The 72,089-nt window shown below is 41.1% G+C and overlaps 1 protein-coding gene across 1 annotated transcript; it reads right to left on the bottom strand.

Annotated features, from left to right (window-relative positions):
* Nucleotides 1–31,815: 31,815 nt before the first annotated feature.
* Nucleotides 31,816–69,613, bottom strand: LRRN1 (leucine rich repeat neuronal 1). The gene is made up of 2 exons (XM_024196137.3): nt 69,336–69,613; nt 31,816–36,056 (listed from the first exon to the last, which is right to left on the bottom strand). The coding sequence occupies exon 2, from the start codon at nt 35,819–35,821 to the stop codon at nt 33,671–33,673; it is 2,151 nt and encodes a 716-aa protein (XP_024051905.1). The 5' UTR covers nt 35,822–36,056; nt 69,336–69,613; the 3' UTR covers nt 31,816–33,670.
* Between the last annotated feature and the right edge of the window lie 2,476 nt (nt 69,614–72,089).

Here is a 72,089-nt window from a genome sequence, read left to right as displayed (position 1 = left end):
TCGCCACACCCTGTGTTCTTGCTCCGTGGCATCAGAGGATTGGAGCACCTCCCGAAACACGGCCTCTTTGCTCCTCCTGGGTTGCTTCCTTATCTGGAGGAGGCTCTCTGCTGGTGTATTGGAGTTCTCCTCAAGGGCACATCTGCAGAAGCACGAGAAACAATAAACAGAGGCATGACTGTTAGTGCACTCACAGCATTGAATCATAATAGTAAAATACATCTCTTTCTCACTGTCCCTTGGCAAGAACACAGCAAACGCCCTAAACATGGTGAGATCAGCCTGTGGGGTGGGGGATATTCAATTTGGGGCAAAGGGTCTAGGTGTTTTTTTTAAGGAGATCAGTGCAAGCGACAAGGGACAATATTGTAAATTCTGTCACCATTTTCCACAGGCGAGGGTCATTGAAGCTGATTGCTGATCGGTGTGGGAAAGTTTCCTATAGCAGGGGAAGGAACAAAGCAGCTCTGCCAAGGAACCTTCGGCAGAGGATTGGTGAGTACCTCCAGGGAAGAAACCTAGAGATCTCTCTGGAGGATTCTCATGAATCTTGGTGTGTGTTAACACACTGTTGTTCCTCCACACTGCTTAGCTGCACAGGGGAATGTGAAACAGACACAAACACAACTAGTCTTGCACACTTCTATCCCTTAACCCACTTCTAGCATATAATAAAGCAAAGGACAGCTCTACCTCATGTAACCGTGCAGCATCAATTCAAAATGAGCACTCACCAGAGCTCCCCTCTCCTGCATCATGTGCACCAGAGCCGGAGTGCTGGGACTGGCTTGAACGTTCCAGGATCGAGAAGAGGGCCTGACTTGCATGGTACTGGATGACCCTGTTGCCTGTCCCATCTCATCCTCCAATTCCACTTCTTTGTCCACCACTTCATCCTCAGGGTTGAGTCCTCTGGCCACTATCTCCAGTCCCTCCGAAGTATCCAGGGGGCTCTTGGCGGTGGAGGTGGGGTCACCACCGAGGGTGGTGTCCATCTCCTTATAGAAGCAGCAGGTCTTTGGCGCAGCAACAGTTTGATTCCCTTGCCTTCTGGTATGCCTACCTCAGCTCCTTGATCTTCTCATGGCACTGCTGTGAGTCTTGTTTGTAGACTTTATCCAACATACCATGAGAAATCTTCCATTAGATATCGACATTCCTTCAGCTGGAGTGGAGCTGAGACTGCACAGCTCTAAAATCCATATGGTTAACGGGATTGCCTTGAAATTTGGTGTACCTCATAGGGGTGTGGGGTACAGTCAGTGATCTAAATTTGGGGCTATTTGACCAATGAGTTGCTGAGATACAGCCCTTGGGATATTTTTCTGCTCACAGATAGAGATCAAACCAGGACTCAGATCATCACACCAGCTTCTCAAATGCTCAAAATTTTCCTCCAACAATTTGAGGGAAATCAAATGAAAGCATTATTTGAAATGGAGTTTGCTTCTCCTCTAAGGTACATTAAAGCCTTGTCTATATTACACAGTTTTGTTGACAAAAGTCAGCTTTCATCGACAAACCCGGGGAGGTGTACACACTACAATGCTCCTCCTGCTGATTTAACTCTCCACGTATGCTGACAACATAAAACCACCTCAATGAGAGGTGTAGAGCTTTTTGTGGCAAAGTTAGATTGACTCAGTGTCAGTCAGTGTAGACACTGCAGTTATGTCGCCATAAACGGCCTCCAGGAGGTGTCCCACAATGCCCACCCTGACTGCTGTGGTCAGCAGTTCGAACTCCACTGCCCTGCACCCAGGTACACAGGTATTCCCTCCCCCTTTAAAGGAACAGGAATTTTTGAAATTCCACTTCTTGTTTGCTCTGCGTGAATTATGTACACCTCCATGGGTTTGGTGCGATGTGATGATCTGAGTCCTGGTTTGATCTCTATCTGTGAGCAAAAAAATATCCCAAGGGCTATATCTCAGCAACTCATTGGTCAAATAGCCCCAAATTTAGATCACTGACTGTACCCCACACCCCTATGAGGTACACCAAATTTCAAGGCAAACGCATTAACCATATGGATTTTAGAGCACTTACAACAATTGAGCTCTAAACAGAAAGCTGGTCTTAACCTTAACTATAGCAGATCTATTGCTCTGCTATAGAATTGTAGGATTGAAAGGGACCTCAAGAGGTCCTCTAGTCCAGTCCCTGTGCTCAAGACAGGTCTATGTATTATCTGGACCATCCCTGACAGGTGATTGTCTAACCTGCTCTTAAAAGCCTCCAATGACAGAGATTCCACAGCCTCCCTAGGCAATTTGTTCCAGTGCTTAACTACTCTGATAGTTAGGAAGTTTTTCCTAATGTCCAACTTAAACTTCTCTTGTTGCAATTTAAGCCCATTGCTTTTTGTCCCAGTCTCCAAGGTGAATGAGAACCATTTTTCTTCCTCCTCCTTTTAACCACCTTTTATGTACCTGAAAACTATAATCACTAGATACTTTTTATCTTGTTTTCGTAACTGGCATTCAAGCTTTTTGGTTCCTCATTTTTACAGAGTAACTCTAGTCAACTTTTAGCATACCGTAGACAGTGCAAATGAGTTAAAATCAAAACCCATTATAGTTGTAAGCATTTAAATGCTTAGTTTCATAGTTCACTGATCCCAGGCAACCAGCTGCTCATATTCATCTGACTTTTTCTTTGTTCTAGACTAATGGTGACTTTTGCATTGATTGTGTCAAATGGAGAGGAATTTTTCCTTCCAATAAAAAACTAACAACTTAAGATGACTTCACTGATTTTTATGCGATTCCTGTCAATTATATTGAATTATTTATACAGCAGTTCAGATTTCAAAATACAGAATTCCCTCTGGGGAGTCTCAATATGATCCTTTTCAAACTTGCTGTTTGTATAAACTGCAGACACAATGGAAAATAAACGCTTGCTGCTACATTTTTAGGAAGCTCTCATTCTTTTTACTGGGTTCTTATTAAATTTCACAATCCTGAGTCAGAATAGAGTGAAAGCCGATAGCAAACCCAGTGTAGTACTTTTTTCTCATTTAGGCCCTTGCTATCAATAATTACTAAGGGCCATATACAAATCTCATTTGAAATCTGTGGGAGTCCTTCCTGCTGTGGATCAAGGACAGAATGTGATCCTAAAGGTATATCTACACTGCATGCTTCTTACGGCAGCACACAGAGTACGTACATGGCTAGCCCTAGTAGCACAGGTATAAATATCAGTGTAGATCGTGAGGCACTGCTTAGGTGAGTAGAGTAAAGACACACTTGAAACCTGTGGGCATGTACTCAGGTATATACCCTACATGGATGTCTACATGCCTCATGGAAAGGCTCCAGCAGCAGCAAAAGGCTCTGTCAAGGGGGAGGCAGTGGGGAAAGGCTCCATCAAGGGAGAATTGCTGGAGCCTTTTCCCACTGCCTCTCCCTTGCCAGAGCCTTTCATTGACATGTGTAACTAGACGCTGCAGTGTGGATGCAGCCTGCTTTTCACTGCAGTATGTAGCTGCACCTACCCTACATGCTGCTGACACATGCCCTGTAGACATAGCCTAAGTATTAGCATGTTACAGAATGAGTGAAAAGGTCTGAAATAATAAATACTTAAATACTGTAATACTACCATTTTTGAGAACATGAAATGCTGAATATTCTAGCCAGCCAGTATACCGCAACGAGCACTTGGGGATGAAGACGCCAGTCTGCTGTTCGATCTCAAACATTACTGGAAAACTAACCTTTGCTCAAAATGGAGTTTTACTGCTACTCCCCAGTCTTAATCAATGATCTCTCCTCTGCCTTTCCTCTGAGGGCTGATTATTCCCTCCCACAAGCAAAGTTTCTTTAAACAAGCTCTCTCAAATCTCTGTAGGAGTCTTCTCCGTTTTCTGCCCCCTCCATCAGAATGTACCTTTTGTGGGTAACCCCCACATGTAAGTGTCTTCACACCATGGCCAACCTTTTACAGCATTGGACTTCTCCCCCCACCTTTGAAGTTCCACATCTACCATACCACCCAGGTTATCTGCCTTTCAATATGCTGTTGCTCTTGCTCTGGGTCTCTCTGGCCCTCAACCTTTTTGCCTTCCCTTTCACACTCTTTCTCTACCCCATCTTGTTATACTTCTACCCCATTTTCCTACTCTCTACCTTGGGACTCTCTCCAAGACTTTGTGTTCTTGGCTTGTCTCTTCTCTAATCCATTCTCGTTGTTCCTTTTCTAGCCCCCCCTTCCCCTTGACTTTCTGGCCTCTTTCTTATTCCCTAACCTGCTCTGAGCCTTCCCTCTCCAGCTTTTTGGTTCGCCAGGCATTTCTCCCCTTCACCAAAGCAAAAGGGCGCCAATCTGTTGCAATTACCACAGGATGGGGCAACATCCTGACCACACCAACCCCAATCCTAACCAAAACATTCCCTGAATCTCAAGAGGCACTTTGGCCACTGGACAGATTTTCCCTTCCCTGTGAATACACGTTAGCTTCAACTCCCCCCCCCCCCCCCGCCCCCCGCTTCTCCCTGCCTCTCCTAACCAATGAGCCCCCACTGCAGAATCTACCTATTCCTTGTCACTACCCAACTCTTACGGAGACTGTGGGTGTTCACTTTAACTGCTTCCACCCACCCACAGAACTTGGGAAGATTACAGTTCTTCCATATTGTCAAGTCCACCATACCTTCTCGTTGGCTTCCCTCTCTGGTCCTTTGCCTACACTATAGTGGGAAGTGCAAAGCCAATCCCCAAGTACCACAGGGCACTCCCTCACCCTGGGTTTCTCTTTGCAAGCAGTCCTCACACATTTGTAAGTTAACGACCGTGTACTTTACTTACAGTGTACTAGGCAGCTTCATGTCCCATCACCATAAGGCTTTTCCCAAGTGTTAATATACTCCCCTAGGCACAGGGTCAGAGGATGGGGAGAGAGGTCTCATCTCTCTCAGATCCTGGGCTTCTTTTGCCTTCCTTTCACCCCTCCTCTTTCCCTCCCTGTCTCCCATTTAACAGTCCCCAGCTGACAAGCTGAATTCCCCTGTTCATTGGTTAACCACCCAACCCTAATCAATCATCTCCCTGTTTGGCCCATGTGGGGACACTTTCAAGGTGCACAGGCTACTCCCACTGTCACACTGGCCTTTACCCAGGTCAATGTCTTCCAGCTATGGTTGGGCCTGATGATTTAAGGCTCCTGACAACCCTGTGACACAGTTGTTGTTGTCCTCATTTTATGGAAGGGAAAAGTAAGGCCCAGAGAGAGTAAGTGATAAGATTAAGGTCTGAGGCAGAAGAGGGAATAGAATCTGACTGAGTTCTGGTGGACATACTTAGAGCATAAATTCCAAACAAGGGGTCCCTGAGAGAACCCTGTCCAAGCTTTGTCCATGTAGACCCTTGAGAGTGACAGGGAGAGGAAACAGGACAATAGTGACAGCTGATTGCGAACAATGTTGGGGGAACATAATGTAGGGAAGGGGATAAGCACTTTAAGTGCTTTTTGGCCTAAGTGAAAAGAATCCTGAGCACCAATGCACATTCAGCAGTGTGTGTGAAATGTGGCAGTAAGGATAAGCTCTGCTCAATAAACAGAAGCTTTAGTTTGGTGTCATTGCAGAAATATGAAGGTCAAAGAAATTTTAAAATTGATTTTCCCATGAAAGAGCAGCAGAATTATGGGGGGGAGGGGGAATCCCTGCCTGAGTGAAATAGGCATGCCTTTTCCTATCAGATTTAATTTGTTGTAAGCAAAGTTTATTTAAAAAAAAAGAAAGTCCCCCAGGGCTAATAGTGTCCCTCTAATTACAGTAGTTTTGAGGTTTTAAAAAAAACAGGCCTATGGGGCTTGACAGCTTTCCTTTGAAATAGAGCAACAGCAGAATTATAAAATCACTTCAGTAATGAAATCTGCATGCCTTTACCTATCAGATTTTATTACTTTGAAGGTGTAAAAGAATGAGGCCTAAAGGGGTGTGTGTCCCCCTTTAATTAGAATGTGATCTGAGAGTCTGTTGTAGTGATATGCCAAACCCGACTCCCACACATTAGACAAACATTGATGTGAGCCTTACAATGCCTTTTTTCCTTTCCCTGTAGATCTTTTACAAGGGAAGTGTGTAGTGTGCTTGATTTGAAAGACAACAGGAAAACTTGCATGTACACATGACAGCAGATAGACTGGATGTGGTGGTCTGAGTGAAAATGTGGTGGTAGTACAGAAATAACACCAATTTCCATGGCAGGGTGCACTATTAAAATGCATGTGGACACATGACAGACAAAGGGTGAGTTCTAAAGTTCTGTATAAGCCTGCAAAATGGAGTGGACTAGCTTTACCTAATTTGGCTTATTATTATGTATCTCAGTGAAAAGATGTGATCAACTGGGTTAACAATAAACTCTGGGTAAAACTTGAACAAGAGTAGAACACGTTATTCATAGTAATTCTTGGGTTACAAAGAAATTTAGGTGACTAAAAATTGTCACCCATTCAGCCAGACCATCTTAGGAGCTTTGGCCACCTTTTCTAAATTCCTATCACCGAGGCCCTCTACCTTAGCCACTTTCATTAATAAGCATGAATGTATCCCTAGGAAATATCAAAGTGTCTATTTGTTGTGTAAAAGCTGAGATTACTCAGTACAAGCTGCTGTTCCTAGGCCCTGATTTGAAATCATTACAGAGATATGTAATAATATAAAGAATATAAAAATCCCACACTTTTAATATTTACAAGTCAAACATTTTATTGTGAAATGTAGACATGACCTGGCTTTATTTAGACCTTTAACCACATTTGAGGAGTTGACCCAGGAGCAAGCCTGAACAAGGTTTAATTTCTAAGATTTATACAATTTTGGTTGAAAAAGATATTGATAAGAAAACAACCCAGATGAAAAGATGGAATGGGGACTTGGAAGAATAAATTAGTCTGGATGAGTGGGCTTCTATATGGGAAAGATGATATACATCTTCAATTTATATAGCTCATATATATATATATATTATAAATTACTGTATAGGTAGAAACAACGAGGAGTCCTTGTGGCACTTTAGAGACTAACAAATATATTTGGGCATAAGCTTTCGTGGGCTAAAACCCACTTCAGTTAAGATCCATCACATTTTTGCTCCTAGGGAAGCCGTCTGTTGGAGGGGAAAGGGAACATACTTACACATGTGATGGTTGTGTCTGGGAATTAGACTGTTATTAGGAAATTATTAAAGAAATATGACAAAACGCCTGTTTCTGAGAGATCCCCTGGCCGGCTTACTTAATGCTCTATTAAAGGATCCACATTTTAAACAGAATGACAAATTAATTTCTTTTTTATTGTTAGCAGCTAGACTCTATATTGTCAAAAATGTGACTCCTCCTATGGAACTGTGGTATAGAAAAATATGGACTGTTCTTGTAATGGAAAAGGTTTCACACCAAGTTTAGACATAAGAGAAGCGCCAAAAAGAGAATAGGCATTCAGCAATTGGTCACCCTTTCTAGTGCACTCAGAGGAGGAGGGCTCCCCAGCCAGCAAGCCAGGATCTTTGAATTTTATCCTGATCCTGAATAAGTGATATACAATGTAGTATGTTAACATTTTATTGCAAGTTTGCCTTCATATAAATATATTTTTTAAAAAGTTAATATGCATTTAAGAGATTGATATTTAATTTCAGTAACTTTTCCTTTTATGGGTTTAAACGGTCATTTATAACTATTAAAATTTTATATTATTAAAATGGATGTTACAGCTTCTATTTCTAACCAAAGCCAGAATGCTTGTAAAAATGCAATAAAGATATTATAATATTTGTCTTTAAAAAATAAAATAAAATAACCCTTTTCTGCTCCTTCATATGCACTCAGACCTCCCGTCACAGTTGGTGTGAGGTCTGTGCATACCTGAGGTTAAAATTTCATCCCATATGATCAAGATTGGTCAATGGGCAACTCTGAGGTCAGAGGGTTGGGTTTCTTGCTGCTTACTTTGATCTCACAGGGGGTTGTCTCTTCTTCATTCTGCTTGTACACATGTTGAAAAGCTTAGGCAGGCAGTTAGTAATGGAGCTTCAGTATTTCCAACCCATTACAAATCATAAATTAGGCCCTCCTACTTCCCCATCTCCAAGTCATGAGATTTAAAAAACAAACAAACAAAACCCTCATGACTTTTAAGCCACAATCCATTTGTTTTGCCTTCTGTTTTTTGAGGTCACATGTCCAAGCTTTTCTCCGCCACTTTGAAGGCTAACGACTTACTTTTATTTTTTAAAGGGAATCAGAGATTCTTACATATTGATATGACTCCAGGAGCTGAAGCTTTAAGAAACACATCACATGTTGCAAGGCTCATCATAAAACAGTGAGAACTGGCAACATTTATGTGTGAAACTCAATAAAATTCAAAACTATTAAAACAAACAAACAAAACCACCTAGGTTTTATTTTCCACATCTTACCTAGGTGTAAGCGAGAACAGTCAGATCCATAATTCACTGGCATATTGTTGGGGTACTCACTGGAGATGGAGTGGTTATGTTGTTAATGATGGCATGGCATTAATGTAACGCACAATGTACATGTGTATCACTGCCCTCTGCTCTCCGGAATGCCACAGTCGGTCAAGTGTTTGTGATCGCGGGCCAGTGGGAGTCTTTGACAATGGACTTTGAGTCTGGTTCATTAGTAGCTGATCATCAAAGGATGTAAGCCCGGTTACTATTGTACTGTACAAATGGTGATTTTTCTTTTAGCTTGAATGATCAAACTCTTTGATTTTGGCATTACAGAGCCTGGGCTTTATATGTGCAGCACAGTGTCTGTGACAGATTGTTTATGATAGGGCAGACCGAGGTGTCATCTTTCTGCATTCATGTTGTACACACACATACTAAGGTGGTTAATACAAGTGATTCTTTAAACAAAAACAAAGTTCCATTTTGAGAGGACATGTGTTTAATAGATGTAGATGGAATGCTCCATTGTTTATATGTTCATGGGCAGTAATATGTGAAAGGGAGGGCCACTTTCATACAGTGAATGGGAGAGTCACCATATAGCCTCATGTCCCATATGTAAAGCATATGCTATCCATATAGCATTCACAATTACATATATATTTTTGTTCCATGTGAGTTTTTTATCTGGCATGGACCATGGGGCACTATGAACATTTTTTCTGTGCAGAGTCAGATATTTTGATTGGATATTGCAGGTAATAGCCATGTAAAGCTCATAATTGGGGTTTCGCTACAGAAACTTTCACTTAGGCATCCTCCTTGTTCCAATTTTTCTTTCAGTTTCTTTTAATGACTATCTGCATTGTTGTGTGCATTCAAGTGCATCTTAGTAGTTTGTTCAAGTCTTTTCTTTCACTCCCTTCTGAGCTGTGCACCGCTTGAGTATATTAAAGAGAGTGGTCAATAGCACACAGAGCAAAAGACCGAGGTTATGGAATTCAGGAACACATGCAAGGTTTTGTTGACAGCTGGGCAGCTATCCAAAGCACCAAATTTAGAGTCTTTCCCCCATCAACCACTTTTGTTAATGACTAGGAGACCTTTGGCAGGAAAAATATAGCAATAGTTGTTCCAAAAAACTGTCGCTTTATTTATCAGTTAAAAAAATAAGCAAGCTAGTCTAAAGCATAATAAAGGGTCTTGCTAAAATAAGATGATGATTGCCTCTCTATCTGTGTCAATAATTGAATTCAGGTCAAGGCCTCTCTCTCTCTTATCAGGCTGCTTCAGCTAACCCACTCTATTGTGAAGGGGAGATAATTTCAAACTGCTTTGGATAGAAATCGGAAAGTTCAAATGATGCTGACTGTATGTGCATGCTGAGAACTGCAGCATTTGGAGAAAAATGAGATTGAAAGTAAATCGGAAAGAAACTGAGGCCTTCAGGAGCTTGGGGCCTGCAGTGAGTGGGGGGGAAATAGAGACAAATGGGTTGCAAAGAGAGAAGTGTGCACACATGAGGAAGCAAACCTGGCAGCAGGGAAGGGAAATAGGCTTCAGTAAGCTTGGCAGCTCGCCCGGATGGTCAAGAGGTGGCAAGATAGTCCCCAGCAGTTGCTCAGTAAGTCAGCTTTTGTTCTCAGAAAAACTGCAATTAAGCCACAGATACACCTATAGTCATGTCTCTAGTAAATCTCTAGTGTTGCTACGAAAGGACTCTGTCTATGAGTCAGACATTGCTAGATAACAGTTCTGTTGTTTGGGGGCCCTTGCTCTAGGTGGAATTTTGCACTACATAAATATGGCTATTCCTCCCACCTGGATATTTTTGTGTGCAGTGGTGCTTGGGCGCCGTTCAGTGGGAAGGACAGCTTGAAGGAGAGATTGTGGTGTTTCTCCCCAGAGGAGCTGAAGTGAGGGAGGGTGCATGAAGCCTCATTGCACATGGCCAGCCACAGTTTAAGTCTTCAGGATCACTTGAGCAAAAGGACAAAGTAGCAAATATTCTAGCTGCCTCCTTTTACTTAAACTCATTTTAAAAATAATTCTAATCATGTCGAGAAAAGATGACCAGTGGTTAACAGCTATAATTCCATAGTTCATTCTAGATTCTTATTTGACATTTCATATGTGATGCCTAACCTCAATGCTGAACAGTATTTCAGTTCTGAACTGGGAAGTGAATTTAAGCTGGGGGAACCAAAGACTAATTAGGGGAAACTGGTCCAGGTTTTGGGTTGACCAGATCCTCAAAGGTTCTAGACTAGTGACAGGCGACCTGCAGCCCGCATGCGCCCACCACTGTTCTAGACTCATGTTGCTTACTGAAAGAAATGTAACTCAGTATCTTTTTATAAGCTTTATTAAAATGCTTAAGCAAAAATAAAGTGAAAGCTATTCCCAAAGCTAAGCCACTGTTTCCAATATTGAATGAAAATAAGAATAAAGCAGTATAATGATCGAATTAATATTAAACCAAGGTCACATCAACTTGTTAGCTTCAACATTGGATTAGAATTAAACCATTAAATGAACTAAATAATTAAATATTAAAAGTAATCAATCTTTATAAACTCTAGAGAGGATTCAGAGAAGGTGGCTGTCTGTGTGGCCATAAACACCAACCGAAGAATTCTACCAATGTCAATCAAGGCTATAACTTAGAGCTAGTTAAATATCCTACTACTGAAACCCAATTAGTATCTAATATCTGAACCACAACCTTAGAGCCAATTATAAAGCTTCCTACTTAGAATTCTCTTCTGGTGTGGTTGCTAATCCTTTCCTCCCCAACCCCTGACAGAGATATAAATAATGGAGACTTTTAAAAACATTATTGCTAGAGCAATTGGAGCTAGTGAGGGTATGTCTACCTGAGATGGAATTTACACCTGTAGCTCCAGTGTAGATAAAGCTTAAGTGTAAGACTGTAAACACAGGTAGATATAACAAATAGGCAGGGGGAACACAAGGAAACAACATGGTGAGCATGATAGGCAGAGGTCACAGCACACCAGCTTCCTAAGCATTGCGAGGTTTCTTGTGGGCAGCACCGCAGAAGAGAAAGCTAAAGATGGATTTAAAGAAGGACAATGAGATGGCTCTATGGATGTTGATGGAGAGCTCCAGGTGAGAACTTGAAGATGCTTTTTGGAAAATTAAATTAGAAGCACTCTCTTCCTACTGGAGGAGTGGAATTTGATTTTTCCTTCTTATTAAGGATTCCATCAGACTCTCTTTTTAACAAACTGCAGTTCAGGCAGACTTTCTGGCAGCTCTCCAAAATCCAAAGCATTAATCTAATACAGTGCTGCAGTATTGACCATTTGAGATCAAGGCGGCCTGGCTCTGGCAGGTTTCCCGTTCAGCCTATCGGAATGATAATTCTCGAGGATGTCAGTAGGCACCTTTTAATGATTTTTCTAAGCTTAATTTGTTTCCTGTTGTGCTTTCCTGAACCACCATGACTGTATTTCACCTACAATTGTCTATAAATTAATAATGCTGTTTTCTTTAGTACAAGTATGTCAATGAACTAATTATTCAAAACAAAATGTAATTCAGTATATTTTTCTGGGCAAAATATGTATTCTACAGGCTTGCAAGAAATATGATCTCCCAGTTTGATTGGCTGAATAGAGCTGATGGATGTTGCTGTCAGTGTCCATTGCCAATTTGGATGTTAAACCTTACAGAAACCTGACACCGTAGTGGAGCGATACATAATAATTATACTTGATGCCTGGACTTGGGTTTCAATGTTGGCATCTTAAACTTTTGATAAATGTGTGGGTAGACCATTTCTTGAAAATGTGTAAATGAAGTTTTAGACTATCTGGATGTTTCCATTCCAATTCTCCCTTCCCCTTCTAATAGGCAGAACATCTGAGTTAATTTGTGCTCATTCTGGCCAACCATGGATTCCCCTGTGCAAGTTATTCCTGCCAGGGAGCACAGTCATCTGAGTGCATGAGTGTGCATAGGGGCTGACAGTATATTGAAGAAGGGTCCATAACAAACATACACACCACTCATTTTGGCCCCTTAACTTTTGTTCTGAAACGCCTCCTTGATAGTGGAACAGCCCTGAAAGGCCTGAAAAATGTTAGCTGCATGGGCTCTGGTTTTGGTAGCAATTAAATTAAGGGTTACCTGGCCTTGTGAAGTTTTCAATGTGACTTTACTTTACTTTACTTCATTGTGCTGATAGATTAGGGCAGGATTTTTGGCCTGCCAGATGGAAGCTCATCATAGTCTCATGATTACACTTGTATTTTGTATTATAATACAAAGAAAAGTTGAAGCATAGAGCATCAAGTAATTGCAGGATCTCCAATGCATTTTGATTTGAGACATTAAAATCCAGTTGGATCTGGACCCATCTCTGCCAAACATCCTTGTGGTTAAGGGGTTCTGGAGTCTCCAGGAATTAGATTAATCTTTAATGAAATATTATGTCATGTGATGAAATGGCTGAGAATTCGTCCAACAAAAGTTGGCAACCCTAGTGGCGAAAGGTTGTCCAGTTTTGAAATGTTCCATGTGGCTTGTGTACAGTGGATTATATTTGAATCCCGGTCTTAGATTTGGTCCTGGTTCTTCTTATAGTCCTTGAGGAGTCCTTCCTCTCTAGAAATGATATATAATTTTTAGGATTTGTGAGTGCCTCTGCCCTTTCAATACAAAAGGCTTGATTTTTCTCATGTGTCTGGTTTAATGCTGGCATAAGTCAACTTGATTTTCGAGTCTCAACAATCTTAGAGAAGAACTGGGCCCTATGCATTCTCTTAGGGTTTGCATTTTTTTCCCCTTAGGTTGTTGTCTCACCGAACTAAGAAATTAGCACTATACACAAATAAATCTCATTCTGTCATCTAATAAATAATACGCAGGATAAGCCTGAAGTTTCTCAAAAGAGAAGGGAGAGGTGAAATGATGTAAATATCTCAGTTGTAGTTAAGTTTGTCCATGATTTATCACCACCGTTATTCAAACAAAACTTCAGCCTAAGCAGGAAACAAAAAGGGAGATAATTCTATATTAGTCACAAGACAAGAACAAAATACCTCTTCCCCCACGTTACATTTAAAAAGGACACTTCCAAGACATGTCTGCACTGCTTTTTTAGCATGCTAGCTTGAACCCCACTACCACAAGTCTGTCTACCTGAGCTGGGAGGTTTACTCCTAGCTGCAGTGTCAACATGCTCTTAGGTGCTACCATAATAGTAATAAGACTAGTCCAGACTAGACCATGATCTGTCAAGTCTTCCCTACTTCTCTGGAGGCAGTGGGTCTAAATTGCTTTTAATTATATTTTCTTTGTCTCTCTCCTCCCCCCTCTCCTACTGCTCTTAGAATAATAGAAATGTTGGGCTGGAGGGGAACTTGATAGATCATCTAGTCCAGTCCCCTGTGCTGAGGCAAGGCCCTGTATAGTTAGACCATCCCTGACAGGTGTTTGTCTCACCTGTTCTTAAAAACCTCCAGTGATAAAGATTCCACAACCTCCCTTGGAATTCTGTTCAGGAGCTTAACTACCCTTTCAGTTAGAAACCTTTTTTTCCTAATGTCTAACTTAAATCTTCCTTCCTGCAGATTAAGCCCATTACTTATCCTACCTTCAGTGGACCTGGAGGATAACTGATCACTGTCCTCTTTATAACAGCCTTTAACATATTTGAAGAGTGTTGTCAGTTTTGTTTTTTCTCAGGACTAAACATGCTCATTTTTTTTTTAACCTTTCCTTATAGGTCAGGTTTTCTAAACCTTTTATCGTTTTTGTTGTTCTCCTGTGGAATCTCTCCAATTTGTTCACATCTTTCTTATAATGGGGCAGCCAGAATTGGACACCGCATGCCAGCTGAGGCCTCGCCAGTGCCTAGTAGAGAGGGACAGTTACCTCCTGTGTCTTACATAGGACACTCCTGTTAATATACCCAGAATGATATTCGCCTTTTTTTCAACTTCATCACATTATTGACTCAAATTCAATTTGTGGCCAACTCTAACCCCCAGGTCCTTTTCAGCAGTACGACAGCCGAGCAAGTTATTCCCCATTTTGTAGTTGTGCATTTGATTTTTCCTTTCTAAGTGAAGGACTTTGCACTTCTCTTGTTGAATTCAGACCAATTCTCCAGTTTGTCAAGATCATCCTGAATTCTCATCCTGTCCTCCAAAGTGCTTTTTCTCTCTCCCTTGTTGCCTTCTTTCCTCTTTCTCTATTTTTAATTGCAGCTTGGGGAAAGAAAGACAAAGAAATGAATTTAACACTTCATTCTGAAAGCTGTAAGCTTTGTGGTCATTCTGATACCCTCTTGTGATGAGTTACTGAGCCTAGGCCCTGGTGCCAAAACAGCCCATTTTCTCATTCTCATGAGCTCCGCCCTTGAGGTTCTCAGTTGCATAGTCTGTGAGAAACCTAGGCTTTGATGGAGGTCTGCATTATGACTAGAGTTGTACCAATAATTTGGTTTGGTGACTGAACTGAAAAATTGCTTTTTTTTAAAAAAAAAAAAAGGGCGGGAAGGAAGTTAATTGTAGGTTGACCTGAAATGAAAATTGTTCAAATTTAATGGCAAAATACAAATCGAAATCCTTTTGTTTCAGGTAAAATGACTCAAAATTAAACATGGTTTTGTTTTTGAGAATTTTTTTTACCTTTTTAAAAATAAAATGGAAGTAGCATTCTAAATGAAAAGTAATTTCAGATTGACATTCAAACATGTTTAAAAATGTCAACTCTTTCAGAAATGTGTGTGGTTTTTCTTTTCTTTTTTTCAGCCGAAATTATTTTCCTTTTATTTTAGTCGACCTGGATATGGAAAAAAGCATTGTACAAAAATATTTGCCCAGATCTAGTTGTGACAGAAGATTGGTTTGTCTGAAGTATCTCGAGCTAATTTCAGGGGGGACCTTGAAGCTTAACACCAAAACCTTGAATCTGACCCATTTTTCTATGGGAAGCAAGTACAGTAAGTGGAGCACCAGGTGATATGCTATCAGAAGCTGCTGCTGTTGTGGGTTTAAATGTACTGTGCTCAGCTCTTCTATAGCTGCCTGACTTTCTGTTACTACGTGCATGATGATAAATGACACAGCCAATGCCAAAACTGCTTCTACACTTGAAATGCAGCAAAAGTCTATTTTATTGGTGATATTTTCTGCCATTTCAAGTGTTCTCGGTTATTAAAATGTTACACATGCCTGGTTTTGCATTTATATTAAGATTCCAATTAACTGGTAAAAAATCTTCTCTGTGCAATATACAATTTTGTCATAGTCTTTTTTTCTACGCATGAATGAGTATACATATTGTAGGTTTCATCCTGTAAAAAAATCTCTCAAAAGAGTCAGTATATGCATTAGGTTTAATGTGCACAAACATGAATACAACTAGAAATCCCAACTCTCCATGTATAAAAATGTTTAGAATAAGTTTTTGGACTTTATTGACGCACAGGACGGAAGAATGTGCCTTGGGCTCAGAAGTGCTGAATAGCTCAAAGGAGTAATGGCTCCTTAGTTACTCATCTGATGCTTATAGTTTTACAGCTTATTATTGTAACCCCTGTTTTTAGCCCCTTGCTGAGTACTTTATGGACACGTGTAAGGTGTGTAGAGAAGAGGACAGAGCTGAACAAAAAATGGCAACTACTTTATTTCGTGACTTGGCTTCTCTTTCTGTTTGCAGAATGTCCATGAACAAAGCATGAGCTCTTCGAATTCGTCCACTACTGGATTTTATTCAATGAAAATCTTTTAAAATTATTTTGCTCTGGATTGTTTGGAATTTGAGCTGTGTTGCTTAGTAGTGATTGATCAGACAAGTCACATGGTATCATTTCTATTCCCTGACAGAGTGAATGTGCAAGTGTAACCCACTGGTGATTGTGTTAAGGATCCCCCTCCATGCCTGATCTGCAGAGGAGGTGAATTGTTACAGCTAGAGAGCCATGATTCTTCGGCTCAAACTGAAGCAGCTTGTGCTTTTAGCTCTGGAGGTGTCTGGTCCAGCTCCCACTTGCTGGCCAAGCTGGTGGATGTCACACACACGCTTGTGGCAAACATATTTGTGTGGAAATTTTGGCTTTTACAAATTATGGTACATGGGTATAAATCCTCCCTTCCCATAGAAAACTACATGGGAAGGTAAAAGGAGGCCGCTGGAGGAGTTTTGTTGGTTTCTGCTTTGATCCAACCCGGAAATCACAGAGGGCTTCCACAGGGACGAGGGAACATGTATTGAAGCCTTGTTTCTCCATTCTCTCTGTTTTCCATTCCTTTGCTCTGCTCTGTGCCATGCAGTGGAGGGACCATCTTGCATACGGTCAACAACTGAAATATACACTGCTATTTGTACAAAGTGTTGCAATATTAGGAGCTTCCATGTTTGTTACATTCACACAAGGTTCAAAATAGTTGGCTCCAACCAGAAAGGCAACTCATCGTGTGCACTATTCTCTTCCTGAAATACAATATTTTGTGCTATTTTTCTTACCTTATGAAACATTCAGTCCTCCTTAAATGCAAAACAACCTTTACACATAGCAAGACAGTCTATAAGGCATCCAATAATTGTACAGTTAGAAGTTAAATTTACAATCCATGCTAATCAGTTGTATTAGCAGTAACTGCCAACCCCCTCCGTCCCTATTTATGGGCTGTTTGCTCAATGGTTGCTCAATGTGACCATGATATTGGCTTACTCACCTGTTTAGAATTTTGGAATATGAGGGGGCACATTGAATTATTTTATTAGCCTTTCTTCAGTGGACACCAGATTTTGCATCTTGTGTTTTGCAACTGAGTGTGAGTTTGGGGGGAGGCTTTGTGGTCTATCTTTCTTCTCAAGTCAATAAATGGACCAGTCTAGCTGGCAGCTTTCATTAAGGAAGCACAAAGGCTAGGAGTGTTGCAGATCAAGATTGAGAGCCATGGCTACAGTTGTGTGAGGAAGCATACGAAGTGCCTAAACCTTTTCCCATTAAAAAAACAACATAGTAGCTTACTATCCAATTTGCACTTTTCAAGAAGAATATCGTACTAAAGGGATATTTCCTATGACAGCCAGGAAAATTATTTTCCACTGAGAATGCCCATTGCAGGGAATGATGGAGGCAATTGGATTTATTGGCACCACAGAATTTTATTAAATAAATGTTAATTTGGAGAAGGGTCTGGAGGTTCCAATCTGGAAGTGAAGAAGGGAGAAATGACTGAAAACCATAGCCCAGTATTATCCAACAGTACAGTGAAACACCGCTATACCACGATGTTTGGGGTCCAAAAAATTACATCGCGCTAAATGCGGGGTCGCGGTATAGCGGGGTTTCAAGCCTGTCAGTGGTCCACAAGGCAGTGCATTGATGAGCACCGCCTAGTGCCCAGCAGGGGAGAGAAGCTGCGGCCCCGCGCCTGCCAGGGACAGAGAGCTCCAGGGCTGCAGGCGCCGGTGCTCTCTGTCCCCGGCAGGCGCGGGGCCGCGGCTCCTCTCCGGCTTGCAGAGAAGCCGCGGCCCCGCGCCTGCCTGGGACAGAGAGCTGCGGGCACCGGTGCTCTGTCCCCAGCAGGCACGGGGCCGCAGCTTCTCTCCCCTGCCTGGCACTAGGCGGGGGCACATCAATGTCCCGGCAGGCGTCATGGCATTCGGGACCACTGGTACATACTGTATTACTGTATGTCTTAAACTGGGGCCAAATTGTGATCGCGTTATATGCGATTTCGCGTTATGGCGGGGCGCCTTATTGCAGGGTTTGACTGTATTATTGGCCCCTATGTTACTCACATTTAAGTCCATAGGCGTTTTGGCAAAGACTTCAGTATTAGCCTGTTATCTATGTGCAGTAACTTATTTCATGTTGTTGACAGTCCAACTCATTCTCCAAGGTCCCATCCTTGGAATCATGAATGTTCTGAATTGGGATATGCATTTTACCAACACCGTCTTTTCTCCTCTTCCTTTTACATCAAGTGTGAATCTATAATTTATAGGAGCACCAATTGCTATCTCTGCAAGTTGCCTGCCTCCTGATTGTGGTGTATTCCATTATGCCATAGGATTGTAATAAAAACCCAGCCCCAGCTTAAATTGCAGTACTGGACCAACACATTTTACCTCTACATTCAGTCACGCTTTCACTCCCTATTGTGTACCTGGTTCAGTTGCATTAAAGCACTTGACTTCATGTCCAGAGGGCTGAAAATACTGTATGCAGTGTAGTTGTAGCCATGTCAGCCCCAGGATATTAGTGAAACAAGGTGGGTGAGGTAATATCTTTTATTGGACCAACTTCTGTTGGTGAGAGAGACAACCTTCTGAGCCACACAGAGCTCTCCTTCGGATTGTTTTCCCAGACCTGAAGAAGAGCTCTGTGTGGCTTGAAAACTTGTCTCTCTCACCAACAGAGGTTGGTCCAATAAAGATATTACCTCACCCACTTTGTTTCTAGTCTCCAGTACAGCAGCCAGAATTAGATGCCTTTGCAAACCAGTTGCTATGAAGAATGCATACCCATCCATTCTCTGGGGCTCAGGGAAATGCTTTCAGCACAGTTTAGGTATCAAAGTCTGATGGCTCTTGTCCAAAGTTCAAGGGCAATTAGTCTCTGCCTGAGTGATTTAGCTGGTGAAAATCTCTATTTGAGCTCACGCCATCTGACTATTTCTTGGTTTTGGGAATGAGTATTGATCTTAGAGCTCTCTCCTCCACTTTAGTGCAAATTATTAAATTGACAGTTATTATCTACCATGCAGTAAATAATTATAATTCAATTATTTCCACAACCAACTTAAAAAAAATTCTAGTCTGATGACTCTTCTATCATTTAAAAAATGAAAAAATTGCAAGCAGGGAGATGAGGATGCTGCTTAGGGAGATGGAATAGCAGAACCATTTGTCAAGGTAATTAACTGTACAGGGGCCACCTACCTTTGTTATTAGTAATTATTTGGCAGTTTATAACTTTCTTGGGTTTCCAAGATTAGAAATTTCATCACTGTTCTAGCTCTCTGTATGGCATGAAGATATACTGTAGTACAGCAGAGACCTGGGTGAGCCTGGATCTGTTCAATTTGCAGAAATTTGCTTGATATTTCTCAGCACAAGTTCCTCCTTTGCTTCTCTTGTTTTCCTTTTCCAGGATTGGCAAATTCCTTCAACACAAGTTTGTGAATCTGTGCCCACAGAATGAAGCCATCGATCACCTTTTAGAAGGTAATCAACTTTTGCAGGAGAACTTGGAGAAAGATGACCTGAAAAATAAGGCGGGAAAGAGCATTCTAAAAGAGCTTGTGTGATACATGAAGGGAGAGGGGAGTCGCTCCCTTTGATGGACACCCAGCCAGCCAGTTAGCTGTAAAATCCCCCTTGGTCTGTTCTCTGATTGCTTTACCTGTAAAGGGTTAACATGCCCACAGGTAAAAGAAAAGGAGTGGGCACCTGACCAAAAGAGCCAATGGGAAGGTAGAACTTTTTAAAATTGGGAAAGAAACTTCCCCTTGGTCTGTTGTTCTCCGGAGAAGGAGACAGAGCAGCAGTGTTGTGTAAGGCTTGAACCAGGTATGAAAATTCATCAGATCATACCTAGAATTACTTATTTGGAACCCCCCAAATATGTAAGTAAATTAGGAATGTTTAGCTAGACGTGATCAGGTCTATCTTCTTTATTTTGGCTTGTGTATCTTCTCTGTGCTAATCCCAGATGCTTTTGTTTGCTTGTAACCTTTAAGCTGAACCCCCAAGAAAGCTAGTTTGGGTGCTTAATTTTTGGAATTGTTTCTTTTAAGAGCTAGCAAAAAGCCTAAGTTCCAGATGTAATTTTTTCCTTTTTGTTTTTAATAAAATTTACCTTTTTTAGGAACAGGATTGGATTTTTGGTGTCCTAAGAGGTTTGTGCATGTTGTTTGATTAGCTGGTAGCCATAGCTAATTTCCTTTGTTTTCTTTCTCCGCCCTTCCCCGGAAGGGGGTGGGGTGAAAGGGCTTGAGAATACCCCACAGGGAGGAATTCCCAAGTGCTCCTTCCTGGGTTCAAAGGTTTTTGTTTTTTTGCATTTGGGTGGTGGCAGTTTTTACCAAGCCAAGGTCAGAGAAAAGTTGTAACTTGGGAGTGTAATACAAGCCTGGAGAGTCAAGTATTAATTTTTAAAATCCTTGCGGGACCCCACCTTCTGCACTCAGAGTGACAGAGTGGGGATTCAGCCTTGACAGCTTGTATCTCAATTTTTTGAACTCTTGGGAGTGGTGACAGACACAGATAATGGCCTAAATCTTGTTAATATTTTCAGATGTGCCAATATTCTGTATAACATCATTTTACACATGACAGTTTATGCCTACACTTCATGGCCATGGACACTGACAGTATGCTGGAACAATTGTTGAAAGCACTACTTTCTTATGTCTGGAGGACTATGGTCAAATCTAGTTTAGTCCACAAATTAAGCAAGTTTTCTGGCCTCAACATGAACCCGGGAGAATATTTCTCCATATCTCAGAAATGGCATTGTTTGCCAAAATTTATGATCTCTGATTGGTGTATGATCTTGACTGAAATAGCATTTTGCAGGTCAAGGTTCAAGAGCATTAACAGAACATCACATGCACTTGAATAATATTTATTTATTTATTTATTTAAACATCTATTTTATGGCAGTTCCTAAAGTCTACAAAACAGGTTGGACTCCATCATGCTTATATCTGGCTATCGCCAGAACTATTTTCTTGGTTTTATAAGTGCATAAAATTCACCAGTTGATGACCAATACGTGAAAAACAGAATCCCTGGATCACTTTTAAAAATCCTCTTGCGTCCATAAGTGATCAAAATACCTTTGTAATATGTTTGCTTATGTTTGATTTTTACATGACAAATGTGTCAAGTACTCTCACAATTTATATTTCTGAGGATCAAGACTTTTTTTTTTTGCTTTTTCTTCAGAATTACGTAATAATAATGGTGCCCATTGTGATGTACTGTACCTCAATTTTTGACTCTCTCTCTAATTATTTTAGGAAACATACCACTACAGTAGATGAAAATGTTCTGAATTTATTATGAGGTTAAATGTTGTAAGTGGCACAATGAAACTTTGACTCCCTTCTGCTGGGGGTTTATTGATCATTTGTCTCCAACGGATGTTAGTTGCTAATTGCTAACATAGATTTCAGTAAAGTGAGATACTGTCTGTAATGTGTCAGTTTGAGTGAAGGCTCAGTTCTGTTCCCTACATTTTTGTGATTAAAATTGATGTGTTTTTTAGTTTACTGAAAATCGTTTTGGATTTAAGATATTAAAGCTTGCATGAGTTAATATTTATACATTATAGCTCCTTAAAAACAACAATAAAATAAAACAGCCTATAATTTGGATGTGGTTAAAGGGAGAATGCCCTTTAACCTATCCCTCCCCCCAAAAACCCTCAGGAGTATTTTAGTTGTAAAATTCCAACAGCAGATTTTTTTTTTGTCAACAAATCCGGACACTTGACAATAGTGGAAGGTATTGGGTCTATTTCTGTAATGTTATCCCCACGAGATAAGAGACATTTTGCAAGGCCAGAAGACAGGGAGCAATGTAATAGCCACTAATTACATCATTTTCCACAAAAACAATTTTAATATGCTATTTAGAGTCTTCAGAATGGCCCCAAATAGTTCTTACAGTTTAAGATGCTCATTATAAATGCTATTCAGCTACTCACTTAAACATCTGCACCTCGGTTTAGGCGGCTTAATCACTCACCAAGCTCTGTCTAAGTCAGTCTGGAAAAGTTGCTATACTTCTTCCCCTTGCCCCGGTCTCATTCAGTGATAGAAATTGGGGAAGGGGGCGTCATAGTAGTGATACTCTTCCAAGCTCCACCAACAAACCAAGATTTGTCCACTAAAATGAGATGCCACTCCGTCAGATCTTATTCATGTGATCCTCCCTCTTCTTTCTTGTGTGCTTTGATGAGCAGTCTAATAGATAGGAATGCTAGCATTAAATCATAATAGAGTTTAGTATTGACCCTTCATTAAGATGAAAGGAATCAGTTTACTCCTCTCTGGGTTATTGTTTGAGTCTGATGGCAGACTCAGGCAAATCTTGCATTAGTTGACACTCAGTTCACATATTGAAAACTATCTCTGCAACTATAAGGGTTCGAGATTTCTTTTTTAAATGGTGGGTTAGATTCTGGAGCACAAAGTGACACAGTTGAAAAAAACAATATCAATCAATCACATTGCCTAGTTGCCATGAAACAATCCAACATAGATCATGCTCTCATTTTTGTCCCATTGTTGAAGCACAGCTCACGGCAACGTCCTTGCAGTGGAAGGAGTCCTAGTTAGGACTGAGTGCAGTTCCTTTATCAGGAGGAACATCTGCCATTCAGGAATGGAAAGAATTTGGTCAAATCTTCACACTGGCTAAGGCTTCTTTGCATTGTTTTGGCAGTGCAAAGAGTTACAACCCAATGGCCCCCTCCCTCAGGCGGTCCCCTGGGGAGGCAGATCAGCATTGTATGTTGCTAACGCTGTTGCAAGCATCACAAGGCATTTGGGGAAGGGTTAAAGGTGTGAGTGTGGAGTAGAAGATTCCTTTGCAGGTTGCGAGAGGCCAAAGGGGGGAGGAAGGGAGAAGAGAACGAATTAACTCCACGCTCCAGCTAGGCCCGAAGATAAGAAGCTGATTCCAGCCCAAGGCCGCAGCACACATCCGACTCTCGGCTGCCTGCCAAGAAAGACTGGGGGCCTATTCCACCCCGACCAGCCATGAGAAAGATAGATTCACCGGAACAGAACTGCAGGGGCGGCAAAAACAAGTGAGACAGCGAAGGCCAGCGTGGGGGAAAACAACCGTTTTCGCGTCCCTGCAGCCAGTGTGTTTTGGGAAAGCTGAGGAGGCCACAGAGAGCCGGTTTGGACTGGTACAAAGAGCACCAGGAACAGAGGTCCCTGAACGAAACGCCCCCAAAAGAACCCAGGACTTAAAAACCCTCCTGAGAGCCGAAGCAAGTTGGAGATTAACAGTGGACCCTGGACGACCTGTGCACGGAACAAGAACTCCCGTCCACCCTTCCCCCCTCTTCTTCTTACGTTACACCCAGGCTTAGCCAGCCTCGGGTAGGATCCCCAGCCTCAGGTAGAATCTCCACTGTTATTTTATTATTTTATTAATAAAGCTTTAAAATTTGGACACGTGGTGTGCTCTGTCATCTCCTCCCCTAATGATCCTGCGGCCTCAGCCTGATCACTTGATGCCTCAGGCAGATTGGTAACAGAAATCTGTCACAAAAGCAGCCAGAGAGGAGCCATATGGAGATGTTCCCCCATAAGGAAATCCATGAGTGGTGTAGGGAAGGAATAGTGGCTCCTACATCATCCCCCTTTGGTCCCTAGCAGAGGGGACATGGCCAGAAAAAAGGTTGCCTCTGTGCTCAGCTGATATTTGACTGGAGGAACAACCCCTTGAGGCTGTTGGTAGCTAAGCATAAGGTAGAGCAGCCTCAGGGCTGCTCTATATATTTTCCCAGGAGTGGAGGAGGAACTCCCCAAGATCAAAGACTTGCACAATTGGCTTAATGCTACCTTTGCTCTTCTTCCATCGACCTATGCCCAACACATCTTTGCCAGTTTGGAGTATCTGAGCCTCTGCCTCTGAGGAACAGCCACTACTGTCTCTACCACATTCATAATGCCTTTTTGGAGAGCTGGAACATAAGAGGGAGTCACTTAATAGCAGGCCGGGCAGGGCATTTCATCTAACCTACCCATCCAAGTATCAATGGTTACCTGAGGTTTATTGCATTGATTTCAGAAATTAAATTAATGAAATGATGGTCACTGATTCATGCTTCTTTAAGTATATTTCATTGGTTGCATATAAAATTAGCAGCATGTTTTATAGAGGCGACTGTAGTGTATATCCTAATATATTTCACTACTGATTCATAGGCCCTGTTGTGGATAATCATTAGGCCTGATTCTGTTCTTGCACTGATTTTACACTAATATAAAAAACACCATTGATTTCCATGGAATTATTCCTCATTCATTTCAGTGCTGGAGCAGAATTAGGCCCTTAAATGGGAAGGCAGCAGGGAAGCATGTTTTTAAGCTATTGGTGGTATTCTAGTTGGGGCTGATAGCAAGGCTGTTGGTAAATTTGCCCTTCACTTCTCACTATAAAACCCAATTTTCAGTTGCTTATAACTTAGCCAAACTTTAACTATTTGGATTGGAAATTTTCCATGCCAGAGAATGAGGCTGTGGAAGTGCACCTAATCTCACCCAGGTTATATATTCTGATGACCTTTTCTTTGCATAGCTATAGCATCTTCATGCTTTGGTAAAGGGACTTGAACTTTGGCAGGAGGGGTGACCTTTGTGTCCAGGATGTTCCTTATACTGTCCCTGTATGAATATGCCTACATTTGGCCAAGTTATAATCCTTTGAAAAATTATAATTTGCATGTGCTCTGTAGAGGCTTCTTGGATTTTAGAAGCTAACTGCCCTGAACTTCCCATCTGTGATGGGCAAGCTCCACCCCAGGGCTGACCAGGCCTTTCCCTACAATTGCAGCTCTGGGCTGCTGTGGGCTATGCTGGGTCCAGGCACCTGAACTAAGAGCAGGGGATCTCTCATTCCTTTGCTTTCAGTAACCACCAGCTGGGACCCTGGGGGAGGAAGCTGACTGATTCTGAGGCAGAGGGGAGAAGAGCCAGACCTATGGGGGGCATTAGGCCAAATAGATTGGGACAACAAGCCTGCGGGGTGATTAGGACAGGGAGTTGGGGTGGTGGGAGACTGTGACTGGCTGGGCAAGGAGACGGAATGAAAACCAGTGAGCAGGGAAAAGAAATGAGGGAGAGGGAAGACAGATTGGATTAGGAGTTGGGGTGTGGGGAGAGAACTGGGACTGATGGGGCAAAAAGTTTGGAACAAGGAGCTTGAAGAAGGAGACTGGGGAAGGCAATTGAGACTGGAAGCCATAGGGGTGGGAGGCATATGGAGGCCGGGGGCTTGGGGTGCGCAGGGAGAGAGCAAATATCTGTGAAACACTCTAGCAAAGTGTGTGTGTGTGTGTGTGTGTGTGTCATTCCCCTCTATTCCTGATTGAAATAGGAAGAGACGCTACTGTTTCGATCAGTTATTGCTGTTCGTTAGCTTAAGCGGTAGGGGTCTGTGCGGTGGATCTAAATGTTCCAGGTTAACCCTGCTGATGACCCATTTGGTGTCAGTATGATGGAATTTGTTTTCTCAGTTCGTTTTTTAAAACCCCTAGGAAGTTGCACACAAAAAACATTAAAATAACATTTTTATGGTTGCAATTCAAGCATTCAAAAGTTAAGAAATGCCAAAACATTGGCTGTGCAAATTAATTCAGCCCCCTGTGCATAGGCACTCGGAGACCATCTTTAATTACAGGATCACATATTTTTTCCACACAACTCCTGCCTCATTCAATGCACAGAATAGACCTACTCTGGGGATGAATCAGGATTGTATAGTGAAGAAGGCTGTTGTCCGTAGGATCCTTGCTTCATTTGTTGCTGAAGCTGAAAGGTGTGTAGTGAATGAGGTAGGCGATTACAGGAAGAGAAGGGAAGATGTGCTAGTTAAGGCAGTTGAATGCTGCCGTGGAGAACCAGATTCAATCCCCGCTTCTGCCACAGAGTTCCTGTGTGATGCCACTAAAGACACTTAATCCAACCTTTTCAGAGATGGTCACTAATTGGGTTTTCCTCATTTTCTTGGGGCCTGATTTGAGACCCTGAGGTCTGATTTATAGAAGTGCTGAGCCCTCAACTGCAACTGACGTCGGTAGGAGCTGTGCTTAGAATGTTAAGTGCAATCTGATACTACTCTGAAAAAATCAGACCTCAAATGGGGCACCCAAAAGTAGTGGGCACCTTTCTCTTTCTGTGCCTTAGCTCCTCATCTGTAAAGCTGGGTTGATAACCCCTCATTTCACTGGGGCTTTATGAACGTACATTCATTTCTATTGTGTGAAGCATTCAGATACTACAGTGATTAGCACCAGAGAAAAGCTCAGGAGGAAATTAATAATTCTGCCTTTGGAGCAGGGTTTGAATAGTGTGCAGTAAACAGGGCATGGGGCCACACACACACAGTGGGGAGAAACCAGGATACTGAACAGTTGGTCATTAAGTGAACACTGTGCATTTCATGCTCTGAATGAGGCAGGGGGCCCGTGGAAAAAAATAGTATGCGATCATAAAGACTGACTCAAAATGTACACACATAAGGGGCCCAAATTAAATTAGCACAAACTACCTTAATTCAGGCATTTCTTAACTTCTGAGTGCTTGGCTTTTCAACTTTAATGTTCTTTTAATGCAATGTTTTGTGTGTAATATTGACATGTTCTGATAGACATTTGGACACAGATCCACAATTGATGCACGCTGGCATAATTGCACTGATTTCAATGATGCTATGCCACTTGACACCAGCTGAAGATCTAGCCCTTGCTCTCTTTGGTCCAGATTGCAGTCCCTTTACCCATGTTAAGTACTATCATACATTCCTATGGGAGTACTCAAAGAGCAAGATACCACTTAATGTGACTAATGATACTATTTCATATGATCTACCCCTGTACAAACCATAGTGTTCAGTTGGTAGGCACAGCTAATAATCCCAGCCTTGTTAAATGATACAGCTTCACCATCAAACCAAAAGCACAGCTGATAGAAATGGCTGAAAGCCTGCGGCTAATAACATGGTTTAAAGCAAAAAGGATAATGTGCATGGTACCTATGTTACTATTGCTCATTGCCACATTTTACATAGTTTGACTCTTGGTGTGCAGGGCACATCACCCTACACATTTAACCATGTAAGAACTATTTAAACTCCAAATCAGATTGATGGGGTTGGCTTTCTTTCCCTAGTTTTAATGGAAACATTGATATAAGACAGTAATTCTTTTCTGTAAACCTGTTGTTTTCCACTGGGAGTGCCTTAAACTGCAGTGAAAGCAATAAAAGCCACTGAATAAAGTATATAGTACAGTTTTTGTCTGTGCATTGGGGAGTGCACTTCTTAAAATTAGAAATAAGATGTAAAATGATAGACTTGTGCCTGAAAACAAAGGAAGTATTAAATCTGCATACTTAGGGATTGTCCACACTGAGATTTAATGTGCAGGAAGTCAGGGTATGAATGTACAGCACTGTAGCCTGTCATACACTACCAGTTCTGTAGTGTGCTTTAACCTATTGCTGCTTGAAACAGCATAGCTTAAAGCACACTACAGTACTTTTGGTGTGTGGCAGCAGAGTCCATACTGACAGTGCATGGCAGGGAAGCGTGTGCTCCAGATTTAAATCTGTTTGCACTAAATCTTCATGTGGACATGGTCTTTCTATGGCTCAATTTGAAATGCCAGGATTGCAAATGTTGGATTCCATATAACGTTAAAATATATTGCAGACTTTGATTACTGTCCATTCAGGTCTTCATATAAATGCACATTTAAGATGCTTGTCCAAAACTGAAAATAATGCTCAGCCATAGCATATATTAAAAAGAACTGCAATTTTCAGTGTTGACCCCAACTATTCTCTCTTAGAATAAACCACACTCAGGTTCTAAGCCAATGGAAAAGGCCTTAGTAAAAAAACATTTATCATAAAAATCGACAAGAACTCTTATTCCAGTGTTATGCTTGTGGGCAGCAGAAATCTGCAGCTGAAGTTTTCAGAACCAGATGTAGATCTCATCTAGGTAAGTGAAAATCAAGTTTAACTCCAGTCAGGGCCGGCTCTAGCATTTATGCCGCCCAAAGCAAAAACAATTTTGGCCGCCCCCCCCATTTTTTAATTACCCCCCCCGGCCCCGCTTCAACTCCGCCCCTTCCCCAAATTCCCAGCCCTGCCTCCTCCCCCCAGGCTCTCAAGCCTAAGAGGGAGGGGGAGAAGTGGCGCCCGCACCGCGGCCACCTGGAGTCTCCCCCTCCCTCCCAGGTTTGAGAGCCTGGGAGGGAGGGGGAGCAGCGGCGCGCGAAACGGCTGTTTTGCGCGCCGCGGCGGCTCGGGGTCTCCCCCTCCCTCCCAGGTTTGAGAGCCTGGGAGGGAGGGGGAGACCCCGAGGGGCCGCGGCGCGCGAAACACCTGTTTCGCGCGCCAGCAGCAGCGGAGGTGAGCTAGGGCGGCTGGGGCACATTTTTAGGGGCGGCATTCTGGCGCCGGCCATGCCGCCCCTAAAAATGTGCCGCCCCAAGCACCAGCTTGTTTTGCTGGTGCCTAGAGCCGGCCCTGACTCCAGTGACTGAAAAGGAATTTTGTATTTTTCCCCCCCATGTAGCTGAGATTAATATCAGGTCCTCAATGGCTTTGAATATGGAATAATATAGAGTAGCACAGAAATGTTCAAACATTATAATTTTACAAAAGGTAACACTTTCAAAAGCACCCAAGCAAAATCCTAAAAAGACCTTCTAGTGTATTTGCAGTGTTGTAGCCATGTCAGTCCCAGGATATTAGAGACAAGCTAGGTGAGGTAATATTTTATTGGACCAGCTGCTGTTGGTGAGACAGACAAGCTTTTGATCTTACATTGACCTGAAGAAGAGCTCTGTGTTGCTTGAAAACTCGTCTCTCTCACCAACAAAAGCTGGTCCAACGAAAGATATGACCTCATCCACCTTGTCTTTATAACGTATTTAGCAGCCTGAATAAAGTCAATGGGTCTTCAGTGCCTAAATCATTTAGGTGCTTTTGAAAATTTTACCTGGAGTAACTGATGTATCTACCGGCTTTTGCCAATGTGTGTTTTAGTATTTCAAATGTCACTGTTGCAGCTGTATTGTTATAGCATGGGTGTCGGCTTTGTGTACATGGTATTTCAGTATGGAAACTCAAAATTAAGACTTTGTGGCAATTCTCCTCTACTTTACTGGAAAGAAAAATCAGCCTTTCCATTGTCTTCACAATAAAGTGGGGAAATTATCTAGAGTCTCATCTTGTTCAAGTATTTTCAGGATGGAAAAGCTGGCGCGGGGAGGAGGAGGGAAAGAACTGCTTTTTTTTTTTTGGCTAAGTGGAAGTGAAAGTTTTGTGGATTACGATACAGGGGGGAGGCTGAAGGTTAAAATTAAAATTCTGCATGCTGACTGGCTTGCTCTTGATCTGATTCTTACTGACATAATCAGCAGCGATCATGGTCTCCAAAGGGGAGACTTTGGAAAGAAGAAGAAAGTAGCACAAGGATCAGAATGGGTGAAAACAAGTCCAAAGCAAAATATAAACCAACAGCCCTTAACGGTAATCTTGTTACATCTCATTGCTACAAATGGATATAAAGGGTTTCATGGGTAGGGGGAAAGTGTTGTTCCTTCAACGCGTGTCGAGGGGGATGGTGGGACTGGGAAAGGGGAGACTATGGAAGAAACATGAAGGATTACAGGGAGGGCCCACAGTGAATTTCAAGTGTGAAAAATGACATGAGTGGGTGAAACAGGAAAGGAAGAATAGATTAAAGTGGAGGAAAAAACCAGGGGAGAGACAAAATGTCAGCTTCTTTTGTGTAACAGTAGGAGAGCTAATCAAGGCAGTTTTGGGGAGCAGCAGCTTCCCCCCTTTAAAGGAATGTGCTGTCAACGTTTTTAACAAAGCCCCACTCTCAAAAACATATGACATTCCTACGTAAAATACTCTTTGCTCCTCCAAAACAAAAAGCCCACCAGTTGTATGCTCTCCCCACTCCCACATTTCTTGGTAGCAGAGCAGCCAATGGGTGGTTACCGACTTTGCCTGGTGCATTCCCTATACGCATGTAGCGGCAGTGCTGGGGAATGCAGAGGGGAGTTCCCATTGCAGCAGCTGTGTGGTGACATCAGCACTGGGTGAATTCAGGGAGAGTTTACGATTTTAACAAGCGGATCCCCTCTTATTGCGGGTTGGGAAACAGTTTTTACTGAATTCATTCCTCCCCCCACACTTTCTGTCCAGCATGATCAGTTCTCTATGCACAGAGGGATGTGCTTTTAGCCCCCCTGCTGCTGCAGGAGTGGTGCTTAGCTGCATACTTACAATTGGCACTCTAATTGCATTGGGTTGTAGTGATTCATGTCCTCAAGATGATCTTCGCAAAGAGGGCTAGAGATTTAAAAAAGTTGAGTTCTCCTTTGTGGGGCTCAGTGGCCAGCTCTGTTAACAAGAGGTCTGCATAAGCCTGTCCATCTTGAAAGTGTTTGTACCATCCCCTACAACGGGGAAACTCCTTTTATCACTTATCAACCCTGATGAGAAACCTGGTTAGTCACGGTATGAGAGAGACGCCCATCTCTACTTTGTTGAACAGTTCACTTACAAATCTCTAGTCAATCAAAATGGGTATCAAACATTAAAAAGCATAAACTACAGCTGAGATCATTCAGATAGGAGGCTCAGGTACAATTCCATTGACTTTGTGGTCATCTTATACTTTGAGTATCATCATACAGCTATGCAGTGCTGCAGAAGTCTGAAGAGATGGTGAGGAGGCCTATGCTGCAGCATCTGACACCTGCTCAGTGAATTATTTTGTGAAGACTATTTGATGATGCCACGCAAGTGGGAAGCCATAATTTTCTGTCAACCTTGTCCTTATTGTGTCCTTTACATTGAAGAAACCAAGAGTGCATCTCCACTGCAAAGCAGATCCCAATTTTAATTAATATAGTCTGCTATCAGAGCAGTGGCAACTCTAGATTACAACTGCATGGATACAAGGTGGTACTTATTGCTCTGAAGCTGCCCATCAGAAAGAGGCAGAAATTGACATTAAAGAAGTAGATGTAGTAAAGTATGACAAAATTAACACGGTGCCCACCTCGTTTCCTCTCCACAAGTAAAAGAAACACTTAAAAATCCCATATACAGCAGCCATGTAGGTAAAGATTTGAGATTTCACAACTATAAAGAATTTTATATAAGTTCTTGATTTTTGACATGAAAAACCAATAGTTTTACCAAACTCTTTAATTAAAATATGAGATTGAGGAAGCTATACATTAGCTATATAAAATTATTATATTGAAGCTTTTGCAGCAGTGAAACTTATATGAAAGATTATCATAGAATTGTAGGCCTGGAAGGGACCTTGAGAGGTCATCTAGTTCAGTCCCCTGCACTCATAGCAGGACTAAAGTAGACCATCCCTGACAGGTGTTTGGAGATTTTTAAGAGGAGGTTAGACAATGATGGAGATTCCACAGCCTCCTTAGGCAATTTATTCCAGTGCTTAGGTTGATGTTGAGACTTTATTTCTCATATTCAGACATAACTGTCTGAAGAATTCTTTGAACTTGAGACAAGGGTGGATAGTTTCATACCAGAAAGTTTTGGGGAAATATCATTTTTGAGTTATTGAAGATTTAAAAAAAAAAAAATTAAAACTACGATTCCAGCATTCAGACAATTTATTTGTGCTCATCATTAACTCAAAAATAGCTCATCGGTATGCAAAAACATCCCACACATTGCATATAGTTAATGATCATTGCAGAGTTAGCACTTAGCCGCCTTTTGGCTAAGGAGAAGAGGGGTGGTAGAAAATTAACATACTACACAAAATTTTCAGCTTCCTCACTTGGCATCTGGCATGACCACAATTGATGCTTCATTAGAAACCCTGTCCCCTTTGTGACCTCACAATGAACAGTCCCTGTCAAGGATTTTAATGAGAGTAGAAAGGCCAAGGTTGAGTGCTTCTGAAAATCCAGCTCTAAATTATTCATGTATTCACACCACTGTTTTCTGTAATTTTGTACCATCTTAACCTATTCTGTAATTTGGTAAAATATTTTGAACTACAGATATGAAAGTCTATAAAATAGACATTGGCTGTTAAGCCCCCATTCCACATGAGATATTGTATCTGAGTTGTAAATACCCTAACTGATGCTTTAAAAGACAGTAATCCAAATAACATGGATTTTTTTTTTTAAACAGGTAAACATTTGTGGATTCAACTATAATTGACTTAGTGATGTTGAGTTGCCTTTCTTCTTTAATTGTCAGTGATAGCCAAACACTTGTTTCATGTATAACTTAGCTTATAATATAAACAAAAATGTGTACAGAAAGGAAAATGTGCTACGTTCAGTGAATTTTCTTGATGTGTACCTAAGTTGTATCATAGAACTATAGGGCTGGAAGAGACCACGAGAGGTCCTTTAGTCCAGTCCCTTGTGCTGAGGCAGTTTTGATTTTTCCATGTGATACAGTTACAGCCCTTACTCTACTTGAAATCTTTCTGATCAGGTATTCTGCAATACTTTGTTATTAATATTGAAAAACAGTGCAGAGAAAACATCCCAGTTAAAATAGATATTTCTTCTTTAGAGCAAAAACTGAAAATCTGTTGAAATTTGACTTTAAACCCCCCCCCCCCCCAGGTTACATAATAATTTGGATATATTTATATTAAAACATGATCACCATTTAGTGGCAACTAAAAACAATACATTATTGTGACTGTTTTAAAAAAAATCAGAACAAAACTGTAATTTATTATAGTTTTGCCTTCATTATACACCATGTGTTGGTGGATTAAGCACAACAAAACGCTAGTATTCTTTAAAAGTGTCTACTAAATATAATAAAAAGAATAAGATAATTAACATTTAGTTTGTTACATTTAAAAAAAAATCAGATGTACATATTTCTATTGCCTGTTAGGTTTACCTAAGCCTTTTCAACTATTACAAAAAAGAAAAAAGTCATTGTTTAAAGTCAAAAACATTCAAATCAGTTGATACAACATTACAGTACAGTCAACTAACATCACTGAAGATCTAGTCTTCTTTTCTCAGTTTGAGTCTTTAGACCAGAGTGTTATAAAACTGGTTCAATGCCATTTCAAAACTGTATGTTAGCTGTTGCAGGATACTGTACTCTCTACTGATGGCTTCAGAAGAAAGGGGCTGTGCTAGCTGTGAATCACAAGGTAACCCCAGCCTGTCATTAATTTTATTCAGTACTGTAGTTAGAACAGCATTAAGTTTAGCACAACTAGAAAAAAAAAAAAGAAATTGGAAGCTAGGTGAAGCTGCCATTTGTGTCAAACAATTGCGATACGCTATACTAAAAAATTCTGAAATATCCACCTGTCCTCACCACTCTGCCACAAACTAGCAAAGTCAAAAAAATACAAAAGTCTTCAACTTTTCATTTTTGCAGAATAAAGCAAAAAAGCCTTTGTGCTCCTTACTACCAGAAGCAGAATATCCTCTGAGTTACCACATGTAATAGCTTCTGGATGTGTCAACTTGGGTTGGCTTGGTCTCTGCAGAACCATCCTTGTCTTTTTCACTGTCACCTTCCCAGAGATTAATAAGTGGCGGATAGAGCTCATTCAGTGGGATTGAAGAGGTCTTTTGCATATACTTTTTCAATGAATGGTGGTAGTTTTTTCTCTTAAACCTTTTAGCAATATAAACAGAGATGGAGGCAAGGCTGATCACAGCAAACATTGAACCCATTACAGCTGCAAGGGCGGTACTGGTTTCTTGGTCGGAAATGTCAAGGGCAAAAGCTGCATTTTTTGTTGTAACGTTAACACAAGACTTTTGAGTTTGCTGATGGATATTTGATACAGTTAGACAGACCTCGTAATCTGTGGATGGCTGCAAATGAGTGAGGTTATATTCATGTACATCAACTGGGACCCTCGCGGTGTATGTAATGTGAGGGTTATCAATCTTCATAGTGGCTGAGGACCATTTTAAATTGGAGGTCATGACATTGGAGTTAACCTTCCAAGAAACTAATATCGAATGAGATTCAGCTTGCTTGACATATATTTTCAGCACTTGTGTACCATCCAAAAGCGTTCCATTCACTCTTATAGTAGCTACTCTTGTATCAGCCCCCTCTATATTTTGAGCAACACATGTATATCTTCCAGAGTCTTCAATCTGAATATTCGAGATTTCCAGGGTACCTTCACTACTCAGCTTGTACTTGTCTGAGAGACTTTCAACTGTTATTTTATTTCCAAGTGGAGTTACCCAATAAATTTCTGGTTCGGGTTCTGCCATGGCTCGACAATCCAGAAACACTGTCATGCCAATGTCCAAATTCAAATGATTTGGAAAAGTGTCATGAGAAATCATTGGAAGACATTGTTCACTTGAATCCTGTATTAACACTTCTTTCACCTGTTGTCCTCTGTATTCAGGTGGCATAGCACAAAACATTGATAGAGGTTCCATAAAACGGATATTGGTTTTGTTTGAGTTGATCCAGTGAATGACACAGTCACACCTGAGTGGATTACTGTGAATACTGATCTCACGCAGATTTGGAAGAGATTCCACTGTCTTTTGGTAGACTGCGTTCAAAGCATTGTTGTTCAGCATCAGGCTTTCCAGAGCAGGAACATTACGAAATGCTAAACGATGTATATAAGACAACTTTGGATTGTTGGTAGCTTCAAGCTTTGTAAGTTCAGGTAGGTTGTCTAGTGCATACCTATCAACAGAAACTAGTTCTCCCATATTATTGATCCCAAGTTCTTTCAACCGCAGCATATTTTTAAAGTCACCTTCTTGGATTTTGTGAATTGGGTTTTTGTTGAGGTCAAGGAATTTTAAATTTGGAACTTTCTCAAGAGCAAGCTGAGGAACCTTGACTAGTTTGTTATCATAAAAGGAAAGACTTTCAAGACTATCCAAGCCTACTAATGCATTTCCAGGAATATCAGTGAGGTACATACCTGCCAAAACCAGACTTCTTAAATTTGAGAGTGGCTTGAAGTTCATATCTAGTATTCCAATCACTGGATTTTCTCCAATCATAAGGATCTCCAGGTTAGGAGTAGCATCAAACCAACGACTGTCAATAACCTTTAATTTGTTAGAGTTAAGATGAAGTCTTAAAAGGTTCCTCAGGCCAGAAAATGCATTTGCAGAGATGCTACTAATCTGGTTATGGTTTATATATAGTTCCTGAAGATTGCAAAGGTCCTGCAAGCAGTAGTCAGTCATCTCTGTTATCTGGTTTTCCTCCAGATGTAAAGTAGTGAGCTGAGTCAGATTTGAGAGCCCCACATCTTTGATACTAGTAAAATTATTCTGTGAAAAATCTAACTCTGTTAAATTGAAAAGCTGTTGGAGTTCATCTGTGGTCTTTGCAATGTTGTTGCTTTGTAAGAGAAGAACTTGAGTGTCACTGGAAAGATTGCTGGGGATTTTTGTTAAACGAAGGTCATTGCAGTCAACTGTTGTAGCTTCTCTGTAGGTCGACTGTGGTGTAAACCATGGCCTGATTTCACATACACAAAGCTGTGGACATTCATTATTCTGTATGGAAGGCTCAGTTACTGAATTCATTAGCAATTCTAGCACCAACAGGCAAGCTATTAAAATCAATCTAATCCTAGCCATGTTGGTTTGCTAGTAAGTTCAACTGCCTAGCCCCTTAAAATAGCAAAAGACTGAATATATAAATCAGTATCAAGAAAAAAAAAAGTAAAAATTAAAGTTTAGGTTGAAACTCTTGGACATTCAGAATATGGAAGATGCTTTTCGGAGTCTCTTCACTCTTCTCCTTTGTTCCGAGTGCTTGTACAAAGCTCTGCTGCATGAGTTGGTTAACCCAAATCAGTATCTGGAGAGGTGCCTGAAAAGCAGATTAGGACAGATGTTATGTTTATTTCATATACATTTCATGTTCATTTTCATATACATGTACATTCCTTTCATTTCTTCCTTCTCTAGACAAAGTTATTTAAAATAAGAAACCTTTTAATTTCCAAATTCCTTAAATGAAAATTCCACTTAGGTACGGTAGAAGCTCTTTCCTACAGTTGATTTAAATTAGAACTATTTTTGATACTCCTAGCTGACTGAACATTAAAACATATGTAACCACTAGAAAACAAAACACTTAATTTACAAATACATCACAAAAAGACTAACTGAAAAATTAACGTTGAAGCGTGTTGTCTTGTTTTTCTTGCAAAACACTAAAGATACTGAAACCCACTAAAATGTGTTTCGAACTGGAGGGTAGGCCAGGGAAATCAGCGTTCTGAACTCAGTATTGATTAGATTTAAGGCTTGTGTTCACTTTTCCGCTCAAGGCCAAGCCAATGTAATATTTTAGGTTCAACAGCACTGAAATCTTGCAAGATGTTCTCTTCAAATTTCAACTGACCATTGGAAAAATCTTCCAGGACTTCCACCATCCTGGGTTGATCTCACCCAGTTCCAGAGAATGGGGTCTACTGGTTTAGGATCTAACTGCACTCAAAACAATAGTGATTGGATTTTATCTAGGGAGTCAAATCCAAATGAAAATTTTGGAGGTCAGACCCTTGTATATCAAACTCCAAGTCTGCATAAGAAATGCAAATAGATTTGATGTACAAAAAAGAGGTTAAACAAAACTGATAAAATACAAGTTAGCCTGGAAAATAAGTTTTAAAATACAAATTTCCAATATGATATTTAAATAATGAATGGATTATGAATGTTTATTTATTGGACTAATGACATTTTATTTTAGTTTTCAAAACGTTGATCTTTATTTCTGTGTGTCATATAATGAGCACAAGCAAACAAACTTCATAATGACTGAGCTACTTCTCTTCCTCCTCCTCAGACTCCCCACGTGGTTGGAAGTTGCCTCCAATTTTAGCTTCCACTGACCCAAAATATCAATGGCTGGATCTCCCCTATGATGATAGGATCCATTATTCCAATAGGTTGGACAGTGTAAGATAAATCTATATAATATACTACCCTCAGTATCCATTTAATGTGTTTCTGTTAATGAAAAGGCTCTTTTAAATATATATGGAACAACCTCCCATATGGGCTTTCAAAATTTGAATCTAGAAACTGTACCATCCCACTGCAGATCACATGAGATAAAGAAGGAACTCCATTAGCTAGTAGCAGAAGTAGGCTGTTGTACTCTAATGAATCAGGGTCATGACATACACTTTGTCAGTATCTTACATATAGAACTCTACAAAAGACTTCCTGCTTGGTATCTTCATTCTCTTACTGCGAGAGGTTTCTCCCTATTGCTGGAAACGATCTCCTCTCCAGATTGTCATCATCGCTACTGCCTACAAACTGTGGAACCTAATATTGCAGTCCTTACCCAGAAACCATTCCCACTCAACTTCTGTGAGGACTTTGTCTGAGCCCAGTATTTGACAAAACATCTCCTAAATGTAGCTGTTTGCATTGCATTGAGCATCTGTGGGTACAGTATTCACAGCATTTCCTAATTACTATGCAAAGCTTGCCAACTGTAGGTGTCACATTAGACTGAAGTTATTCATAAAAGAGAGCCTTTGAATTAAAGTAAAATGTTTGACATTATTTGGGAAACCTATTCTATTAAAATTTCTTGAGTCATTAAATGTGCCTTCAAGGCATATGCCAGGCTCTTGACAGAAAACTTCTTGATGTTTGCTTTCTAAAAAAACCCAAACCAAAACTCTATAATGGAATGTTCTGTATATGCAAACTTAGTGATAGATAATTTCCTCTGTATATTGTGAATGTAGTTTTGTGTGTGCAATCAAAGTTCAGTATTCTGTACAACTACTATATAACCCCAATCTTGGTGGTAGAAGGAGGACTTTAATTGTTAGATTCTCCCGTAGACACATGTAGCACCAAACCAGCCAATGTCTTGAGGTTTCTTAGTAAAGTTTCAGGGTATAGTTTATTTTCAGCTCTTCACAAGTCTCATTCCAACACTAACCTATTCTGTTTCTCCAGTTCAGAGACCTATAGTGTTACAGTGGCAATGATGCTACCATATAGACTCCTTTTCTCTAGTGGTACTTATGGTGGGAATTTCAGCTATACCTAAGCTTGTTACTCAGTGGCAATTGGAGAATGCTGCTATTGTCAGATCAAGTTTCTTAAACTCATTGTAAAGGTACTGACAGTCTACCACATAAGGCAGATACAGTTATTGAAATCAATGAGACCCCAGTAAGGAATGGGGCAAAACTGAGTAAGGGTGTCAAGATTCGTCCTCTGGAAATTTACTAGGAGATGCTTAGGCTCATACTATAAGGATTATGACAACGTTCACCTGAACCAAGGATGCTTGGGGAAATCATACTCCAGGGTACTTGTGGATGAGAGAACTCCCAATCAGATGTACTTATCTAAATTACCTTTACTTAGAAAGCAGATATAGACCTACTATATCTGAAACAAAGGGCAAATGGAAATGGAGAAATAGTATGCCATTCTTTAGTAAAACTGTTAGATTGTAATCTTTAGTAAGATTTCTTAGACTGTAAGCTCTTTGGGACAAGGAATGCCATTTTCTATGTTTGTGCTATGCACATTACATTGGGGCCTCAACCTAGTAAAGGCCCCTAGAAGCTGCCACAATATAAACAAACCAGGTAATGGTTTTCAGAAATATCCCTTAGAACATAAGAATCGCCATACTGGGTCAGACCAAAGGTCCATCTAGCCCAGTGTTGTCAGTAGCTACCGGTGTGGTGCTCGGCTCTTGTTTGATGATAACAGTCGGCTGCGTGCGTGTTCCCGCTGTATGCTGCCCCAGCTCTACGCAGATAGCTGACACAGCAAACCCCGAGAGAACCCCCAAACACCACAGATTCTAGTAAGGTACGAAGGAACCCGAGCCAGGTTTATTGTCAAATGAAGCACAGTAATAGTTTCCCGTAGACTCTACAAGACATTCTACGAATTTGTGCCCCCTGGCAATGGACTGGCTCAGTCAGTGGTGGGACTTTCTACTGCCCCCTAGGCCAGACAAAGATGCGCACTCCGGGACCTACTTTTATACAGTTACAGGACAGATTACTCATCCCTACTGATGTACTGAGGTACAGCCTCTTGGCTCATTAGGGTGCTGTCTCCCCTTTGATCATGTTGTTTCAGACAAACAGATCTATCCATCATGCTGTCCTGTCTTTAAGATGCACCTGCCTTGTTATGTCTGTGGAGTGTCCTTGTATCGGGCTGTCCAGGTGCCATCTTGGCACAAGTTCCTCTTATTAGTGCTTATGTGTGACTGCACCTGCGTCTAACAACCCTCTTCTCGCCAACTTCTGTGAGTGAGGCCTGCCTCTGGCTCACAGCCCAGCTTTTGCTTAGCAATGCCTGGAAGTACTTTGGTTCAGGCTTCAGGCCTCAGACTGGGCCTCTGACACAAGAGCTTATGTTTCAGGGCCTCATCTTACTACACCCAGTATCCTGTCTTCCGACAGTGGCCAATGCCAGGTGCCCCAGAGGAAATGAACAGAACAGGTAAGCATCAAGTGATCCATCTCCCATCGCCCATTCCTAGCTTCTGGCAAATACAGGCTAGGAACACCATCCCTGCCCATCATGGCTAATAGCCATTGATGGACTTATGGACTCCATTAATTTATCTAGTTCTTTTTTGAACCCTGTTATAGTCTTGGCCTTCACAACATCCTCTGGCAAGAAGTTCCACAGGTTGACTGTGCATGTGTGGAAAAAATACTTCCTTTTGTTTGTTTTAAACCTGCTGCCTATTAATTTCATTTGGAGGCCCCTAGTTCTTGTGTTATTAAAAGGAGTAAATAACACTTCCTTATTTACTTTCCCCACACCAGTCATGATTTTATAGACCTTTCCTCATATCCCCTCTTAGTCATCTCTTTTCCAAGCTGAAAAGTCCCAGTCTTATTAATCTCTCCTCATACGGCAGCCATTCCATACCCCTAATCATTTTTGTTGCCCTTTTCTGAACCTTTTTCAATTCTAATATATCTTTTTTTGAGATGGGGCGACCACTGCTGCACACAGAATTCAAGATGTGGGCATACCAATGATTTATATAAAGGCAATATGATATTTTCGGGCTTATTATCTATCCTTTTCTTAATGATTCCAACATTCTGCTAGCTTTTTGACTGCCGCTGCACATTAAGTGTATGTTTTCAGAGAACTATCCACAATGACTCCAAAATCTTTCTTGAGTGGTAACAGCTAATTTAGACCCCAACATTTTTTATGTATAGTTGGGATTATGTTCTCCAGTGTGCATCACTTGGCATTTATCAACATTGAATTTCATCTGCCATTTTGTTTCCCAGTCACCCAGTTTTGAGAGATCCTTTTGTAGCTCTTCGCAGTCTCTCTAGGACTTAACTATCTTGAGTAGTTTTGTATCATCTGCAAATTTTGCCACCTCACTGTTTACCCCTTTTTCCAGACCATTTATGAATATTTTGAATAGGACTGGGCCCAGTACAGACCACTGGGGGACACCACTATTTACCTCTTTCCATTCTGAAAACTGAACATTTATTCCTACCCTTTGTTTCCTATCTTTTAACCAGTTACCAATCCATGAGAGGACCTTCCCTCTTATCCCATAACTGCTTACTTTGCTTAAGAACCTTTGGTGAGGGACCTTGTCAAAGGCTTTCTGAAAATCTAAATACACTATAGCCACTGGATTCCCCTTGTCCATATGCTTGTTGACCCCCTCAAATAATTCTAGTAGACTGGTGAGGCATGATTTCCCTTTGCTAAAACCATGTGGACTCTTCCCCAACAAATTACGTTCATCTATGTGTCTGACAATTTTGTTCTTTACTATAGTTTCAACCAGTTTGCCTTCTACTGAAGTCAGGCTTACCGGCCTGTAATTGCTGGGGTCACCTCTGGAGCCCTTTTTAAAAATTGGTGTCACATTAGCTATCCTCCAGTCATTTGGTACAGAAGCTGATTTAAATGGTATGTTACAGACAACAGTTTGTAGTCCTGCAATTTCACATTTGAATTCCTTCAGAACTCTTGGGTGAATACAGGGGAGTCGCATCTTACGCGGGGGTTAAGTTCTGAACTCAGCGCTTAAGACGAAAATCACGTATAGTCAAACGCTCATTGAGTGGAATGGCGGGCGGAATCGCCCGTACTACATGTACAGTATTTAAATTGTTATTTTTCTCTTTTTTGTTTTGTTTTGCCGAGCACGTATAGTTAAAATCGCGTAAGTTAAATGCGCCTATGATGCGACTCCACTGTACCATCTGGTCCTGGTGACTTATTACTCTTTAGTTTATCTATTTGTTCCAAAACATTCCTCTAATGAGACCGCAATCTGGGACAGTTCCTCAGATTTGTCACCTAAAAAGAATGGCTCAGGTTTGGTAATCTTCCTCACATCCTCAACCATGAAGACTGATGCAAATAATTCATTTAGTTTTTCTGCAATGACCTTATCATCCTTGAGTGCTCCTTTAGCATCTCGATAGTCCAGTGGCCCCACTGGTTGTTTAAAAGGCTTTCTGCTCCTGATGTACTTCAGAAAAATTTTGCCATTACTTTTTGAGTCTTTGGCTAGTTGTTCTTCAAATTCTTATTTGGCCTTCCAATTATATTTTTACACTTCATTTGCCAGAGTTTATGCTCGTTTCTAGTTTCCTCATTAGGATTTAACTTCCACTTTCTAAAAGGATACCTTTTTGCCTCTCACTGCTGCTTTTACTTTGTCGTTTAGCCATGGTGGCTCTTTTTTGTTTCTCTTGCAATGTTTTTTTTAATTTGGGGGATACATTTAAGTTGACCCTTTATTATGGTGTCTTTAAAAAGTTTCCATACAGCTTGTGGGGATTTTACTTTTGGTGCTGTACCTTTTAATTTTTGTTTAACTAACCTCCTCATTTTTGAGTAGTTCCCCTTTCTGAAATTAAATGCTACAGTGTTGGGCCGAGTGTTTTTCCCGCCACAGGGATGTTAAATTTAATTATATTATGGTCACTACTACCAAGCGGTCCAGCTATTTGGACCTGATCCTGTGCTCCACTTAGGACTAAATCAAGAATTACCTTTCCTCTTGTGAGTTCCAGAACTAGCTGCTCCAAGAAGCAGTTATTTAAGGTGTCAAGATACTTTATCTCTGCATCCCTTCCTGAGATGATATGTACCCAGTCAATATGGGGATAGTTGAAATCCACCATTATTATTGAGGTTTTTATTTTAATAGCCTCTCTAATCTCCCTGAGCATTTCACAGTCACTATCATCATCCTGTTCAGGTGGTCTGTAATATATCCCTACTGCTATATTATTATTCACACCTGGAATTACTATCCATAGAGATTTTGTGGTAGATTTTGGTTCATTTAAGATTTTTACTTCATGTGATTCTATGCTTTCTTTCACATAGTGCCACTCCCCCACCAGCACGACCTGTTCTGTCTTCCGATATATTTTGTACCCTGTGTCCCATTGATTATCCTCATTCCATGAAGTTTCTGTGATGCCTATTATATCAATATTCTCATTTAATACGAGGCACTCTAGTTCGCCCATCTTACTATTTAGACTTCTAGCATTGGTATACAAGCACTTTAAAAACTTGGCACTTTTTACATGTCCGCTGTTACATGATGTAATTAAATGGGACTTTTTTTCTTTTGACTGTTTCTCATCACATCCTACCTGTATTTTATCATCTTCCATCCTTTCCTCCTTATTAGGACATAGAGAATCTCCATTTATAGAGCCTCCCCATAGCGATGTCCGAACTACGTGCTCCTCCGCACCTGTCGGCTTTCCCCAGCCCTTAAAATTGAAAATGTCGTAGAGCAGTTTTTAAACTAAGCTCCAGCAGTCTGGTTCCATTTTGGTTTAGGTGGAGTCCATCCTTCCTGTATAGGCTCCCCTTTTCTCAAATGTTTCCCCAGTTCCTAATAAATCTAAACCCCTCCTCCCTACACCATCGTCTCATCCATGCATTGAGACCCTGCGGTTCTGCCTGTCTAACTGGCCCTGTGTGTGGAACTGGAAGCATTTCAGAGAATGCTACCATGGAGGTCCTGGACTTCAATCTCTTACCTAGCAGCCTAAATTTGGCCTCCAGGATCTCTCTCTTATCCTTCCCTATGTCATTAGTACCTAGATGTACCACGACCACCGGCTCCTCCCCAGCACTATTCATAAGGCTATCGAGATATCTCGAGAGATCCGCAGCCTTTGCACCAGGCAGGCAAGTCACCATGCGGTTCTCCCGGTCATCGCAAACCCAGCTATCTATGTTTCTAATGATCAAATCACCCATTACTAATACCTGTCTCATCCTAATAACTGGAGTTCCTCTCTCTCCCCCCCCCCCCCCCAACCCCCGAGAGGTATCCTCAGTGCGGGAGGATACCACAACATCATCTAGAACAACTATGGGATCGTTTCCCTCAGGCGTGGGTGGATTTTAGAGACAACTGCAGTTGGCAGTGTGCACCAAACCAGACAAGGCAATTCTGCTCCAAGTGTTCCCTCCTGTGGAGTCCCTTCTATAGCATATACTATACAATTGAAGTGAGAGGCAGACAATGGGTCAAAAATCTTGAGTTTCCAACCCAAGGAGAGAGATTTCTTTCTTAATCATAGGAGGAGGGAATGAAGGGGAAGCTCCAAACTGTATTATTAGGAAGATAGCAGTTGGATGAGGAAATAAAGGTCAGAAAGTCATCTGGAAGTAGAATATTTCTGTGGTGAATGGTATCAAGTTTGTGATTCAGATAAGCTTCAAATGTTTTTATTGAACGCTTGATAGAATGACTCCAAAGGGAATACTCTAACTTAAAACAGTAGCGCCTGAGATGTACCAGTTTTTGCTTTACATTCTTTTAGGGAGGGGAGATGTTGGTGATCAGATGCTGGCAGGCAGTGACAGCCTATTTGCAGAAGGTACGGGAGATCTCCAGAATTCTAACTTAAAGGACCGTTTTCTCAATCTTTCAGAAACGAACTCTGACATACTGAGGGAAAGTCTGTCAGAACAGCACTCTCAGATTAATTTTACACTGAAATAATAAAAATTTGCTATCTGAAAGAATTGAATTAATGGCTTAAATTACAATTTAAATACCAAAAATAGTTGCTAATATTAATTTGAATGTTTAAATGAGTTTGTTTCTGCCATGTTCTTGTACTGCTTCTGTAGGATTTCCTGTGAACATTCAAGCAAAGGTACTTACAGGCAAAAATGCTCAGAGAAAGTGAATGTCAAGGTCACAGGCATCAATATTTGAACCAGTACTGCTAGTTTGCTTGTCCAGTCAGGAAACAGGAGCATCACCACTCACAAGTAAGCAATACAGCTCAGATATACATGTCTGATTCAAAGAGTTAAAACACAAAATCTAAAGGATGTTTGTTGAATTGATTATTTAAATTTATTTAAGGAAATTTAAATCTTCTCATGGAATATCCACAAGCAGAAAAAGAGCATGACAATTATTCATTCCAAATGATTGGTTTACCCCCACTTTGGCTACATGTATCTACGTCTTAAAATTTTACCTATAAAGACTTCATTAGCTTTTTCATTAGGATTTTGAATAAACCGTAAAAACAAACTTTTTGTTTGTTTAATGCTTATATCCCATCATTTGTACATTATATTTCCAGCCCATATTGTGTAAGGGTACATTTCTGATTTTACTGAATGGAGTCTTGGTTTCTAAACATTGTAGACATATGGCTTTAGAAGCCAACTGTGACACTTTCTCTCTTCTCTAGGTAAGTTATTTTCTACTGCAGATAGATTTAATTTTCTTTTTTTCCCACTGAAAAATGTTCTTTATAAATGACTTGCACATTATTGGCTCCAATCTCATCCAGCCCTAGGGCAGCTTGGATGAAGCTATAAATGAAAATCCAATATAATCAAAAAGCAAATTCTGATTGGCTTCAGATGCCCTAGTCCATTTTAATGCTTGTGCGAATGACAGTCCTGAGACCAGTGTGTAAATCAGCAGATGGGGGGAAAAGGAGTTTGAAAACTAAAACCAAAGCTGCCACTTTGCTGAGCTTAACAAGGAACCAGTAATTATGGAAAAAACAAAGCATACTGGAGTACAGCTAAATAGGAATATGAATGGAAACTCTGCTTTTGTTCTACTGCTTTATATCCATGTATTATTTCCCTTCATGTTTCCGACAACCAATCATGCCGCGATACCATGGTGATGGGTGCTACCTGTAGGCTTGGCACAGCATGGCTTTGCATCTGCTTGATGATTATTGTTTGCAGTTGGGGTCCTTATGCTGACTCTGCACAGAATGTTTTAAGTTTCTTGAGCTACATAAAGGCAGATGTACTGTTCACTCCTGCAGCTTGGTTCCACACCCCCTCACTCTACTGCCCATGGAGAGAGACTGCAGAGTAGAACTCTATGGCACACACCAGCATGGAGTCCCCCTGCAGGGCATTTCTGCATAATGACTTCCCCTGCCTAATGTGGGGAAACTATTGTAGGGTTCGTTTTTAAAAACTGCTCTAGGCAAACAAACATCTTTATTGATCTTTTCAAAATAGGTCCAATCCCGTGATGTCCTAGCTTTCAGCTCCCAGTGACTACAATGGAAGCTGCAGTTACTCAGCAAGATTGCGCTCTTATTTGCCTCACAGTGGTTTTTAGAGTGGCTTTGGATGCACACAAATCCTTGTTTGTCAAATGTTTATAAATCTATTCTTGTTATTAACTCCATGAAACAAATAGTTGGGGAAACTATAGATAAGGAAGCTAGAAGCTTTGGAAAGGATTTTCAAAAGGACTCAGTATGGGCGTATATCTGCTCCCACTGTAGGGCAGTTTAGGGCAAACTTAATCATTTTGAAAATTCCATCATGTGCCTATATTGGGACCAGCAACAAACAAGTGGAATTTAAGAAGATGATTGAACGAAGGCTAAAAGCTGCTGACCTCTGCATAGGTAACATAGAGCACAATATCTGATCTATCTTTTGCAGCATTATAGCGACCGCGGATGAACTCCTAGGATCCATTTCCCCAAAGCAGCAGTCTTGGATCACAGAGAAGATTATAGAGTTGTGTGATCAACAAAGGCAGTTAAGAGCAAAAAGGATGAGAGATGGATCTGCAAAAAGCAATATTCCTGTATGACACGAGAAAGAGATGGACTCATTAAAGTGGCAAAAGAAGATTGGCTTGAATAACACTGCATTGATACACAAAACTCCTTTGCAGTAAATGCTGCTAGAAAGACCTATCAAACCATCAAGACTCTTTTTTTCAAAAGTTTTCCTTGAAGGAAAAATACCATTTCACCAAACACTTGGGGTAAATATTGCTGATAACTATAGACTATGAGCAAAATTAACTCGGTATTGGAAGTGAACATGACAGAAGAGATCTCTATGAGAAGCTCCCCCTGTGATTGAAGACGTTGAGGAAGCTGTATAGACACTGAAAAGCAATAAAGCCCCTGGATTGGATAACACATAAGCAGAACTAATTAAAAGTGGTGGAGACACACTCATCCTGGCATATCATAACATTGTTAATGTGATTAGGGAGTCTGTAAGATGGCCCAAGACATGGACATAGTCCCTGATGGTTCCTATTCATAAAAAGGAAATTACCATACAATCCTATTGACACACTCTAGCAAAATACTGCTGTGCATCATTCTGAAGAGAATTGTTCCCAAGGTAGAGAACTCTCTGGGCAAAAACAAAAGGTATACAGCAAATATTCAATCTGTATTTGTTTTGTGAGAAAGCGCTGGAGAATGAGGAGAAAGTGGTCCATGTCTTTGTGACTTCTGCTAAGGGGTTTTGACAGCATATGGCATAAACCTTTGAGCAATCCTGTGGTTGGCTGGAGTTGGTGAAAATATAATAAGGTTGATACAAAATCTCTGTGGAAGCAGAACTGCTTTGGTCTTTATGGGGCACGAGCAAAGTAGTTGATTTGTCTTGAGGATAGGTGTCAGGCAGGGCTGTATGCTATTACTAACCCTCTTCAACTGTGATGTTGGAAGAAATCTTTAAAAAGCCATGGATGGAAAGCTACAGGAGGGTGTATTCTTGGTAGTTGAAAAATTAGTCATCAGGGCTTCCCTGATATCTGACTGGATTGTGGCAAGAAAAAAAAAAGTGCAAAAATTGTTTGAAAAAATTAGTGGTAGATGCAGAGACTTTTGGTCTAAGGCTATCCCACAAAAAGACAAAGACAGGTGTGTTTGCAGTGTTGTTTTAGCCATGTTGGTCCCAGTATATGAGAGAGACAAGGTCGTTGAGGTAATATTTTTTATTGGACCGACTTCTGTTGGTGAAAAACAAGCTTTTGAGCTACGCAGATTGTTTACCATAAGTAGTTAACCTTGAATGATCCTGTAGGGCACGAGTTAACTATTTATGGTAAACAACCTGTTCCACCTGAATACCTTTCCCAGCCCTGAAGAAGAGCTCTGTGTAGCTCAAAAGCTTGTCTTTCACCAACAGAAGTTGATCCAATAAAAGATCTCATCCACCTTGTCGTTTTAAAGACAATGGTGACATCTAAGTCTGATGAAAAGGCGCAGATATTTTCTACCTAAATGTCAGGAGGCATTGAGCACTTCAAATACCTGGGTTGTATAACTATAAGGGATGCTAAACATCACTTAAAGATCTGACATAGAATTGGACTTGTGACTGCTGCTCTAGTGACCTATTTGGTGAAGCAAAAGGTGATGCCATGAAGTATAAAATGAAATTGTTGCAGTCTCTTGTCTTCAGTGTCTTGCTATATGCATGCAAGACACGAACACTAAAGAAAGAAGACATTAAAGAGCCTTGAACTGAAATGCAATTGCTGGGTGTTAGTTATATGTTCCACACAACTAACGAGGAGGTTACTGCCTGAATTTACAGCCTAACTGGAGTGATACCAGATATCATCAAGATGATGAGAGAAAGGCAAAACCTGATTTTGTGGGACATGTGGGTTGGATGAACAGAGGAAGATTGTTGAAGCAAGTTTTGCAAGGATTGGTGCCGGGGCAGAGGCTTCCCTTGGTGAGTGTGGTTCAGCGGTGTAGCTAACTGGATGGGAATGCAGTGTGGCACGCTTCAAGGCTATGTGAAGATCACAAAACCTGAAGGAAGATTGCTGGCCAGTAACTCATGTGTTTGCTGTTCATTGTGATGGGACTCTATGGTGCTATACACTACAGAATTACGTATGTATGTGACTGATTTTCAGTGGGACTTGTGCCTGTTAATTAGGTGCTTTTGAAAAACCCACTCAAAGTGAGATGAGTGGGAGCAGGAGCTGGAGTCACCTTAGAGGCTGGGGAATTCCATCCCTTCACAATAAGGTGTAAACCCTCCCCTCCCCCCCCCCCCTTTTTATTTTTTTGCTTACTATGGTGTTTCCAACCATAATAGAAAAATTAAGTTTGGAAAAAACGAAGAAAATAAAATGAAACAACAAGAGATCCCTTCTCTAGTGCAAGTGATGAAGGCAACTAATGCCAATGTTTAGACTAACTGTTGGTAGTAGCATAATTCTGCAAGGCACTCAAAAGCTGCAGGAAGGAAGTGTGTTATAAATGCCCAAATGGAACAAGAGATTCCAGGGGGTGATTTTCAGGAATATTACATTTAAATTTCTCATAAGAAAATAATCTATTATGTGCAGAGTCCTAAGAAATCAGAACAAAAAGTATTCAGCTGAAGGCAAAACCTGCTTAATGTTAGTCCTCTCTTGATTTTCAAAAGTGCATTGTCAAACTTGGAAGGAACTGGCAGATTCATCACCTAAGTCTCCCCCATGAAAACATGGAGACAACGTACCTAGAGAAAACTCATTTTAAAATGGATATGCTGGAAGAGAACCCAAGTTAGGAAAACAATTATAGTGAAGACACCACTTGAAATATTCTGCTCAACATAAGGAAGGTCAATAACTGTCTTCAGTTAGGGCTGAATATGAAAGACAGTGAGTGTCTTTTCAGAGATGGAGAGTATCCTCAACTCTGACTGAACTTCATGAGGTAGAGGGCAGTTGTTAAATTAGATGGAAACTGGATGGGGAGCCATTCCTGACAGCTGTCAGAAAGAGGAGCGGAGCTCTTCTGTACTACCTGCTATCTTAACCACTGGTTGTCAGTGCTAACTAGGATGGGCTGAGCATTTTGCCAGGTTAGGCCAATATTATGTGACTTTGTGGATACGCCAATAGTTTTTAGTCTCTTTCACCATACTTCCACCTTCACATCTCAATGTTTTTAATAAATAAATAAAAACGTACAGCCATCCAATGCTCCTGCCACTCCATAAATCACGAAGGGCACTTTGCAGGCTTTTCCAGGGAAGGGGGGGGGGTGGGCAACTGATCTGCTGCAGGATAGGTTTAGGGAGCAATGATGTTACTATGGGAAGCAGAGCTGCTCTGCATGGAAGCATCAGTACCCAGGTGCCTAAAAGCCCATGTTGTGTATCAATAAGCAATTCCAAAACTTGCCTCTGAGCAGGGCTAGCAAACTGTAGTACAGGGGATGCATTCCCATTATGACATTGTACTATACAAGGTACCTTGGAGAGACTTAATTTGGATTCAATGTACTAATGTGTGTGTTGAATATATTGCCCTATAGTGGTATCCTGCAAATTATAAAAGCCCTAATACTAATAAGGTAACAGAGATTGCAATGGTAGGGCCTATGTAGGTGTTGGTTATTTAGTGGGAGAAGCAAAAGATCCTGAATTTTAGTTCTGCTAAGATGTATGAGGTGATAGCACACACAATAACTGACTGGCATTGGAATCTATTTAGCTGCGCAAGTGACCTTGTGTGTGTGCACTTAAGTCAACAAAACAGCAGTATATACAGAATGTGTACGAATAGGTTGGTATAATGACAAAGAATAAAAACAATGTTAATAATTAACTGCTAGTGCCAGCTACCAAGCCATAGGTATTAAAAATTTTCCTACTAGGAGGGGAAAAAAAGCCTTTTAATGAAAGGTGCCATTTCTCTTTCATTTGTCCCAGCAAATATAAATTGAAAAGTAAAAACCAAAGCACCTTCACATAAAAAAGTCACCCAGCACTAATAGATTTGAGTGTTTTGCTATTAAAGGATAGACAATTATTGCTAAGAGCTTGAAGAATTTCTGCAACAATAGTTTGTCCTTACAAAAAAATCTCTTTGTATTGCAGCTAAGTCAGTGTATGATTGGGTTAGCAGCTGCATAAATTAAACTTGCCTGGGGGTTAGCCTAACTCACACAGTCAGTCTTTCAGAAAATTGTCTAAATGCTGCATTAACGAATTGCGGTCACTTATTTGTCTCTTTCCTTTGGGGTTTATAAAGCCCTTGTCTGGTACATTCTCAGTATAGCAATCAGTGCTGGAAAACTTGTCCTGGACTGATGAGTACTACAGTCATTAAGTTCATTTGGAAGAGACGTTACATGACACTGCCACATGTGACCAGTGAACTTAAACATCAATTTACATGGTATAAAAACAATAGAACTACTCACATTGTACACTCGAATCTGGGAGATGCAGGTTAGCATGGAAAGGAATTTTGCAGAAACAGCTCACTAAACCTAGGTAGGTTTTGTATTATTCAACAGCAAGTAGTCATGGCCACTATGCAGTGGCACTGAGATGGTGGGTAACACAGGGGGAATCAAAAGTGGGGTGTGTAACAAGGAAAAGATTGGGTATCTTTAAGGCTCTGATACAAAAGTACGGGACCCAGCTGCCATATGGGCTGAGGCAAACTGAATCTGACTAATGTGAAATTGCTATCAAGAAAGTTTATCAACTCTAGCAGCAACATCTTTGTCTGCTTCCACTTAAAACATGCAAGACTGTCTACTCCTGGGGAGCATTCTGCACCAAAAAATTAAAAATTCTGCACATGATATTTTAAAATTCTGCAAATTTTATTTGTCAAAATAACACTACATAATCACATGAATTTCAATTATTTTGGTAATTTATTTCAAAATACCTGTCAGCAAGTATGTCTGTAACAATACAGACACACACACAAATTCCCCTAGGAGAAAAGTGTTAAAGAAACCCCTATGACAATCCAGTTCCTGTTTCTCTGCCCACTTCACAACCCCACCGGCCTTCGAGCCCAGCCTGCCCCCCAGTCCAGACATCTGCCTCCTTTTTCCTCAGGAGCCCAGAGGGAGAAACAATCTGCTGCTCTGTCCCAGGCTTGCACAGAGTTTCCTGAGCACCCCCCTCTCCTTCCCTCAGGGCATGCTGGGAACTGCAACTGCCAGGAACCCTCTATCTCCCTCTCCCTCCTGCCCAGCAGTGCCTTCTATGTGTGAGCTGGGCTCTGTGTGGTCCAGTAGCCCCTAGTGGTGACTAGCAGCACTGTAACCCATTTCTCTTGGGGAAAAGAAATTCTGCACGCACAATGTTAATTTCTGCAAAATTCTGCATTGCGCAGTGGCGCAGAATTCCCCAAGGAGTATAAACTTTTGGAATTCACAAGGTGTTTTTTGGTCAGGAGGAGAGGGATCGCAGCACCATGGCACAGTGTGAATAGGTCCTAAGTGGTCACTCTCTAGAAATATTGCAAGATTGTTGCCATGTATCTTTTTAGTGATCTTATCTGTAAATTGTAGGCCTGATTCCCTATTCATTACTTTTCATTAGTGTAACTCCATTGGCTTCAACTGACTGTTTTCGATTTCTATTGGAGTGAGACTGGAATCAGTCCCTGTCTTTTTAAAAAACTGTTGCCATTTTTGGAGAAAAGGCAATGATATGTTGCTAATTAAGACAGGCTTGTTTTCAGTATGCAAAAGCTGCATAGATATCCAACCAGTGACTTATTTGTGCAGTTACCATGCATACATGGAGAATCACAGGACCTGGGTGCACAGTTTTAAAAAAAAATCTCAGCCTAAATTTTCTACTGCCATAATTAGGCCCCAATCTGGAAGAGATTTCCAAAAGTATGACCTTTACATCTCACCAAAGTCAAAGGGACTCTGAATAGGCAACCAGGATCGAGGTCTTAAACTATATGTGCATCCAGGATGTTTATGGCTAGCCTATTAAAAGGGCACTTTTTCTAAGCATCACGTCAAAATGCAGTCCTGACTACTCACAAGATTGTCCAAAAATGCCACAAAAGTATTCCTGTTTAAAAAACTTTATATAAAGGATTATTAAATATTTCAAACAGGACTGGGGAAAAGAACTGTTCATAAGATTTATGTATAAGTTTAAGACAATGTCAAGTTTAAAATAAGGCAAGTGACAGTCATAATTTAAGAGCATACTGTAGCTCTTAAATCTGAAAATGTCAGCTTGCTAATAGAAGCAAAGGAGTAAACAAGAGCGTAAAAAGCATGAATTAATAGGATGAAAACTGTAGGAAGCTTAATCCCAAAAGATGTTTAAGGTATAAAAATCTCTTTCCAAATAATGTCCGCTTTTTAAATTACAGTGTTTTATTGTTTTTTCATAGACACAGCCCATAAGAATAAAATTAATGTTTCATTTTAGTATGTTTGCGGAAAAGCTTAAGTGTTCATACTTTTCATACTCCAAAGAAGCTGATTTGCTGTATTTAAAAAAAACTCCTTTAGGAAATTCCATCTGTTATTCCAAAAATACTAGATTCTTTATCTCAACAGAAGAAATGCAAAGATTGCCCTGTTCTTAATATGCATATTAATATTAAATCCAACAACACTTTTAAGTATTGTTTATTGTGGCTGGTTTTTAGCCTTCACATCAGATACAGTACTTTCCATTAAAATCTTGAAGTACATTCACAGGAGACAGATTCTCCTCATTCGTACGCTCAGTAGAAGCACAGTGGTGGGTGCTGTGCAGAATATAGCTACTGTATATTGATGGGCCACTAACTCAAGCATGGAATTGCAACAGTGCCTCTCTGTCGTCTTCCATTTGAAAATATCTGGCAAATTAGCATTAACAAGTCATATTAGAAACATCAAGAATAATAAGTGCTTTCAAACAGTGGGTTGTCAAATTATATGCACTAGTAGTCTGTTTGTTTGGTTTTTTTTCTTTTTTTTAAGAAAGGAAAGAAAAAAGCCCTCAAATACTCAAAAGCCATGAAAACCTGCAAGGCAAAATACATTTGTATAGTAGTGATATTCCTAAGTTTGAAGCCCAATGTCCCGAGTGGCTATGCATCTGTTACATTCATTTTGATCGATGGTAAGATAAGCATTGGGAAAATGTGCATTGTGCTTTTGTTGCCCAGTCCTATTCGTGTTCTGCTTATGGGAGCCTGATCCTGTTCTCACTGAAATCAGTCCTCCCCCCCAAACTCATTGGCAAAGGATCAAAGCTATGGTTAATACCCTTATTCCAGGTGATTAGAAGATGAATGGACTAAAATCTCTTGTAAAATTCTCAGCATAAATGAGGTTTTCAAAAAGCCAATAAAATAGTTCTGGTTATTTTGTTCACAATCTCCTGAGAATTCTTTGTAGACGGTATGGGTGAAATTCTCCTCCTCTGAGGAGGAATGCACATGTCAGAGCCCAATGGGCTGGAATACTCCACCTGAATGGGGAGGAAGAGATTTTTTTTCCTGCAGTACTACTCACCACTCAGTCTGGATCTAATTTCAAAACCCACCCGTTTCCTCCCTCAATTTAAGTGACTGCTGGGAACAGAGTAGGCTGTAGTGTAGATCTCTTGGGATGAGCAGGTGAGGCTGTTGTCTTGAGGTCTGGATAGTAAGAATCTGAGGGCAGGCATTCCCACCGGAGCTGTAGTTGCGAGCATAAAAATCCAAGGAATGTAGGGCTGGAAGGGACTTCGAGAAGTCAACAAATCCAGCCCCCTGCGCTGTCGCAGTACCAAGCAAACTTAGACCACCATTAACAGATGTTTGTCTAGCCTGTTTTTAAAAACTTCCAGTGATGTGGATTAAACAACCTCCCTTGGAACCTTATTCCAGAGCTTAACTACCTTTATATTTAGGATTTTTTTTCCCTAATATCAAACCTAAATCTCGCTTGCTGCAGATAAAGCCCATTACTTCTTGTCCTACAGCTTCAGAGGATCTGCAGAACAATTGATCCCTATCCTTTTTATAATAGCTCCTAACATATTTGAAGACTATCAGATTCCCCCTCAGTCTTGTTTTCTCAAGACTAAACATGCCCACTTTTTTAAGCCTTTCCTTATAGGTCAGGTGTTCATCATTTTTTGTTGTTCTCCTCTGGACTCTTTCCAATTTGTCCTCCTCTGTCTTAAATTGCAGCTTCCAGAATTGTACACAGTACTCTAGCTGCAGCCTCACCAGTGCTGAGTAGAACAGGACACTTACCTCCCATGTATTACATACAACCCTACTGTTAATGTGCCCCAGAATGATGATAGCCTTTTTTGCAACTGCATCACATTCTTGATTCTCAGTAATTTGTGATCCACTATAACTGTCAGGTCCTTTTCAGCAGTACTACCACCTAGCCAGTTATTCCCCATTTTGTAGCTGTGCATTTGATTTTTCCTTCCTCAGTGAAGTACTTCGCATGTGTCTTAATGTATTTCATCTTGTTGAATTCAGACCCATTTGTCAAGGTCAATTTGAATTCTAATCCTGCCTTCCAAAGTGCTTGCAACCCCTCCCAGCTGCAAGTTTTATAAACATACTGAGCACTCATTACGCAAGTCATTAATGAAACTATTGACTGGTACCCGACCCAGGACTGACCCCTGTGGGACGCCACTAGATATACCCTCCCAGTTTGACATCAAACAATTGATAACTACTCTGAGTACAGTCTCTCACTTTATATTAATTTCATCTAGGCCACAATTCCCTAGTTTGCTTATGAGAATGTTATGTGGGACTGTGTGAAAAGCCTTACTAAAATCAAGATATTACATCTACTGCTTTCCCCAGATCCACTCAGCCAGTAACTCAGTCATTTTGCTTGTATTTTACAATTTCATTACTCCTTATTTAGGGCACGGTCCCTCTTCTAGGGAGTAAATTCCTAGAAGTCTGACATGTTGGAACCTACGCTTCGCTCATTAAGAAATGGTCCTGTGTGCTCATGTCAAGACAATGCTGGTACCTAGGTTTAAACAGGTCTTGCCCCTTTCTCTAGCCATTACTACACTTGCAGATCTGCACTAAGGAACATAGCAAAGCAAATATGATGATGCAAAACAATATGCTGCAGAAGTATGGAAGTGACACGGTTTGTGGACTCTGTATACTTTCTATGCATTCAGACTCTTCTGCATGGTTGAAATACCCTGAACAATTTAATCCTCCCCCTTCTGCTTTATGTATATATTATGTGCAAGATGTAACCATTAACACTAGACAATCTGTTCCCTTTACTCAATAACACTCGCTTTGCTCGTTGAGTAAAAAAGGAGGCAGGAGCACCGTTGCAGAGAGCTACTGCTCTGAGTCTTATTGACTGCACAATTGAGGTCTTGTGTCCCTGCTATGCTGTAGTTACAACTGAAGATGAGTTTTCTTTTACTCTGCACTAGCATCTGCAAAGTCCCAACCAGAAAAACTCTTCTGGGTGATGAACTGTCTGATTGCATCCACCTGGCTTCTGAATTGACTTTTTTTCCTCTCACTCCAGGTTTTCCATTTTCTTTGTTAAGATTCATTGAAGATTGAAAAGAAAGATGGTCTGGTGGTTAAGGTGCTGAATTGGGACTCTGGAGAGCGGAGTTCAATTTCCAGCTCTTCCACAGACTTCCCATGGGGTGTGCAGATCACTTCATTTTTCCATGCCTCAGTTTTCCATCCATAAAATGTGGATATTATATTGCCTCAAATGTTATCTTTCTTGAGTATTCTTTCCTGCAAGTGGCTATGTGCAGAGGTCCCAGTCAAGTCAACAGGGCTTTGCATGGGTGCAGTGCACCTGCTTACATGTTGTTCAGTGGGGCCTTATTTCAGTTGGGGTTTCAAGGTACTACTGTTAGAAAAATATAATTATTTGTATGAATGGTATCCAGATATTATAGTGGTTGCCACCTTAAAAATGTGATGGTGAATAGATTCTGGTGGAGAGGATGACAAGGATAAGAACCATAATCAGTAGTTTAACTGTGACTCCTGTTCCCTGAGCCAGCAGGGGCTGATGTTGCTGCAAACTCCCAAACCACTGGCCCCTGCTGGAAGACAGCAATGATGGGGAGTGGGGGAGCATACCACGGGAAGGGAAGAAGAGACTTCCCAAAGTCACTGAGTTTGACTTGCTCTCTCATCCCCTCCTCACAGTCTACCCAGGCAGGAACTGGGTGAAACTGCTTGACTTATTTTCACTGGAAAGAAGAAAACAAAAGCCCACATTTTGCAGAAAGTCACCTAAATTTGGACTTTTGTGACAAGTTTTTCTCAACAGTCCCAGCAGAGAAAATAGCTAGGCACTGTCTTCTACCAAACAGAATATCCCAAAATGACTTTGGGGTGCATTATGCCCCTACATGTTTATCTATTTCATGCAAGGCTGGTCATGGAGATTTGAATCTAGGATTACTGGGTTTTTAATGGTAGCCTAGACCAGTGCTTCTCAAAGCCGGTCCGCTGCTTGTTCATGGAAAGCCCCTGGCGGTCCGGGCCGGTTTGTTTACCTGCCGCGTCCGCCGGTTCGGCCAATTGTGGCTCCCACTGGCTGTGGTTCGCCGCTCCAGGCCAATGGGGCCTGTGGGAAGGGCAGCCAGCACATCCCTTGGCCCGCGCTGCTTCCCACAGCCCCCATTGGCCTGGAGCGGCACACTGAGGCCAGTGGCAGCCGCGATCGGCCGAACCTGCAGACGCGGCAGGTAAACAAACCAGCCCAGACCACCAGGGGCTTTCCCTGAACAAGTAGCGGCCCGACTTTGAGAAGCACTGGCCTAGACAGTTCATTACCTGAAAGGATGCACAAGGAGGATCAGTGGCCTACAAAAGAAAAAGGAGAACTAGGGAGCTGGGAGAGAGTGCTGGAAAAGAATGTCATGACCTTGCCTAGTTTATCTGATGAGTGATAGTTTTATTGGTAGAAATAGTAATAAAAATATGGTGTATGTGAGAAATGCCTTGGACCACAGAAAAATGTGTGCGCGTGAACTGCACATGCATTTCATTAAGCCAGAGACAATAGCTTTTCCCTCTCTTCCCCCTCTGGTTCCCTGCCAGTATGGTTATTTTGCTTCCAACACAGCTCTAGCAGAGGCTTCCATTTTGTGACTTATCTGGGTTCCCCATCTGCTTGGGCAGAGCCAGTCTGTAGGTGGTTAGTACCACAGTGAGTGGTACCCAGGAATATCTTTGCTAGAAAGAGTTGCCAAAAAATTAAAAATCAATGAGCCAGTTTCAAAGTGTGAATTTATAAGATTGACATCATAATGGCAATGGCTATAGGAAGCACATAAGCGTTGCAATGATGATAAGCAAACAGTTCATTTACTTTTATAGCCTAGATTCTGTACCAACAAGCAAGTAAAAAAGGAGGGGCAGAGCCTTGTTGTTGTTGTTGTTAAATTGCACTTTGGTAATTTTATTTATTTTTCTTTATAGGGCTGTACTAAAATAATTACTTTGTAATTACCATAGTGATTAAACATTAAATAAAATCAAAAGCTTTACTTTTACAGTGTCTCTCTGTGCAACTTATGTATAAACATTATATTGTAGAGGGTGAATCCTGCATTCCTACTGACTTCATTGGCAATTGTGTGCGTGCAAGGAATACAGGATCAGGTTCATATTACATACTGTTGTGTTATATATGTAGGTTAATAAAAACAGTGTATTGAATTGGCTGGTATGGAGGCTTTTGACGGCTCATTCAATACTGTGAATACACCCGTAAGAAAATAAACAGATGAAGCATGGTAGGTGCTTAAAGATCCAATATATAAGTTGTTAACAACAAGCCACAGGATTTGGAACCTAACCAAGTCAAGATAGCATAGAAGCAATTCCATTAAGCAGCCTCTGATTTGTTTTTGTTACTAGACTGGATTAAAGTTGAGTTGATATTAGTGAAAATAACTTCTCGTCAAGTTAATGGGTAGCATAGTTTCTCCTCCTGTTTTACTAGTGTCTTAGGACACTTTTCTTCTGAATAGTTTTCTACATGAAGTTTTCTGCATAAGCCCTTTTTCCCCCTGGAGAACCTCCTGGTTCTTCTTTCACTGTTGGTAATATAACACTTTAAACCAGGAGTAGGCAACCTATGGCACGCGTGCCGAAGGCGGCACGCGAGCTGATTTTCAGTGGCACTCACGCTGCCCAGGTCCTGGCCTCTGCATTTTAATTTAATTTTAAATGAAGCCTCTTAAACATTTTAAAAACCTTATTTACTTTACATACAACAATAGTTTAGTTATATATTATAGACTTATAGAAAGAGACCTTCTAAAAACGTTAAAATGTATTACTGGCATGCAAAACCTTAAATTAGAGTGAATAAATGAAGACTCGGCACACCACTTCTGAAAGGTTGCCGACCCCTGCTTTAAACTAAACCCAGTACCTTACTTAAAAAGAGTGGTTTTTTTGGGGGGGGTGGGGGGGGAGAGATTTCCACCAATAATTTAACTGCTATCGTGGTGGGAGGGGGGAATGGCCGGTAACATACAGTCGTCATCTAAAAGATTCAAGTCCATCTCAACTGAAAACTGAGAAAACATCAAGCAAATATTTATCATACTGCATCTCCAGTAGCACCCAAAATTTGCAAAGTAATGAGTTTTCCATATCGAAAAGAAAGCATGATCCTTGTTCTGAGTAGTTCATAATCTAATCTAAAGACAGACCTACAGAGAGTAGGGGAATTTGTATATCAAATATTATGCACACACTTAACAAGGACATAGAAATTATTCCCAAATTTTGCTCCTCAGGCATGTAATTTTCAAGTCAGCAAGTTTCCCATAAATATAATTGCTTATTTAAAATTCTGAGAAATATATAGGATGAGCAATAACTGGTGGAATTGACAGAAATAGCAATTTATACTTTGCAGTAAAGATTTTAAACTGTTGATGCTTTATTTTTTATTAAACTCAGAATGTGAAGACTTTACCTAATTGAGACTATTTATCCAGACATTGAAATGTTTTGTATATAAATGTATTTGTCCACTAATTTATAAAGACCGTTTGTCTGAGTGCACAAGGTATCTTGTACTGTAATGAAGTTACTTTAAAGCGTTAAGTCATCATTTCTTGGCAAACTTTTTTTTTGGTTCTTGAAAATAGTTCACTTAGCAGCTTTGTTTACCCATAGGTGAAATTAGGATCTACAACTACCTTCTGCAATATCTGTAGGATGGTGGGTTTTTTAAATGTCAATACTTAGTTTCTAATTAGTAATAGATATTTGTAATTTAAATTTGATGAAGGCCCTATCAGAATAAATGATCTTCATACTAATATGCACATTAGCAAGTTGTGCATTTATTAGGTATTTTGGGTGTTGCTTAATCAAGTGATCCATAAAAAACAAAACAAAAAAACCCCCAAAAATTTAGGAGTTATTACATCTGTGATAGACTACATGTACTGTTACCATGTTTAACAGCTTTGATTTAGTCTTTCTATAATAACCAAAAAAATCTAAATCTCCTGCATTCTGGACAACCACAACTATTCTATCTGCAAATACAAAACAAAATGTACAAGAAATACCAATTTATAAGCTTTCTGCTTCCTGATCTGTTTAGCAAAGTGCTTTTATGCTAGTTTAATTTCTTAGGCCCTGATCCTGCTGTGTGTTGCTGACAAGTGCATCTGTGAACTTGCTTGGAAAGCTAGCGCAGTAGTTAAACTGAACCAGAGCTTTGGGATCTAATCCAGTTCCCTCTGAAATCAATGGGAGTCTTTGCACAGTCTTCCCTGGGTGCTGGATTAGGACTGTAAGCTTATAAATAGGAAGACTTTATAGGGCAAATTCTGCTTTGATTAATATCCTATGAAACTCCACTGACCTCAGTGGGGCTTCTTGGAGTGAAAGTCAGTGGAGAATTGGGCCTCATGTCAACTTTTCATGAAAGTAAAACAAACTCCAAAGATTGCATCTAAACTTGGCTAATGATTTTGAAGTTCTGTTGACTGCAAGACAGTTGCTTGAATTCAATGAACATAAGCTAAGCAGATCTCCAGTACGGTGGAGAAACCATGTAAACATTTTATTTAGATTAAGCAAGACTATTTCCCCCTATTAATTGTCTTAAAACTTCTCACCAAGTGGGATTAGTGGTCCCATTTGAAGTATTGCAGTCAGAGGGACAGATCTGTTATACAGATGGAGATCCAAGCTAACATAGACGTCTTCTGGTGGGATAACATAAGCCATATCTTAGAGTCCCTAAGGTGGTGCTGTGAGCAGTTTCCTAATTTGATTAATACAAACGTCAAAAAAAAAAAAAAAAGCAGCTCTTTCTGATGTCAATCACCATCAGACTCTTGCAGGGACCAGATGTATCTGAGTCAACTTTGCATCAGACATGCCAAACCCGTGGGAAAAAAAACGCAGAAATTGGGCTTGTTTTTGGCTTAATTGGCTTGAGAGTTGCTTGTTGGCTAGCAGTAACTTTTTGCATGTAGCAGCTTCCTTTTTTTTTTTTTTTTTGATTGGCTCCTGGCAAGCAGGGACAAGGGGGAAAGGGGAAAGAGAGTCAGGTGTGCACAGCAGGCCCACCACAGTCCCAGACTGCATGCCTGGGGGATCCAGTGACAGTGTGTCGGGGTTATTAAGAATTGGCTTGTTTTGGCCTTGTTTTGAAATGGGATTAGCTTGATTTTTGGCTTATTGTGAAAGTCAGGGTGCTTATTTACTACATGAAAGTTGGCATCTGTGCTTTGCATATGTCATAGCAAAAACCCATGAAAATGAATAACTGTGTGGGGGAAAGAGAACATACACAGTTTCTAGGTTTCCTAAAAACTATCTGGGACAGAACTGGTGATATGTGCATAAAACTGCTCCGCAACGGTCTATCAAGATGTCCAACTGCTACAAGAAAAACTCTTGGTTAACCCTATAAAACACCATGGAAGTACTGAACATCAAGAGAACCTGAGGTGGAAATATGCATGAGAGACAGCTATTAAGTCACATGAGCCAATTTCAGCTCTGGTGAACCTCCAGCATCTTCACTGTATGAGCAAAAACAAAGAGGATTACTTGTGGCACCTTAGGCTTAGTCTACACTACCCCCCTAATTCGAACTAAGGTACGCAACTTCAGCTACGTGAATAACGTAGCTGAAGTTGACATACCTTAGTTCGAACTTACCGCGGTTCAGACGCAGTCCACACGCGGCAGGCAGGCTCCCCGTCGACTCCGCGGTACTCCTCTCGCCGAGCTGGAGTACCGCAGTCGACGGCCAGCACTTCCTGGTTCGACTTATCGCGTCCAGACCAGACGCGATAAGTCAAACCCAGAACTTCGATCCCCAGCCGCCGAACTAGCGGCTGGGTGTAGACCAGCCCTTGGAGACTAACATTTATTTGGGCATAAGCTTTCGTGGGCTAAAACCCACTTCATCAAATGCATGGAGTGGAAAATATAGTAGACAGGTATAAATACACAGCATATGAAAAGATGGGAGTTGCCTTACCAAGTGGGGAGTCAGTTCTAACGAGAAAATTCAATTAAAGTGGAAGAGGGCAATTATCAACGGGTGGGGGGGGAATCACTTTTGTAGTGGTAATCAGGGTGGCCTATTTCAAACAGTTGACAAGAAGGTGTGAGTAACAGTAAGGGGAAATTAGCATGGGGAAAGTAGTTTTTATAGTGACCCATCCACTCCCAGTCTTTATTCAGGCGTAATTTGATGGTGTCCAGTTTGCAAATTAATTCCAGTTCTGCAGTTTCTCACTGGAGTCTGTTTTTGAAGTTTTTTTGTTGAATTGCCACTTTGAAGTCTGTTATTGAGTGTCCAGGGAGATTGAAGTGTTCTCCAACTGGTTTTTGAATGTTATAATTCTTAACGTTTGATCTGTGTCCATTTATTCTTTTGTGTAGAGACTGTCTGGTTTGGCCAATGTACATGGCCGAGAGGCATTGCTGGCACATATCACATTGGTAGATGTGCAGGTGAACAGGTGATGGTGTGGCTGATGTGATTAGATCCTATGATGGTGTCCCTTGAATAAATATGGGGACAGAGTTGGCAAGAGGGGTTCTGCAGGGATAGGTTCCTGGGTTAGTGTTTTTTGTTGTGTGGTGTGTAGTTGCTGGTGAGTATTTCCTTCAGGTTGCGGGGGGGGTGGTGGGAGCAGTCTGTAAGCGAGGACTGGCCAGTCTCCCACTCTGAAACTATTCACTGTATGAATTGAATAGAGTTTCCTCAGGGATGAATTTGGCCCACTTAGTGCATATTCTTGAATAAACTGCAGCATAAAGGTAGGAAGAGTCCAGCTTTGGACTCAGTCATATTTCTATCTCTGAAAACTATATACTTAGTTCTACAGTTACTGCTATAATACACAGATAAATGTTAACTGCTTAAGAAGTGCCATAGGCTAGGTAACAATCCATGAAACAAGTAATGTGGAAGAGATTATTAATCACAGGGAACCCTATTCTGTTAAATTACACGAGCACAGCTTCCATTTGAAGCCTTTTGGGAGTTGCAGCCATGTAATGAAGAACACAGTTTGGACCAGCACTTTTGGAAGCGAATGTTCAGGTTATTCATTTTTTTTAAATACATATAATCAAAAAACTATATTTAGAAAAGCCCCTATTTTGTCACTTTCATCCACTTGCAGTTTCAATACAGCAACTGACTTGGGATCTCCTGCTTCCCTGTAGAAACAGCAATTTCTCTCCAGGTCTCTAATCAAAGGTGACAGCCATATAAATTGATGCATTCACAGGAGTTTATTAAATTAAATATCAGAATGAGATGCTAACAATTCCTAAATAAAACCCGTGAGTCTTTTTTCCCCCTTTGGTATTAAACTTTGTGAGGCAGCAGAGAAAAACGTATTAAACCATGCTCACATAAAAAGAATGATGGTTGGCATTTTAGAAAAGTGAATTATGTATCAAGGTTATTGTACAAAATAAAGGAAATACTATCTCTAGGGCACTTTCATTAACTCCTGCATAGTTTGGAGCCATTACATCTCAAAACAATGTCCTGCTAAACATTTAAGACCAGTATTTAAAATTACTTTGCCTTTCCTTAAACTTTATATCTGCCTTCTAGATCAAGTATATTTTGCCTATCTTGAGACTGTGTGTTCTAAATAAAGTTTGGTCCCTGTTCTCTTGCCACTTAAGTCAATAGCAAGTCTAGACCAAAGGTCTGGTGTGCATCACCAAAAGAAAACAGCACCACAGAATTTGGACAAATGAAGTTTTCCACTGAGAACTTGCAAATTACAAGTTAAAGTTACCCAAAGTATATTGAGTATTTTATGGCAGGATTTTCAAGAGCATTTGGCATAACTCTGCTCCCACTAATGTCAATGAATGCCTATTGACTCCAATAGGAGCAGAGTTAGGTCAACAGTGAGTGGTTCTGAAAATCTCACCTTGTGCATTCATTGTCATACTTTTAAAAATTGAGAGAAGCCATTGAACTTCACAAAAGGCCAGTGTAAACAGATTTGTAGTAAAGTGGTTGTTTTTAAGAAGCAATGAATAAGAAAATGTAGTTTAAAAATTGTTTCGTTTTTTGTTTCTTAGCTTAAGAAAAGGTATCCTTTATTATTGATCGACTGCTTTCAATATATTAAAGGATTACAACAGCTCAGTCAGTTATAACCACAAAGAATACAAGACAAAGTTAATATCTTTCAAAACCAGATGTTCATTGGTCTATTTTGCATTAAAAATTAGTCTCTTGAGTCTCTTAGCTTTTCAGAATAGAAGACCAATCCTTTGGGAAGCACAATTTATTAGTATTGTGATATGACAATATTGGTTTAGTGTAGATTAGGGGTTTTGTTTTTTTACTGTCACTCATTTTCCCTCTATTTTGTTGTAATTTTGCTAGGTGTTAAGACTATGGGATTGTCAACATTTGAAATGCTACAGCAGGTTCTCCCCTTGGCGTAGGCAATCCACTTCTCGGAGAGGCAGTAGCTTGGTTGAGGCAACTTCTGTTGACCTAGCACTGTCTAAACTGAGGTCAGCTTAACTATTTCATTCATAGGTATGGATTTTTCACAACCTTAAGCAATTTAACTGGGTCAACTTAACTTTTCAGGGTAGACCAGGCCTAAGCCACTTGTAGCTAAGAAAAGTGTTCTTACAACTCCCGTGTTTACTTTTTCCTAACGGCATATTTATTTAGCATCTGTACATCTATGAAAACATTAAAAACCCAAAGTGCGACAGACAAGGTCTGCAAGATATATTATGGTAGAGAAACAAGCTCAATATACTTTACAGATGCCATGGTATTTAATGGCTTCATTCTGCTAATTGCTTGGCACCTTCTGTGACACTCACCAGTCTATGAGCTCAGCATCTTGCAGAATGAGGCTTTTAATTAGGTGAAGATGCACAATTAGCATTTGAAATACAGGACTGCTGTGAATTAATGTTATGGAAACAGATAAAAATGGGAAACGAATTATATGCTTCCAGAAACTTTATATAGATTTTCTTCAGTTCTATGCCTACAAAATGTCTGCCAGAAAAACAAAACAACAAAACAACCTTTAGCTTGGAAGAATGAAGTATCACACATGTATTGTTCATGTAACTATGGTAACCTACAAATGCCACCAGTGTTTCTATTTCATACACAAATGAGGGGACAGCTGTGGAGACCACGTCTGCCAATAGAATAATATATGTGAACTGGGATAGCTTGGGTCAGAAAATTATAACTCACTTCAAATAACAGACAGCTCTTAAATTAAAATATATACATCACAATAAAAGTCAGAGTAAGAATAGTTTTTAATTCTTGAAGGACATTTGATTGTTCAGTGAACATTTCCATTATCTTTGCAATTTGCTAGATAATGTATTTGTTTGAATAATGCTATAAAATGCAATGTTTTCTTATAAATGTCACTTGATTTCCACCTCCCCCCCTTTGGTTTCATGTCTTCCTGATGCCCTAGCCCAATCCTGTAGTCCTTACCTAGTTGGCACCGAATCCAAATCCCACTGAGGTCAAAGGAAGTATTTTCCCATTGACTTTAATGAGCTTTGTATCAGGTCCATAATGGGGTGTTTTGCCTGAGTAAGTACCCCATGGAATGCTGAAATATTGTGGTTGACATCTGTAATGATATTGATGAATAAAACCGGGGGGGGGGGGAGTGGGGGGGAGAGAGCTTGTTTTACTTGTTAATGTCATGCAAATAAACTAGAGGCCCAGAAGTAATCTTTGATACATTAGAAACAATCTTACCATGACCTTCGTTACGAAGGTCGCCATTTGCAATAGTGAGCATTTTAAAATGAAATTAAAATCTGTTTAAATAAGTTTGGAGGTGGCATCATCCTTAAGTCACAAAAATTAACAGCAGAGTCCTAGAAATACAAATATTTTAATGAATTATGCAAGCTATATTTTAAATATTGTACCTGAGTTATTATTCATGCAAGGTGTTTTACTAGTTTTCCCTAAAAGTCAAGAGCTTCTAAATGTTGACAGTTGCAGTATGCTGCTGATGTACTGAGAAAGCATAACACAAGAAATATAATTAAAGAAAAGTTTTCCTTGGTCTCCAAAGTGCCCTGATATTGCATCAAACTAAAACAACAAGGTTAGTCCATTACTTTAGTGAATGCTGCTTTGAGTGCAGGAAAACAAAACGTGTGTGCTTGAAATAATTCAGCTAGCAATTGCTTGCATGTATAAGCCTATGATAATTAAATATTAATCAAAGCACTATTCTTGAGTTAAATGCTTGTACTGTATTCATGAGTTGGAATAAGATGCCCAGACTGAAAACTTTAAAAACAAAAACAATTAACCAACAGATCTTGCTACATATCTCAAAAGCAATCTGAATAAAAAAATAAATAGAAATCTGTCTGCTTTCCATGTGAACTTGCTACCTTATTGCAGAAAGTCTTCCACAATTAATGTTTAATTTTTTTAACTGATTAACGTAGATCACTGTATATGCCATGAAATTTGCAATATAGCTATTTCCCTGTCTAACCAATATAATGTCACTCATCTCAATGATTGGTACAAGCAGTCTTTTAGTTTCATCATTGTAATTGATCCTTTTAAAGTTCAATAAAGTTATTAGAATATGTACATTTTATAAGGATGGTATAAAGATCTATTCAGATAAATTTTGAACTGTGAAAGCAAGTATTTTCGTTAAATGGCAATTCCACGATATTTTCAGCTCTTGAAAAAAAATCTCAAGCTTCAGAGTGTAAACTGAACACCCACAGTGGGGGATAAGGAAGGGAATCTCTTCCTTTCAGGGTATGGTACTATATATGCAGCATTATGGAACAAAGGGGGCGTCAACTTCTTCTGGAGCATCAGATATTTGCCCCTACCAAAGGCAATATACCAGATTACATAGGCCAATAGTCTCACAAGGTATAACCAATCCTATATTATCTGGAATGCTTCCTCCCCTCAATTAATTCATTTGTTTTTCTCTGTCCAAATGTATCTTTCTTAAGTTTTTAATTCCAATTTATAGGACTTAAAATATTTTTCTTCATTTGATTAAAACACTTAATATAACAATGAGATCTCATCTGATGTAAGGCTTTGGTCATTTTAAATGTCTCCAGGATTGTTTCATGTGCACTAAATTACTTACTTTCCAATAAAAGGTTTATAGTCTCATTTAGAAATGTCCATAAGCAAGAACGACAAACATTCACAGAAGAGCTTTAATACTAGGATTTGTAACTTTGTAAATACTGTGCAGCTTTAAGGCAAAAATGATAACTGCTTGGTTGGGTGATCTATCGTCTTTCGACTATAACTTTTTTTTATTTAAGTTTTATCGTTACATTTCCCCCTATTGCCTAGTGGGGAAAAATGCATTGAACCAGCACTAAATAACTTAAGGAAACATGTAAAATAGCAGACTAACATCTGTTGTATTCCTCCTCAAAACATCCAACACTTGAATACAATGCATGCTCTCTCTCTCTTTAGATGCCTCCATCCATGAAGTTTTAGAATGCAGGGGTTAACCCCTTTCAGTGAATGGGCCCTTTTACTCTTGAGAACAGCCTATGAGACTCCAACAAAAGGAGAGGCAACTGGTTCTTGGCATGTTAGTAGGTATATTCACCCAGACTCACGTGCAGCTCATGCTGCAAGCCCTTTGTCCTACTGGGCTTCACAATGCTGGGAGGTGAACAGTGCACAGAGTGCTGTCTATCAAGCTAATACTGGAGAAAACAAGAAAAGTCCTTGGTTTGTGGCCATTTGAATCAGGTTATTGATTTTCAGCATCCTGTATTGTTATATTAAGTTATAATGATGTGGAAGGGGAATGTGTGTGATACTTTATTTTAAATCAGCCTTGCATATAAAAAAAAAATTAAGGGCAGATTCTCAGTTGGTGCAAATCTGCATACACCATTGGCTTCAGTTTACACCAAATCAGGATCTGGCCCTAAATTATTTGAGGCCAGTGAGATTTAGTGCATTTTCATCTGCTGAGTTTGTGATGTGTAATATTAGAAAATTTACAAATAGGCAAAATTGTGTCACTTGAAGTGTTTTTTAAAGTATAATGGTACAGAAAAATCTCTATATAGGAGTAAACCACTACTGCTGAAATAGGAAATCATACTCTCCTTCCCTACCTCTACCATCCATCTCATCCACACAGACTTTTAAACAAGTTAATACAGGTATGGAGCAGTCATGACTCCAATATTTCATTGCAAACAACAATAAAAGAATTTGGCTTTCAGATAAAAGTGACAGCCATTCATACAATTCCCAAACAGAAAAACTTACACTGAGCCTTTATTCCATTTTCTGAAGGTCTATTGTTAAACTGAAGACTCCTTGTCGTTTCAAATTCCTTCATGTGAATGGAGGAGGCAAGACATCTGCCAGGATACACTCACATTTGCATGCAAATCAGAGATTTGGAGACATACATGCCCCTGCTAGACAATCAGCACCACTTTCACTCCATACATAAAGTGATCAAACTTCATTCCTCTACTTTTTCATACGACTTCCAGTCAGTTTTATTTCAGTAGTTTACCAGTGAGATAAATGCACTAGATAAGTACATGACATAGGTGGTGGAAACTAGTAAAAATGATTACATAAAACAAAAGCAAAACTGAAGTAGCCTAGGGAAAAGCAAAGTGCCTTAAAAATGAGTAGGGGGGACACCAAAAGCTCATCTGAATGGTAGGCAACATTCCTTAAAGACCATCTTATCCATTTTCTTGTTTACCCTTGTGGGTTTGAAACTTCGAAACAACCCCCTCCCCCCGGATTATCCTAATGCACTATGAAATCACTATTCCTGCAGTAATCTTACTACCCTTTGTAACTTCCTTGGTGGCGACAAACAATGCCCTAGCCATGTACAGGGCAGACTTGGCCGTAGCCAGCTTTTCACTGGAGGGCTCTTGCTTCTATAAAGGACCAGAACCTCGAGGCTGAATCCCTAACCAGAAAAGCCGGTTGACTGGGATTTCCTTGGAGGACAGGGAACCCCTTGCTCCTGCTGTCACCATCCTCCCTCGCCCCTACCCCACATCCCTCCCAGCACAAAGGACACTGCCTGGCAAACTTTCCTCACTCTGTCTGACTGTCTGGCATAGAGTTGGCAGCAGCAGCTCCCTGCTGGTCCTCTAGCAGGCTGGAGAGAAGCAGAGATCGCTTGGAACCACCACACCTATTAGCACGTCTGGCGATCACAGCCTGTATGGGGGGGGGGGGGACGTTTATTATATTCCCCTTATGAACCTTAACCCTTTGCCGGCTGCGTCAGCCTGGGCTGTGGGGTGACCGCTTTAAAGTAGCCTCAAGGTTTTCAGGGCGATTTTGCGGTCGAGACAAAGGCGGTCTTTGCGATTGTCCCCGGGGTGGCCACTTAACATAGGTTTCGTCATAAATTGACCTCCCCCCCCCCCCCCAGTCCCCCCGTTCAGCACTGGCAGCCCCCACTGCTGGATGCCCGCCCTCCCCTCCCCACTGCAGCTCCAAGCGAGCCTGCCCTCCCCTGCCAAGGAGAAAACACTTACCCAGAGGGTGCGGGGCGGCGGATGCTAAGCCCCGGCTCCTGCCCCTAGCCGCACGCCGGGACGCGGAAGGACGGGAGCGGGCTGGCTGCCCATCCACCAGCCGCTACCCCTGGGCAGGAGGCGCCCCGTTCACGGAAAGGGGGTGGGGGACGTGGCTGGGGTTTTTGGGGTTCAGGGTCCAGCCCCCCCCCGGCCCCCGGGGGGAGCGCGATACAATTTGTAGAAGGACAAAAAACTCAAAGTCTCGGCCAAGCCCTAAGCGATGCTGGCTGCGGTGTCCGCTCAGCCAGATAGTCCCTCGGTCTTCCTCTCCTCCTCCTCCTCCTCCGCTGCCGCCTTCCCTCCTCCTCCGCCGGGCTTTGTGCTGCCTGCAGCCAGCGTGCACCTGGTGTAAGCAAAGCAGGTCAGCTGATGGGCCGGGCCCTGATTGGCCGCCCCCCCCCCCCCTTTTCCCCCCCCCCCCCCTCCCCCCGAGACCCAAGCCGGGCACCATCTGTAGGGGCTGGTAACAAAGGCGGGGAGCGTGCGCGGCTGTTCCGTGGGGCCCGCCGGGCAGGGCGCTCCCGCTGCTGCTGTGGGAACCAGGGGGCTGTAGCAGCATCTCTTCCCCCCCCCCCTTGTCTTGTTTTGTCGTTGCGGAGCTGCCGCTGCTCTGTGGTGCAGGAGGACAATGCGAGCCGGTGCCTGGGCAGCACAAAGGGGCCCTGGCTGGCGCTGTGCAGCGGAGCGCTACGCTTCGCGGCAGGGAGGGGGTGCGTGGGACATTTGGCAAAGGAGCCGCCCTGTGGGGAGCGCGGGGTGCGGTGCATTGTGTGTTGTCGCGGGGGCCTCGGCATGGCTGCAAGGCAGAGTCCTCTCGCTAAGGAGGCGGGTTGCTGCTGGAGAGCTGGCCCCTGGGCGAAGGGCCCCGGATTCAGGGCTCCCCAACGCTTTGGTGTAGGGTGACCAGACAGCAAATGTGAAAAACCAGGACGGGAGTGGGGGGTAATAGGAGCCTATATAAGAAAAAGACCCAAAAATTGGGACTGTCCCTATAAAATCGGAACATCTGGTCACCCTACTTTGGTGTCTGAAGAGGGATGTGCTTGTCCCCCTTTCCCTCACCGTCACACTCATGCCAGGAGCGGGGCCCTGTCTCTCTTGGTCCCTAGGGGTAGTTTTGGCTCTTGCTCCAGGGAACATTTCTGTACCTCTGGGCCTCTTTTTGCCCCTTCAGGCTCTCTCTTCTTTGTCCCAGGAAAGCCCGAGCGCTTTGCTGAGTGGTGGGGTTTGGCCAGCATAAGGGGGGAGATGCAAAGGCGGGGTCAGTCAAGTTTCAGACAAAGAAGGCGAGTGTCTGCCTCTCCCTGGGGTTGTTAATGATGTGAGGTCTGTGTAGCACCCTGGTATCAGGGATCAGATTCGGAAAACATAAGTACCAAGTTCTTCCCACAGCCCAAGTGCTGCCCATGCATGAAGTTAAAAGTCAGATGCTACTCCTAGTTTAGAGTGAGCAGGTTTTCATAATCTGGGGTGCCTCTGCTTTCTTGTTTGGATCAGTCAAATAGTTACCAATGCTGATATTTAAATTGTCATTAGGCTTTGGTGCTAACATCCCTGGAAATGCATTGAGCCAATTCACATCTCTCTTCAAGCTATTGGGAGTTTGTCTCTCCGGCAGAGATCACAGAATTGGTTCACATGCTGAAGGCTGTCTTTGCGGCCCTAAGGTCTAGAGACTTCCTATTTCTTTAAAAATGAGAGCCTAGATTCTAAAGCATAAGCTACATCTACCAGAGGAATTAGCTCACAGTGCACCCATGACCTAGTGCCATTTGACTCCTGCCTTTCATCTAGATTGAATACAAAATGATGTATTTAATAAACAATAGATGGAGGAGAGTAGTGCTAATGCTGAGATGTGGTGTGTTTTGAAGTACAATGGTGGCCACTGAAAATTCAATCTTTGCCAATCAGCACTATATTTATTTCCCGTTCTGAGTATAGGGGCAAATGCTTGTATCACTCAAGACGCCACTGTGCAGTAACTGTTGGCTAATGCTGCGTTTTAAATAGCAACTGTTGTACTGCAAAAACTCATTGTATGTGGAAGCCATAAATGGAGGGCATTCCTAATTGAGGCACAAAGAACATTTACAGGTTAGGGAAATTCTCTTACAGGAAAGTGAGATAACATCACTCACTGATGTTATATCCATGTATCACTAATGACTGCTTAAAAAGAAGCTTGGTGAATTAGCCGGGGTTAAAAAAAAAAAGCGGGCTCGAACTTCAGCCCTACAAGCAAATTGAATCTGAGAAGGGCCTGAAACTGTTCAAATAAGTATGTCCGCTTCCCATTTGTTCCCGGTTTCCTCTCTCTCCTCTTTTCTGATTCTCTCAGTCTGGACTCATTGACTTATATTGTTCCTTATCTTTCCTTTTCCACCACTGACCCCTGTCTTTGTCCACTGAACTGCTAACAGATTTCTCCATGCAAGCTGGCTGTGATTTCCTTAGCAGAGTGGCAGCAGGTGAATGATACTTGGTTCGGGCCTGGGCTAAATGCTGTGTTCAAAATCTCAAGACAGTGCTTCAGAGGTAGCTCTGGCCCAGGCGTGACTCAGTGTGTGAGATTTGATCACACCAGCCAGATAGATCCAGAAAAAGGCTGGCATGTCCTTAAATATAAGGAGGTTCAAAAGAGGAGATCAAGGTGTTCTCTCCAGAGAGCTTGCATGCAGCACAAAGCATTCTGCTCCATGCCACACAGCA

Source organism: Terrapene carolina, unplaced genomic scaffold (assembly GCF_002925995.2).
Source record: "Terrapene carolina triunguis isolate 2854851 unplaced genomic scaffold, T_m_triunguis-2.0 Scaffold89, whole genome shotgun sequence".
Taxonomy (NCBI): Eukaryota; Metazoa; Chordata; order Testudines; family Emydidae; genus Terrapene; species Terrapene triunguis.
This window is presented reverse-complemented; position numbering and strand designations above follow the sequence as displayed.

Coding starts and splice junctions, on each gene's coding strand:
- LRRN1 (XM_024196137.3), bottom strand. CDS start 35,821: ATGGCTAGGATTAGATTGATTTTAATAGCTTGCCTGTTGGTGCTAGAA.